The 72,089-nt window shown below is 44.4% G+C and overlaps 1 protein-coding gene across 2 annotated transcripts; it reads left to right on the top strand.

The window, feature by feature from the left end:
• The first annotated feature begins 22,742 nt into the window (after positions 1-22,742).
• DDX18 (DEAD-box helicase 18) lies at positions 22,743-71,039 on the top strand. 2 transcript variants are annotated; one of them, XM_029605345.1, is made up of 14 exons: positions 22,743-23,056; positions 27,362-27,556; positions 29,932-30,090; positions 39,366-39,501; positions 40,275-40,375; positions 40,859-41,058; positions 41,341-41,455; positions 44,739-44,878; positions 44,963-45,124; positions 46,314-46,466; positions 52,939-53,052; positions 53,201-53,257; positions 69,972-70,149; positions 70,821-71,039. In XM_029605345.1, exons 1-14 carry the CDS (start codon positions 22,924-22,926, stop codon positions 70,964-70,966), a joined length of 1,989 nt encoding a protein of 662 aa, XP_029461205.1. In that variant the 5' UTR covers positions 22,743-22,923; the 3' UTR covers positions 70,967-71,039. The 2 variants fall into 2 exon arrangements, with proteins under 2 accessions (XP_029461205.1, XP_029461206.1); XM_029605346.1 differs by having other exon boundaries at positions 22,747-23,023.
• The last annotated feature ends 1,050 nt before the right edge of the window (positions 71,040-72,089 follow it).

Genomic DNA, 72,089 nt, shown 5'->3' with positions numbered 1-72,089 from the left:
CCACCCCCACACACATACACACAAGGTCTGCTGAGGTATTCAAACATGACGCTGAAGAGAATCCTATGAGCTTACCTTACAAAGGGTGAGGCTGAAAAATGGGAGCTCAGAGAATAGCTTTAGAAAGGAAGCTGCCAGGAAGCAGAGAGAGAGAGAGAGATTAAGCTGTAGCACTACCTTCTTGCTTGTGTTTATTTGTGCAGACTATTCCTTTCTATAAAGCAGACAACTGTCCCTGCAGATAGGTTTTGCATAGGTTTCTGTGTTACCATGCCCAGCCTGGCAGCATCTCTCCTTCTCTTTTAACCACAGTATACAGGAAGCAGGAATCTGTATGAGTCACTTTAATTATTGTTGACTTTATATACAAGGAAATAAAGAACTGTTTAAGACAAAAGTCCTTTTAAACAAAAGATATAAGCCTTGCTTCTTTCTCTTCTTTGCGTTAGGGTCAGCCTGGCTTCATCAGCCACTGTCCTTGGTGAAAGTTTCTATCTTCTTAGGACTTGCATCCTTCAAGATACTTCACATCCAGGTTCTGCAACAGGGGACAAAAAAAGCCTGCAGTTTTATTAGTCCTTAGTTGCTATTCTCTGTGCTCCTGGTATATACTATCTACTTGTCCATTTGACATTAGATAGTAATTTTTTCTTTTTAGAAAGAACTAGAATGGATTTTTGAAAAGGGGTTTTAGTTTTCAACTCTTGTACCACTGGTGGGTGGGGGGAATATGTGCTATACCTGGGTTTAACTGTTCCAGATACCAAAAAATAATGGTCAGCAAGCTGTGCACGGCCGGTGGGAGATGGTGATGAGCAAAGACCAGAGACCATACTTCATCGCAGGGTGAAAAGACACCCAAATAACTGCACATGTGGAGCTTTTGTTACTCAGGCTTCACTGAGTGCAGTAAGCCTGACATTAAATACACAATGAAAGGTGGCCTATGTATTCTGACAGTGAGTGGCCCCCAAAAATCAGAATAGGCTAACCATGTGTACACCTACCTGAATGGAGATTGCATTGGATGAAAGAAGATACTGAGACCAAGTCACGGACACTCCTGGTGGATTGGAAGTATGCTTTGCTAAGGGGGTTGTTTTTTTTAATTGGCTAGATTTCTGGTGTACATGAGCTTACGTGGGGTTTAAGTAATAATTGATGAGGGTCATGTGACCAATTATACAGCGAGAGTAATGGACTAATAGACTTTGCATTTCCTCCTTAGTGAAGGTACTTTGTACATTACAGACATTGTTTAGTCTGCCTGTTTGTCATCAGAATAAATTTACAAGCCCTGATGCAATGAGAGATGTAAAAGACCATCTATGCTGCATATTCTTGTTTCATCTCTATTTTTTGGACTATCTTTATGAACATTCTATACAAAAGACTGAGTCTTCTTTGATTGCTTTAACTTTTTTTTATATTGCATTTTATATGCTTAGTATTAGATTGATTCACAAATATCACATGATTTGATAATTATGGTAACATGTATACACGTAATAAGTGTGAAATAGTAATTCCTCAGAATTTAACCCTTGGGACATTACTGGCTTTCCTTAATATTTCTTAATTATACCATCTCATAATAGATATATCATAGAATGTCCTATACCATTACCCCTAATGTCTAATAGTACACAGTAATTTTCCCTCATCAAGGGGATATAAGTTTTAAGTTATTTTCCCTTTTGACTGAACTGAAAATGTATGCTTATTTGCACATTTCCTTTTGTACTTCTTATTTCCAGACTTGTAGTGAGAAATGCATTATGTGTTTTGTAGTCCTGTATGATTCCAGTGATTATTTATTTTTCTAATACATTTTTAGGATTACATTCTCATTTTGCTAAAAGTAGCTTGCTGCCTCCACAGGCCACACTGCAAGGTCACACATACAGAGTGGAGACCTGACTTAAGAAAAACACTTATTTAGAATGAGTCAGGAGATACAGAGTTAATGGCTTTGTGTCTAATATAAACAGTTCTCTCCTAGTGCTGAGTGCTGGAATGAGTTAACAGCTGTCTAAGATTAGTATAAACTGAACATAAGTTTTATGGATACATTTTTAATTTTGGTTCGCACACATTTCTGAATCATGATGTATAGGAATTGAACAGTAGGGTTGAATCTTTCAAGGTTTAAATGTTCATAATTTTAGAATTATTTTTATACATTACAGTGGAGTCACAGAAACATAATTTAACTAAGAGAAATAACAGCTACTTTACAGGATCATAAATTGGCCCTGGCCTTGCTGTTAATAATACCATGAGACCTATGCCATACACCCAGATTACTTATGGTTGTCAGTGTTGTATAGAAATTACTGATTGTACCCATATCATTCTTAATTTAACCTATCATTTAAAAGACAATTATAAACTGTCCCCTGATTAGCTAGTTAACCAGAGTGATAAAAAATGTGTATCTTTATAGGAATAACAGTACTAATCTATTTCCTCATAGCATCTGCATGTTGCATTGTAGTAGCCTTTAGTACAAAGGATTATTGTTTGTTTCATGAGCATCACTTTAATCAAGAACTGAGAACTCATATGAAGGAGAGCACATATATACTACACTGTGTCACATGATATAATTTTAAGGAAAGTAGTAGAAATAAAATCATTTACATTGGCTTGCTAATATAAGATATCGCAAATCCACATTTTTCTTAACAATCTTTTGGGTGTCTGTTATGATCCATGAGACTGCGGGTGGAATGTAAGATTATTTTAGGGAGCTAGTTAAGATTTCCGAAGACATTGTAATGCGAAAGTGGGGTTAGCTATGGATCAAAACAACCCCCAATAAATTGATAAATGTGGATCAATATGTACATTGCACATAGTTTAGCATAACTTAAGCATAAGAATTATTGAAGCCTGAAACACTGTCTTAGCCCACTGTCTCTGGCTGATACTGATGAGCTGATTAGGAAGCAAGAGACATTTGGTTCTTCTAACATTTGTTGTTCTAAGAGATAATATTGATGAGAGCCAGCTTTCAGGAGATTAATACAGGATATCCCCCTCACAGCCATAGCCGTACATCTTACCATAACCTTGAGTCTTAATTGCTATAGCTTGACAACTCCAGATGGCTAATGTCAGAGCTATGGGTACAAATTGAAACACCTAACTTGCAGACACTGGACTAAAGTCAAAGAGAATAAGATATATATAAAGCTGTGTGCAATGATGAGTCCTTGAATGAACCACAAACAAGAGAGCGACTAGCTTCTATATGTGGAGTTCCTGGGGTTGTACAGTCCTTTGTTTCGAGAATACACAATTAATAGCAAGGAGGACCTATGAGGAGAGTATTCTTTATATAATACCTTTTCTTTATTCTTATCTCTGTAATTGCAACTTGATTAATCTATGTAATGCCTACTGTGATGTTGTGTGCTTGTATTGATATTCATTATAATATTGTTTCTCTTTGCTGATTTCATACCATATATTTACAACATTTAGTAAACTAAGTTTTGCTTTTACCAGATTGTGTGTAGAGTGTTATATAATGTAATATCTAACTAATGATTTAAAATAAGTGCCAAACTAAATGAAGAAATACTACACTCTGTCACAACAAAGAATCTTCACAAAAAATAATCATACTCTTTTTGACTCTTTATGAGGCCATCATAATACACTACTGGTGAACCACACCTTCCTTGCCTTATTTTTAATCATCGGCAATAATATCAAAGGCATTTGAATATTTTTGTATGCATTTGAAAACTTAACTTGCAGTCATAGTGAACCAAGTCCAAGGATTCCCCAACACAGGTTCATGTTTCGAACTTCTTCTTCAGGGGGACTATATCCTAGTATGAGCATGTTGTCCTTTTTCCATTAGCTGTCAAATAATTGCTGCTTACACCATTTTTTGGCGCCAAAGCTAAACCACATGTGCAATCAGGAATTCAAAAGTTTTAAATTAAAAAAAAAAAAAAAGAGCACATACCACAGGAGAAAGGGAAGGGATGAGAGACCGCATGGGAGGAAGAAGAGGGGCAAGAGACAGTGAAAGTCATATTGGGGGGGGCGGGAACAGATGATAGGGTCAGGAGAGAAGTGGTGTAAGGGAAAAGAGAACATGATGGTGCAGGAGAGGAGGATAGGCCATGCCGGAAGGGGTGGGAGAGAAGGATGAAACACAATGGAGCAGGAAGAGAGAGGGGCACTAGTCTGTGATGCATAATGCTAAATGTGCAGATTAAACTGCCTTCCAGTTATAAATAATAGATTGTTACAGTGTTAAGAGGATGAAATGTCACAAGAACCGCCAGAAGAGAATGTTTCTAGACTGTTTCAGTGCAAATGATCTCATCCAATGACCACAGGCAAGTGGAACAGGATGGGCTACCGGGGCCATGGCCCTAACCCATTCAGCATCAGCAACTAGGAAATTTATGGAGGCAGGGGGTGGAGGTCGGTTGGTTTGTCTGCCCCGCCCAATCATAAAAGTGTTCTACCGTTACTGCAAATGAACTATTTGTGATTTGTGGATCAAAATTTTGGTGACCCGTACCTCATGGGTCACTTTCGGAAGGCGATTAAATTAAAATCATGCCTGCACATATTCAGAATGTCACCTAATGTTCCTTAAAAGATACAAATAATAAATCAACACAAATAGCAGATTTCTGCTGCAGAACAGAGAGTAATTCTTTCTTTTGGGGTTATGAAATTTAGAAGAGCAATCTTTCAGCGCAGAAACCTTTTTACTGCTGAGAAAATGATGATGTTAAGGTTTATGAACCTGTCTTCCTGTAAGATATGAGCTGGCTGCTGCGCATTCAGATCTGATTAATCTACTCATTTTCCAGTTGACCTTATGAGTTAAACTGATTCACCCTGGGAAGAGTCTGCAGTTGATTTGTTTTAAATATAACTATTAGCATTCAGATCCTTAAATGCAATGAGAGACAGCAGTATTGTAAATTTATTTTCTAAGGCTAGATATGTGTTCCTTTCAGCTTATTCAAACCTGCAAAAATTTAAACTGGAACTTGATCATACAATCAAAACCATCAAAAAATCACAAATATTCCATGACTTTCTTCCTAAAATAATAACACGTAGCTGGTCAGCACCATGTAGGTCAGCTAGAAATGCAAGGGTATGCATGCAGAATGTGGGTGGCAAATCTCAGAGGCAGTGAAGATGGACCCTGGATGGAAGACACAGGGTCCCGTTCAGCTTGGTGCCCCCTTCTGACTGAAGAGTTTCATTGAAGGATTCAACAAAGCTTCCAGCAGCCAGCAGCCTGAAATTCTGTTTTCTCTATCAAGACCATGAAGAAGAAAACAGAGAAACGGGATTTTGTTAATGTCATATATGAATACCATTTTGTTTAGAAGGGTGCTATGCTTACTGCTACCATTGTTTCAGACTGCAATTGTCATAGTGTCTTTGTGACATCATCAACCACTATAAAAATGGCTGACTCTGTGCCATCATTTGCATCTAACTGACCAGTAATGAGCATTTGACTCATTACACTGCAGTTCCTGAGAAAGGTAAATGTTTTTTCCCCACAGTTACTCAAATAAAGGGGGGGGGGGGGGGGGCATTGGTTAGAATCTTTATAGCCCTCTTTTCAGTCTTTTATATAAACCTCCACTCCAGGCAGTATGCTCAGGCAATTCAAGAACACTTGCTAGCCAATGGGACTGGAGAGAAGGCTTCTTCAAGATTTACTTTGACTGATAGCGGTCATTGTAATGGAAACCATCTTCTTTCCCTCCCTGAGATAAAGTGTGTTGCCTTTGTGGTATTCCTAATGCTAAGTGACTTCATTGGACAAGAGGCTCAAATAATTGAGGTGTTTAAAAAGGTGTAACGTCTCTAATGCATGCATGGAAGCCTCAAATGTTAGTGCTGTGGCTTGACTGAAACATCTCCATTGTTATCTGATTCAGAAACAAAGAGATAAATGAGTAGATCATGAAGCCTAATCTTGACACAGAAATTTTCATATGGTTATGATAGCATTCATAATGTAAATTTGTGCATAGTAGGACACCATTACAAATAGCTTTTCTCTATAGTAAATGAGCAAGAAATGGAATCAGCTCATGGCCTTAGGCACTAACCCATGGCAAAGTAGCTTTAAAAATGCCTGATGCCATTACAATGGGATGTCACCTTCCTGAGATTTCAACTAAACTGACTTTAGGAAATAAAAAGAAAACAGGGATTTGAAATGACAAGGCCGCTGGAAAATAGCAGAGTCCCTCACCAAATGAGATTCAGTACCTTATGCGACCAATGGTGGACTGTTTATTAAAACTCATCATCAAAGAGAAGATGCTTTTCTTCTGACTTTTCATATAATATACAACCCTTGACTCTGTTTTTTATAAACACTAGCAAATTAAGCACATTAATGGTTTTAGATCTTTGTGCCTTAAAGTGCTGTGGGGCAGACTTGATGGGGTTTGAACCTGCAGCCCTGGCAGCATCAGGCTGTGAACCTGAAACAGAGGTACAGAAGCTGCTGGTACTCTATGGAGTCCAAGCATTTTTACCCTCTATACTATAAAGAGCCAGACAAGCATCTGCAGCAGTCCAATTGGACCGGCACTGGGTATGCCCCAAATTAACAAAATGTCAAGGCATTCCCAGAAGGCACACAATGGAGAAATTACTTACCTGATAATTTCATTTTCCTTAGTGTAGACAAATGGACTCAGGACCAATGGGTATAGTGTACTCCTGATAGCAGTTGGAGACAGAGAAGGATTTCAATCTGATGTCAGCACAACATATACCCGTGCAGGAAGCTCAGCTCTTCAGTATTCTCCTCGAAAAGCAATTGTGGATATATTTGTGTTTGAATAACTTGATTAACTCGATCAACTTGAGTAACTTGATTAACTTGAACTGGTTGATGTGATTTCTAGCTGGAGATCGCCAGTGCACTCAGCCGAGAAACTCCGACACCCTGCAATTATGGGTGTCTTAAGTAGGGGTAAAGTCTGGCTTACCCGTGCTTGTCTTGCTCTCGGGGATTGTCACCCGAGGTTTCCGGATTTTGGGGCAGCCATGGGCAGGATACTGAGTCCTTCTGTCTACACTAAGGAAAACGAAATTATCAGGTAAGTAATTTCTCCATTTCCTAGCATGTAGCAGATGGACTCAGGACCAATGGGATGTACAAAAGCTACTCCCGAACCAGGTGGGAGGCTGCCCATGGCCCACTTAGTACTGCCCTTGCGAATGTTGTGTCCTCCCTGGCCTGAACATCCAGACAGTAGAACCTCGAGAAGTTGTGAATGGAGGACCACGTCGCCGCCAGCCAGATCTCGGCGGGTGACAGCATCTTGGTTTCTGCCCAGGACACTGCCTGGGCCCTTATGGAATGGGCCTTGACTTGTAGAGGTGGAGGCTTGCCTGCCTCTACATAGGCCGTCTTGATTACTTCATTGATCCAGCAGGCTACGGTTGTCCGCGAGGCTGCTTCCCCTTGTTTCTTCCCGCTGTGAAGGACGAACAGGTGGTCCGTCTTTCGTACGGATTCCGATCTTTTCAGGTATCGGACTAGGAGTCTGCTGACGTTAAGCTGGCGTAGAATGTGTGAGTCTTACGAGTCCTTATGCTCGTCTGGAGATGGCAGCAAGATGGTTTGGTTTAGTGGAAATTAGAAACCACCTTTGGAAGGAAGGAGGGGACAGTGCGTAGCTGTATGGATCCCGGTGTGAATCTGAGGAACGGTTCCTGACAGGATAGCGCTTGAAGCTCGGAGATGCAACGGGCTGAACATTTTGCCACTAGGAATGCAGTCTTCAAGGTCAGGAGCCGTAGGGACAGACCACGTATAGGTTTGAAGGAAGCTCCCACTAGGCAGTCAAGTACTAGATTGAGATTCCATAGTGGTACCGGCCATTTTAGTGGTGGTTGGATTTGATTGACCCCTCTCAGGAAGCGGGAGATGTCTGGATGGACTCTTGCCGTCCACTTTGGCTCTGAAGCAGGCCCGCGTGGCCAGTTGAACCTTGATGGAGTTGAGAGACAACCCCCTTCCCTCAAACCGTCCTGCAGAAATTCCAGGATCATGGGAAATTTGACTGTCCGCGGAAGGATGTCATGTTCTTCACACCAGGCTTCGAATATTCCCCATGTTCATATGTAAGTTAAAGATATGGAAAACTTGCATGCTCAGAGCAAGGTGTCAGTCACTGCCCTCGACTATCTGCTCTTCTTCAGGTGAGTTCTCTCAATGGCCAGACCATAAGAGAGACTCGAGTTGGGTCTTCGTGGAGGATCGGTCCTTGCTGGAGCAGGTCCCTCTGAGGAGGTAGACACAGAGGTTCCCCGCCAGAAGTCTTCGCATGTCTGCGTACCACGGCCTTCTTGGCCAGTCCGGGGCCACTAGAAGTACTAGCCCCCTGTGGTGGTCTATCTTGCGGATGATCTCGCCCAGTAGTGGCCATGGAGGAAAGGCGTACAGCCGGTCTTCCTGTGGCCAGGTCTGGACGAGGGCGACGATCCCTTGGGATTGTGGTTCTTCTCTGCGGCTAAAGAACTTGGGAACTTGGGCGTTGGACCGGGTTGCCAGAAGATCCATGGCTAGTGTTCCCCAGCGGTTTACTATCAACTGGAAGGCTGTGGTCGACAGCATCCATTCCCCTGGGTCTAGACTCTCTCTGCTGAGGTAATCCGCAGTGACGTTATCTTTTCCCGCAATGTGGGCAGCTGAGATCCCTTGTAGGTTTGCTTCCACCCATGCCATTGGGGGGTCTATTTGCAGGGACACCTGTTGGCTTCTGGTTCCTCCCTGGCGGTTGATGTAGGCAACTGTTGTGGCATTGTCTGACATGATTGACAGATTCGCCCCAGAGTCTGTGACTGAATCGTAGGCAGGCTAGTTTTATTGCCCATGCTTCTAGACGGTTGATGTTCCATCCCGACTCTTCCTTGTCCCCTTGCCCCTGGGCCGTCAGTTCCTGGCAGTGGGCTCCCCACCCTCATAGGCTCGCATACATGGTAAGCAAGACCCAGGTCGGTGGGGATAGCCTTACTCCCTTGCTCAGAAGGTCTTCTTGTAGCCACCATTGGAGCTGGGTCCGCGCCTCTACCGGTAGCTGGAGGCGAACGGCATAGTCCTGGGACATCGGGTTCCATTGTGACAGCAGGGAACATTGTAGCAGTCACATGTGGACTCTTGCCCATGGGACGATGTCCAGGGTTGATGTCATGAGGACGAGGACTTGGAGGTAATCCCACCCCTTGGGGCAAGAACATCTCATCAGTTTTCGCAACTGGTCCATCAGTTTAGTTCTCCTTGTAGGGGGAAGAACGACCTTGTCTTGTTTGATGTCAAACCGGATCCCCAGAATTCTAGTGATTGGGAGGGCTGCCGGCAGCTCTTTGTTGTGTTGATGACCCACCCGAGATTCTGCAGTAGATTCTTGACTCAGGTGGTCGCCTGATGACTTTCCTCTGGAGATTTTGCCCTGATCAGCCAATCGTCCAGATACTGATGTACCAGGATTCCTTCTTTCCTCCGTGTCACCACCAGTACCACCATGATTTTGGTGAACATCCGAGGGGCTGTAGCTAGCCCGAAGGATAGCGCCCGGAACTGGTAGTGATGGTCCAGGATCGTGCAGCGTAGGAAGCGCTGAAGATCATGATGGACCGGGATGTGGAGATAGACTTCGGACAGATCCAGAGAGGTCAGAAATTCTCCCGGCTCTACCATCCTTATGACTGAGCGTAGGGGTTCCATGCGGAAGCTTGGTACCCTCAGGTAGCGATTGACAGACGTGAGGTCCAAGATGGTCCCGGAATGTGCCCTCTTTCTTGGGGATGATAAAATAGATGGAATAGTGTCCAGTATTTTGTTGGTGCATGGGCACCGGTGTTATTGCCTTTAGGGCAAGTAATTTTGTCAGTGTGGTTCCCACCACTGTCCTCTTGGAGAGTGAGTGGCATTGGTGATTTCATAAATTTGTCTGGAGGGATGCTGTGGGAGTCCAGATGGTATCCCTCTCGAATGATGGTTAGGACCCAGTTGTCCGACTTTATCTCGACCCATCTTTGGTAGAATAGGGAAAGCCTGCCCCCTATGGCTTCTTCCTGTGGATGGGTCTGTTGATTCTCATTGTGGGGTGCGGCTTGGGCCGGGGCCTGGGCCTGGGCCTGAGCCAGCTCCCTTCTTGTTGTGTTCCAAAAGGACTGGCCCCTGACTGCAGGGCAAGGTGCTTGTTATGTATTTTTTTGTACGGTCTAAAACGCTGTGATCCTCTGCCCTTAGATGTTTGGGGAGAGGGGCGTTGCTTCTTTTGTTCTTGTCCTCCAGTAACTGAGGTACTGGGGATTCACCCCATTTGTCGGCTAAATTCTCCAATTCACTTCCAAACAGGAGGGCTCCTTTAAAGGGCATTCTCATGAGTTTTGTCTTGGAAGTCGCATTGGCTGACCAGCTTCGGAGCCAGAGTTGCCTTCTGGCTGCCACAATGGATGAGACTGTCTTGGCTGAGATGTGCGCCAGGTCGGAGGTCGCATCCGTAAGGAAGAATATTGCTAGTTCTAGTGTTTCGAGGGGCGTGGAGGCGTTCCTGGCAAGTGACAAACAGGTGCATGTCACCACGGCACAGAAGGCAGCAATCTGCAGTGACATAGCTGAAACGTCGAATGACTGTTTAATGGATTCCAGACATCTGTCTTGGGCATCCTTGAGTGCCGCTCCTCCTTCGACTGGAATGGTAGTGCGCTTTGTGACAGCGCAGACCATGGCGCCCAATTTGGGGAACCCCAGGAGTTCTTTGGCTGAGGGTTCCAGGGGGTATAGGACTTCTAGGGCCCGCCCTCCTTTGAAGCTGGCCTCTGGAGCATTCCATTCCAGGTCAATCAGTTGTTGTATTGCCTGCAGCACTGGGAAATGGTGTGAGGCCTGACGGAGCCTGGGGTGGCCAGAGTCTTCAGGCTCAGAGACACGAGGTCTGAGAGCTTGTCTTTGGAGAAGAAACAAATCATGGTTCGGTATGGTTCCATTCCGGAAGGGATTTCCCCTTCCTCCAGGGAATCTGGCTCTTCCTCCTAGGAGTCCATGTGTCCTAAGGGGGAGGCTTTTATCTGGAGGAGGCATGTCTCGGGGAGGCCGAGAGGGGCCTGGAATTTGGTCCTCTGGTGGAGCATGTGGCTGTAGAATTCCACCCAGGAAAGGTTCCTAGGTCTATATTGAACCCAGCGGTGTTCCCTGAAGGGCCCGACTGAGGAGGGGCCGAGCTGGGGATAGAGAGGTCCGGGGTACTATCGTTGGTGTAGCCGGGTTCCTCTACTGGCAGAGGAGGGCCTTGTCCCGGTTCCCCCAGAGCCGCCTCGCACTGTAGGCACAGGGAAGTAGCCGTATTGCACAGCTCTCAGGTGGCAGGCTGGGCAGAGGGCTTGTCCCTTGGCTTTCTTGGTTGGCGGTGTCATGATTTGTGCACGTGGAGTCGTTCAAAACTCGTCTGTGCGCATATATGCACATGCCGGGAGGCTTAGTTGTGCGCTCCGGGTGCGCCGACGCTGTGCGTGCGGGATTCAAAAGATGTGCGTGCAGGTTGGTAGATGTGCGCACCACTATGCGCATGGGGCCTATTTGTGTTCCTGGCACCGTTGAGCATGCCGCTATGTGCCCGGCACCATTGTGCGCGTCACTGTGTGCACGGCACAAATATGCACGTGCCGCTTTGCATACAAGTAGTTTGTGTGCCTGGCTCGCCGCTGTGCGCACGGCTCAGTTGTGCGGACAATACGACAATCAAGGGGGGCGAAATGGCGCCGGTGACCACGGGGGCAAGATGGAAGCCCCCTTCGGGGGGGGGGGGTTCTCCATGTGGGAAGACCCTCACGCTGGATTGGGGTCTAGCCTGGACGGGGCTGCTCAACCCGATTGAACAGAAACCGGAAGGATGATCTGTGCGGCTATCCAAGCCTCAGAGACTGGAAACTTTAAGAAATGTTTTCTACCTTACCTCGTCTCGGTGCTTCCTGGTCTCATGCCGGGTGGTCTCCGGCTACGGGGGGAGAGGGAGATTACCTTAATCGCAGTGCTCGGTATTGCACCCGCTGCCTCTCAGCCATTTCCATTCCTGGAGTCTAAGTCCACGCCAGGAGCCGGCTACCGGACTGAGGCTTACCTCTGAGGGATCTCGGAAATCACCTCAGGAATTCTCGACTGGGGGAGGGACCCTTAGGTATCACCGCAGGAGAGCGGGACTCTTCTGTAGAGGTAAGATTATTTCTTCTGTATTTTGGAATTTTCTTCTTTGGTTTGGATTTTCTAATGCTGTGCAATCGTGTGTATAGTCCTGAACTGCTAAGGAGATGGAGAAATACTGAAGAGCAGAGCTTCCTGCACAGGTATATGTAGGCTGACATCAGACTGAAATCTGACTCCGTCTCCAACTGCTATCAGGAGCACACTATACCCATTGGTCCTGAGTCCATCTGCTACACGCTAGGAAATTGCTGGTCCAACAACCTTCTGGGTAAATGCTGTCTGTCTGGTCTCTGATTCTGATCCTGTTTCCAGTATCCCTGCCTATTAACCTTACATAGCAACATGGTAAATAACGGCAGATAAAGACCAAAAGGCCCATCCAGTCTACTCAGCAGCAATTTTATGTGCATTTACCCAGTGTAGCTCAAATTCTTGTTTCCACTGTTCCTGCAGCGAGTTCCTGTGCTACTGGCTCCTGTCCATTCCCTGGACTCCACCATCATGCTTCAGCCTTATCTCTTCAGGTATGCACCTCCCCTCCGGGGTGGTCTCTGATTGCTGAGCACTGATAGCCCTGACATTGTATATTAGTAGGATCTACAGTGCTCTGTTCGAGTGACTTCAGATTCAGATCTAGATAAAGATCCTGTTCCCGTGACCTTGGAATCCTGCTCATATGCTGCTGGACAAACCTGCACCCATAGGGGGCATCCTTTGGCGTGTCTTCAACTAATATCTCTGTTTTATTACAGTGATTTCTAATCTGGACCCTGTTAAAAGATACTGACTTATTTTATTGATTGCTTCTTCCAAAGGCAATTTGCAACATAACAAATACAGTAAATACAATAAATATAATACAAGACAGGCACATCACAAACAAAATACAAAGCTTATTCCAAAAAGCCATGTATTACATTTTTCTCCTAAAAATTGAGGAGTCCTCAATATTTTTGAGCAATAAAGGTAATGAATTCCAGTGCAGAAGAGCTACAGAGAAAAACACCTTCTTAGTTTCAATCAACTTAAATGCTGAAGTCTTAAGCAAATGTTGAGATGACCGCAAAGATCTAAGTGGCTGATATAATTTAGTGCATAAATATTGAGGAGTCAAGTTAAGTCAAATCTGAAACATGAAGCATAACAACTTTAAATCCTTTCAAAGGGTAACAGGGAGCCAGTTAAGCGCCTTCAATACTGGCTGAATATGCTCCCAAGACTTCGTGCCAGTGAACAAATGGGCTGCTGTATTTTGGACTACTTGAAATCTATGCATTTATTTGGAAGCCCTATAAGCAAGGAACTACAGTAATTGATCCAAACAGGATATTGGGCTTGATGGACCCTTGGTCTGACCCAGTATGGCATTTCTTATGTTCATATATGTGACTTCCTCTGCAGGGCACTGGCTGAGACCAAATGCAAGATCAGAACTATAAGAACATAAGAAATTGCCATGCTGGGTCAGACCAAGGGTCCATAAAGCCCAGCATCCTGTTTCCAACAGAGGCCAAACCAGGCCACAAGAACCTGGCAATTACCCAAACACTAAGAAGATCCCAAGCTAGTGATGCAATTAATAGCAGTGGCTATTCCCTAAGTAAATTTGATTAATAGCCGTTAATGGACTTCTCCTCCAAGAACTTATCCAAACCTTTTTTGAACCCAGCTACACTAACTGCACTAACCACATCCTCTGGCAACAAATTCCAGAGCTTTATTGTGCGTTGAGTGAAAAAGAATTTACTCTGATTAGTCTTAAATGTGCTACTTGCTAACTTCATGGAATGCCCCCTAGTCCTTCTATTATTTGAAAGTGTAAATAACCAAATCACATCTACTCATTCAAGACCTCTCATGATCTTAAAGACTTCTATCATATCCCCCCTCAGCCGTCTCTTCTCCAATCTGAACAGCCCTAACCTCTTCAGCCTTTCCTCATAGGGGAGCTGTTCCATCCCCTTTATCATTTTGGTTCCGTTCTCTGTACCTTCTCCATCCAACTATATCTTTTTTTAGATGTGGCGACCAGAATTGTACTATGTATTCAAGGTGCGGTCTCACCATGGAGCAATATAGAGGCATTATGACATTTTCTGTTTTATTAACCATTCCCTTCCTAATAATTCCTAACATTCTGTTTGCTTTTTTGACTGCTGCAGCACACTGAGCCGACGATTTTAAAGTATTATCCACTATGATGCCTAGATCTTTTTCCTGGGTGGTAGCTCCTAATATGGAACCTAACATCGTGTAACTACAGCAAGGGTTATTTTTCCCTAGATGCAACACCTTGCACTTGTCCACATTAAATTTCATCTGCCATTTGGATGCCCAATCTTCCAGTCTTGCAAGATCCTCTTGTAATGTATCACAGTCTGCTTGTGATTTAACTACTCTGAATAATTTTGTATCATCTACAAATTTGATTATCTCACTCATCGTATTCCTTTCCAGATCATTTATATATATCTTGAAAAGCACCGGTCCAAGTACAGATCCCTGAGGCACTCCACTGTTTACGCTTTTCCACTGAGAAAATTGACCATTTAATCCTAGTCTCTGTTTACTGTCTTTTAACCAGCTTGTAATCCACGAAAGGACATCGCCACCTATCCCATGACTTTTTAGTTTTCTTAGAAGCCTCTCATGAGGGACTTTGTCAAACGCCTTCTGAAAATCCAAATACATTACATCTATCGGTTCACCTTTATCCACATGTTTATTAACCCGTTCAAAAAAATGAAGCAGATTTGTTAGGCAAGAGTTCCCTTGGGTAAATCCATGTTGACTGTGTTCCATTAAATCATGTCTTTCTATATGCTCTACGATTTTGATCTTGAGAATAGTTTCCACTATTTTTCCCGGCACCTCTTTTTGGCCTTTTAGCCGAGACTCAGAACCTGTACAATATGGGGAAAGTAATGCCCTATCACCCAATCCCACTGGGAACACGAATACTTTGGGACCATTGCCAAAGCAGGAGAAAAAGAATACTTCTAAATTATTGCTGGAACTAGACAGGCAAGACTTATTTATTTCTGTGACTTATATTCTGATTTTTGGCACTTCAAAATGGATTACATTCAGCTACTGTAGGTATTTTCTATCGGCTTACAATCTTAGGCAGGTATTTTTCAAAAGGATTTACATGTGTAAAACCCAGCATATATGTAGCAATTTTCAAAAGCCCATTTATGTGGATAGAGTGCATTTACCTGTGTAAAATCCAGCTTTAAGTGTGTAAATCCTTTTGAAAATGACCTCTGTTTGTACCTGAGACAATGGAGCGTGAAGTGTCTTTCTCAAGGTCACAAGGCACAGGAGTGGGATTTGAATCCTGGCTTTCATGGTTTGCAGCCTGCTGCTCTAATTACTAGGCTACTCCTCCACTCCATTTACTTCTTGTTTTTCAAATAATAAGTGGGTAATCAAAAGTAAGGTAAATAAACATACAAAAATATCAGGGGGAAGGTACAGGATACATTTTCACATATCCTTGGAAGATATTTGGTTAAAGGCATCTAAGCTAGTTATATACACACTAACAAAAGAAAATACATTTACATTTCTGTACCGATGGTACTTATTCACAAATAAATTAAACCATATGCACAAACAGGTGTTGATAGAGTTGGTGGCAGTCATGTTCAAAAACAGAGCAGTCCTGGAACAAGTTGATTCACATATTCAGATGCTCAAGGTTTTTTTAACAGAAAATGGGTCAGCTCTAGTTTCAATGTGAAGAATTAATTGCCACAAATGTAGCCTTGATTAAAGATAGTAACGAAATATGCCATAAATTGGAAAGTATAGAAAATTATTTTAGGAGATGTTATTTGTGTTTTTTGAATTTTCATAAGTCATCCATGATATCACCATTGGATATGCTAAAGAGATTTTACTGAGCGGTATTACATATACCGGTGGAATCTATTCCTCTATTTTTCTAAGGTTTTTTTTTTTTAACCTACTCCTAGTGGACTTGTTTTCAGTACTCATGTAGGTTCCGAGGATCAGGCAGATACTATTGAATCTACATCTTATGGCTTTTTTGCAGGATTCACAAATCAAAATTACATTTACAGCCACTTTGATAGTTGTATTTGCAGTAGAACCAGATTTTAAAAAGATGTTGCAAATGTTTTTCCAAGTTAAATAAAAAATCTTTTTAGGATGTAATGTTGCGATATGTCCTGATTTGGCTCGAGTTACTCAGTTACAGCACTGGAGGTTTTTGGAGAAAAAGCAAAAGGTGTTTGCAATTGGGGCTACATTTATTTTGAGATATCTCTCTATATAAGCGTTAAAATTGGGAAAAACTAAATTTTTCTTCAAGCTGGAGTATTTTGAGGGTTTTTTGCAGGGAAAAAAATAAATCCACCCTTAGTTTGGTTCAGATAACATCTAACACATGTTAAAATGATATTTGTTATAGGCAAGTTTGTAGATAACTTGGTTGGCCTGGAATATGTGTTGCGTCCGTCGGTCTTCAACAGCTTCGCTCTGCTTGCCTCACCTTATTCTCGGCTCCTCCTGCTTACCTGGGCAAGATGGCTACCACAGTGTCTTCAAGCCAACCTCTCTGGCATCCCCAGAACGGCTATGGTGCAGCCTCCCACCATTGCTCCTCCCAGGAACCTACTAGGGTGCGCGCGCAACCCACAGCTTTGTACCACCCTTGGCGCGAACCTCGAGGGCATTCCCTCTTGCTGACGTCATGCCATCCGGGTATATTACCTTCACTCATTTGCTAGCTCCCCGAGTTAGCAAGGACTCTAATCTGTTCCTGTCTACGCTACTCTGTCGCTTCCGTGCTGCTGCAGGAAGCTCTCTCTCTGCCCTTCGGGGTATATGCTAACCTGGGTACCCGCTCCTCGGGGGCCCTCTGCTTTATTTCAGGTGCCTTTCAGGGAACAGGTACTCACTCCTCGAGGGCCTGCTCTCCCTGCCTCGGTGCCTGTACCTTCTGCAACAGACCTGGTGGAATCGCATACCAACAACTAACACCTAGTGCAGTGATGGCCAACCTTTTGCGCTCAGTGTGTCAAAATTCATAAAAAAACCGAGCATAACTCGGGTGGTGTGTCACTTCTAGAAAAATCCATAATTTTGTGATATTTGTAGCTCTAATATTAATAACAAAAAGTTATAATTTTAATATATGTTCTGTATTTATTAATAAAGCAAAAACAAATAATTCTTTACCTTACCTGCTTAGTGACTTTTTTGTTGCTGAATTTCATTGGCTAAATCTTCAATTAAAACACTCGCTCCCCCTCCACCCCCCCCCCCCCCCCACAAACTCTTACTCCCCTGGATTTTCTCATACACACATGCTCTCACACTCACTGGCTCCCTCACATATACACACACACACACACACACACACTGAGCCCCAGGCAGGCTCCCATTCATTTTCACACCACTCCCGCACCATCCTCCAGGCAGGCACCAATTCATTCTCACGCAGGCACCCATGCATTCACACACATACACCCCCATGCAGAGTCCCATTCATTCACATGCACACACCCCCATGCAGAGTCCCATTCATTCACATGCACACACTAAAGGCAGACCCCCCTCTCTTTTGCCAGCAATCTCGGAACCTCTCTCATTCCTCTGCTGCCACTGTCACTGCTGCCACATGGCTATTGGGGAGATGCCGATTGCTGCTACTGACACTGAAGCCCATTCTGCTGCTGCCTCCTCTGTGCAGGCCCTGTGGGCTTCCATTTTCTCCATGCTGATCTCGTACATTGTGAGATCCGCATAGAGAAAGTGCTATTCTTGCACATTCCCAAAGATTACATGTGCCAATCACTAAAAAGTAATTTGTTTTTTACCTTTGCTGTCTGATCTTCATTTTCTAATTGGTTGGTCACAGGCTTTTTTTTCCCCACCTTCCCTTTCTTATTTTTTCCCACCTTCCCTTTCTTATTTTTTTTGCCAATTCCTTTTATATTGTCTTTTTTTCTGTTTCTTTTCTCTCCATCTTCTTCCCTCAAACACACAGTCAGGTTCTCATTCTCACATGCATTTCTCTCTCACACACACACACAGGCTCTCACTGTCACATGCTGTCTCTCATACAATCATTCAAACACACAGTCTCTCACTGGCACATGCTGTCTGACTCTCACACACACAGGCTCTCTCTCACTCCCACATGCTGTCTTGCTCAAGCACATGCCGTCTCTGCAAACATTCAGGTCCTCACTCTCACACACAATCTCTCAACTCATCTCATACACGCACACACACCCTCTACAGACCCTCAGTCTCTCTCTCACCTCTGGGCCTCCTCTTCGCGAGTCGCAGGATGGGCTCTGCGGCAGCCCTGCTACCAGGCCTCTTCCTCTTCTCGGGCCGCTGTGACCTGGGATTCGCGGTTGCCCGTAAACGCAAGCGCTGCTCCTCTTCTGCACACGCCGATGCTTCACCTCCTTCCAGCCCACGTGGCTCCGGCAACGTTTACTTCCGGGGCCGCACAGGCAGGAAGGAGGAGGAGCAACAGCGCGTTTAAATGTGATCTTTTTTCTTCGGGCCGCGGCCCTGCCTGTCGCTGCGCCCAGGGGCATTGGGGGGAGGGGGTGGAAGGGTCCGGAGGGTGGGGGGATACTAAAAAACTAGTTTTAAAGGGTGATGTCAGACAACGCCACCATGGTGGCATACATCAACCGACAGGGCGGAACCAGAAGCCAACAAGTGTCCCTAGAAATAACTCCCCTGATGATTTGGGCAGAAGCCAATCTTCAGGACATCTCAGCCGTACACATCGCCGGGAAGGACAACACTGCGGCAGACTTCCTCAGCAGAGAAAGCCTAAACCCGGGAAAATGGCAGCTGTCACCCACAGCCTTTCAGATAATTGTGGATCACTGGGGGACGCCAGCCATGGACCTATTAGCAGACAGGTCCAATGCTCAAGTTCCCAGATATTTCAGCCGCCGGCGGGATACTCGTGCGCAGGGGATCGATGCCCTGGTACAGCCGTGGCCTCAGGGGATCCTGCTATACGCATTTCCTCCATGGCCCCTGTTGGGCGCCATTGTGCACAGGATTCAGCGACAGAGGTCTAGTTCTTCTAGTGGCCCCGGACTGGCCAAGAAGGCCCTGGTACGCAGACATGAGAAGATTACTGGCAGGGAACCCTCTACCTCTGCCTCCATACCGGGACCTGCTACGGCAAGGCCCCATTCTCCACAAGGATCCAGCTCAATTCTCTCTTACGGTCTGGCTATTGAGAGGGCTAGACTGAAGAAAAGAGGATACTCAGAGCCGGTGATAGATACACTCCTCCGAGCACGCAAGTTCTCCACATCATTAACATATATCAGGATCTGGAGGATTTTTGAAGCCTGGTGCGATTCTCACAGCACCAATTCGCATACCGCAACGATTCCTATCATTTTGGACTTCCTGCAGGATGGACTTCAGAAGGGTTTGTCCCTCAGCTCCATCAAGGTTCAAGTAGCAGCACTGTCTTACTACGGTCCCAGGAGTGATGGCACTACCATTGCCAAGCACCCAGACGTTTCACGTTTCCTGAAAGGAGTCAAGCACATTCGCCCGCCATTGAAGTGGCCAGTGCCCTTGTGGAACCTCAACCTAGTGTTGGAATTTCTAGCGGGATCAGCCTTCAGGCCCCTTCGAGGCCTGTCTCTCCGTCTATTGACCTTGAAGATGGTGTTCTTGCTGGCTGTGTTCAGCACGCCGCATCTCAGAGCTACAAGCACTATCCTGTCGTGATCCATTCCTCAGAATTACTCCAGAGGCCATCCATCTTCGTACAGTTCCTTCCTTTTTACCCAAAGTGGTCTCACACTTTCACCTCAACCAAACCATATCCTTGCCTACCACGGAATGTTTGAAGAAATCGGAAGAAGGTCGAATACTACGTCATCTCAACATCGGCAGACTACTGTCCAGATACCTGGAAATGTCAGAAGTAGTACGAAAGACGGACCACCTGTTCGTCCTGCACAGCGGGAAGAAGCAAGGGGAAGCGGCCTCACGGCCGACCATCGCCCGCTGGATTAAAGAAGTTATCAAGGCAGCCTACGTAGAGGCAGGAAAACCACTGCCTCTACAGGTCAAGGCTCATTCTACTAGAGCGCAAGCGGCCTCTTGGGCAGAAGCTAAGCTGCTGTCGCCTGCAGAGATATGTAAAGCGGCGACGTGGTCCTCCCTCCATACCTTCTCCAGATTCTACCATCTGGACGTTCAGGCCAGGGAGGACACAGCATTTGCGAGGGCGATCCTACACGGTCCTCGGGCATCCTCCCGCCCAGTCCGGGAGTAGCTTTTGTACATCCCATTTGTTTTGAGTCCATCTGCTACACGCTAGGAAATGTTAAGATTACTTACCTGGTAATCTCCTTTTCCTTAGTGTATGCAGATGGACTCAGCATCCCGCCCGGCTGCCGGTATACATGGGGATTCGCCGACTCACGGTAAGCCATGTTTTGCTTATAATAGGGCTTCCACCCTGCCGGGTGTCGACGCCTTCTGGTTGAGAACACTGGCGGTCTCCAGCTACCATCAATTGGTCAGGGTAATCCTGTTGATTAATTGATCGGTCAGTACACATATGGCTATAATATATAATATATATATATAATATTATATAATCATGAATGTTCACTGTAAGCTCCACTAAGTTCCTCTTTGCGCCTTCATGTTGTTGTTAATTGTTAATTGTTTCAATGTAAACCACCAACGAGGCGACAGTTTCTTCCTTGTAAACCGGTGTGATATGTATACTTTACAGGAACATCGGTATATAAAAATAAAAAAATAAATACAACAGCTTTGCAAGGAAGATTACTGAATTGCTGCACTTCCTGCGGGGGTATATGTACCCGTGCTGACGTCAGATCCGTCTCCAACTGCTAGCACGAGCACACTATACCCACTTGTTCTGAGTCCATCTGCATACACTAAGGAAAAGGAGATTACCAGGTAAGTAATCTTAACATTAAGGGGTCTAGCAACTTTTTCAATCTCATTCTGGTTTTCCTGGGCTGGGAATTCATGTTACATAGCTGCATTGCCCTCTTTTGTTCTGCTGCAGTTCACTTAAATGGTAGCTTGCTCTTTACCTTCCCTCTCCTTTGGGGGTGCTGGGGGTAGTTCATAATTATTTTAGTTTTCCTATTAGTGTATAATTTTCCTTTTTTTGGGGTCCCCCCAGATTGGGGTCGATTTTAAAAGGAGCGTGCGCACACTCAGGGACGCGCACACACAGGGACGCGCCTGTTATAAAATACGATGGCCATGCGCGTGTGTGTAGCCCACGACTCGTGCGCGGGGGGGGGGGGGTAATTTTACAATGCAATGTGCAGCGACGCACTCCCCCAGTTCCCACCCAGTCCACTCCAATTAAGAAGCGGACTGGGAGGGAACTTTGCTACACCTAACTCTATCCTTCCTCTCTCTTCCCCGCCCCTTAAACCTACCCTAACTATCCCTAAATTTTTTATTTAATACTTACTTCTCCTCTGGAACAGAAGTAATCTGCACACGCCGGATAGCTGGTGGCGCATGTTTCCCTGGGACAGCAGCTAATGGCGCTGTCCCGACCTGCCCCCCGCCCAGACCATGCCCCCTGGGCCACCCCTTTTCCCTGGGCCGGCAATTTTGCACATATTGGGGTTTATGCACGTGGCCGGGACCAATGTAAAATGCACACGGAAGGCCCAGCCACACGAGTATCCCTTTGAAAATGTACTTGATTAGGTTTACTGGTATGAATGACATATTCTTTTGTAATAACCTATTGGTTTCCATTGTATGGGTATGGTTCCGGTGGCCCAAGGCAGGAGGTGAGGCCAGGGCCTCCTTCACCGGTGTATTCCTGTATTTTTTAAACAATACATTAAAAATGTAAAAGACTTTGGTTTGTGTAATTGATATATCTCCAGTCCTTCAATATTTATCCTTGAACATTTAAAATAAAATACAAATTAAATAATTTAAGATTTGTACAGAAATGTTAAGTAGTAGTAGGAGTGATGGTAACCGATCCAGTATATATGACGTAAACGAGCGTAGTTATACACATCCCCCATTCGTCACGACCAGCTTTCTTCTTTCTGAAGTTTTGAGTTCTTCTGCAAGTTAGGGTAGAACAAACGCAATTTCTGATTGGGTCAGCCAGTAGTTCAGTTTTCTATGATCTTTTTTTTTCCCTGTTTCTGAAGTTGTATTTGAATAAAGCACTTGCGGGAGAAATACAAATCCAAACATAAAATTGAGAACAAAAAGGCTGAACAATAAAAATAAGAAAAATAAAGACAAAGCCCCATGCTAACACTATCGATCAAAAACATATTTCCACTGTCACCCTCCTAAAACCTTAGTCGCCTGTTCATTGATCGGCCGAACGTCATTTCTACCGACCCACCCTACCTCCGCTATGCGCACGTTTGTGTGGTTATAATCGCATATTGATGACGTAGTACAAGGCGGCCTCTAGGCGTTTGGTTTGGCAGTTCCGGGAGCGTGACACTGGAGCGGCGGCGCGTTCTGCCTTTGTCACTTGCAGCACTGACTGGCAGGGAATGCCAGACAGGCAGTACGCAAGTCGCCTAAGAGTTGACAGACTGTAGTCCGGGGAAACGTGGGGGCTTCAGAAAGATTTCCGGTGCGTCGCACGCGCGCACGCGCGCACGCGAGGGAAGATGGCGGATCTGCAGATGAAGCTGCTGCGGAAAAAAATCCAGAAAAAGAACGAGAAGATCAAGCGGCGGAACCTGGCGCTGCAGGGGGAGCGGCGGCGAGGTGAGGAGGGGACGCCGTTTCTCCGGCGGGATGGTGAGACCCGGCGGCTCAGTAGCTGAAAAGTTCTGCTTCAATTGCTGCGACGTGGAGTTTCTGTATAGTTCCGGTTTTATTGCTTTGAAAAGTTTGGTACGGCGCTCCTGAGAGCATTGCTGCTGCTGCTCCTCTTCCTCTTCGGACAGCTGAGGCTTCTTTGAGTGGGGTTTGCCTGTTGTGATATATTTTGTTGACCCTAAGTAAGAATTTGTTAAATAGCATAATGTGCGTGAGCCTTTAGATCTTTTTCTTTTTTTCAGATGCCCTGCGGTACGTGGGAGCTTTCACTATAGGGAGTTTAATTGTTGTAACCATGCCTACTATTTTACCTTTAGTCACTGATGAAAAGATTCCCAATAGTGGTTTACATTTATTCTATGGGAAAGTATCAGAATGCTCTAAGAAATCATTGGAGCAGGAGTATGATCTCCTGTTGTGGAGATTAGAGTCCCTGAAATTGCTATTTTAATTTAATTTGAATTTTTTTTTATTTGTTTTGTCTTTTGTAACTAGTCAGTTACTTAAAGCAGGTCACATTCAGCTACTGTAGGTATTTCCCTATTCCCAGTGGGTGTACAATTTAAGGGCCCTATTTGCTAACAGGCCGATGCAATAGCATGTGCTGAGCCTAGCACACAGGTTAACAAGCGCTTGGGCATACATTTTGGACATGCTAGGCTAACACCTAGCAGTAAGGGGATTAGTATGTCCAAATGCATGTAGATGAGGCTATAGCTATTAACACACACACACCCCCCCCCCCCCCCCCCCATGTAAAAAAATCACCATGTGCCCAACGTGCATGTTTTAACACGGAAAACAATGCCAGGACTGGTGTTAGAATATAAGAATATGCCATATTGGGTCAGACCAAGGGTCCATCAAGCCCAGCATCCTGTTACCAACAGTGGCCAATCCAGGTCATAAGAACCTGGCAAGTATCCCAAAACTAAGTCTATTCCATGTTACCATTGCTAATGGCAGTGGCTATTCTCTAGGTGAACTTAATAGCAGGTAATAGACTTCTCCTCCAAGAACTTATCCAATCCTTTTTTAAACACAGCTATACTAACTGTACTAACCACATCCTCTGCCAACAAATTCCAGAGTTTAATTGTGCGTTGAGTAAAAAAGAACTTTCTCCGATTTAGTTTTAAATGTGCCACATGCTAACTTCATGGAGTGCCCCCTAGTCTTTCTATTATCCGAAAGAGTAAATAACCTATTCACATCTACCCGTTCTAGACCTCTCATGATTTTAAACACCTCTATTATGTCCCCCCTCAGCCGTCTCTTCTCCAAGCTGAAAAGTCCCAACCTCTTTAGTCTTTCCTCATAGGGGAGCTGTTCCATTCCCCTTATCATTTTGGTAGACCTTCTCTGTACCTTCTCCATCGCAATTATATCTTTTTTGAGATGCGGCGACCAGAATTGTACACAGTATTCAAGTTGCGGTCTCACCATGGAGCGATCCAGAGGCATTATGACATTTTCCGTTTTGTTCACCATTCCCTTTCTAATAATTCCCAACATTCTGTTTGCTTTTTTGACTGCCGCAGCACACTGTACCGACAATTTCAATGTGTTATCCACTATGACACCTAGATCTCTTTCTTGGGTGGTAGCACCTAATATGGAACCTAACATTGTGTAATTATAGCATGGGTTATTTTTCCCTATATGCATCACCTTGCACTTATCCACATTAAATTTCATCTGCCATTTGGATGCCCAATTTTCCAGTCTCACAAGGTCTTTCTGCAATTTATCACAATCTGCTTGTGATTTAACTACTCTGAACAATTTTGTGTCATCTGCAAATTTGATTATCTCACTCGTATTTCTTTCCAGATCATTTATAAATATATTAAAAAGTAAGGGTCCCAATACAGATCCCTGAGGCACTCCACTGACCACTCCCTTCCACTGAGAAAATTGCCCATTTAATCCTACTATCTGTTTCCTGTCTTTTATCCAGTTTGCAATCCACGAAAGGACATCGCCACCTATCCCAAGACTTTTTACTTTTCCTAGAAGCCTCTCATGAGGAACTTTGTCAAACGCCTTCTGAAAATCCAAATATACTACATCTACCGGTTCACCTTTATCCACATGTTTATTAACTCCTTCAAAAAAAGTGAAGCAGATTTGTGAGGCAAGACTTGCCTTGGGTAAAGCCATGCTGACTTTGTTCCATTAAATGTTAAATCTTTACATGCTCCAAGTTGTCTAAAAGCCCCCTAAAGCCACAAAAAGCCCAAATGCTGCTTCCTGTGGTTCCTCCTATTTATTATTGGGATGATACTAAGTAGGAGGAATAAAAAAAACATTCTTGCTGGTGGTAAGATTAGGAAAATAGGCACCCATTTATAATTTATTCTTTATTAATTTTTCAATGATTACATCATGTAAATAATAACAAATATGTATCACAGTACAATTACCACAATACACATTACATAATACGGGGGAGAATATCCAACATTTTTCAAGGAAATTATGTCTAATTAGAGTCCCCTATAATCAAATGAGACTCTCTTTAGTCAATACTACCATAAATGGAGACAGGAGGCACCCATTTAATTGAGCTTCTGCTTTCCTAACAGGCGCACAGCCACATCTCCTCGCGCCTGATGCTGTGGATGCACTAGGGACGCACAATTTATCCCTAGTACATCCTTTTTAGCGTGGCAGCTCATTTGCCTACTGCATCGAGCATCCAGGAGAGGTGGTTGTGCATGAGCTCAAAAAATGTGCATCCAGTTTGGACACAAGTTTTTGCGTACAACTTATTGCATTGGCCTGTAAGCATTTTACCCATAGAAACAAAATGAGAGATCCTTTAGTAAATAGCCCCATTAGGCCTAGATTCATCATTCTGCTATATTTATTTTTGCCCACAACAGTTGTAGCCGGGCCACACAGTTCACACCCATAGCACCATGGGAAAAGATGTAATTATTTCCCATGGTGTTGCCAGCGATAATGTAGAAAACGTCTCTCAAAGATGAAATTTTTTACTGTTACCTCACCCTAGCTTGATGGTACTCTGTTATAGAGTCAATCAAACTAGGGTGAAAGAACATAGTAGAAAATTCATCTTTAGCGTGAGATGTACTGTGCTATTTGTACATCTCACGCTACATGCGAAACTGGCCCCTAAACCACCACCACCACCTCACCTTGACCTATTAGATGGCCCTCCTATGGAGATATAAATACTTCACTATTATGAGGACCTTGTAGATAGGTGCTCTCTCTCAGCGCAAGATGTGAAGTTTGCTGCACAACATGATACTACTGATGCGAAGTGGTAAGTTACTGAGTGGTGCGGTCATTCTAAAATTTCCCTAAACGCACCCCTTTTTAATAATGCATTTTGATAAATCTAGGGGTTAATTTGCAGCCTTCTCTTTAACCACTAGACTACTCCTCCACTCCCTTCTCAGAGCTGGAGAAAGAAAATCAAGAGACACAGATTCTGGTTCCAGTTCTCATCCGACACTCATTCTAAAGAATATGATTAGGAACTCTTATCAATCAATTTTACATATTTGAGGTGGTGAAATGTGTTTTTTTTATTAGACAGTATCAGGTTTGTTTCAAGGTGTATACCATTGCTTTTTATAGGGTTTCAAAGATCTAATGTAATATACAGTAACATAATAGATGATGTAAGAAGACCAGCAGGCCCTCACTATTGTAGAGTGTGACCCCTTGTAAGATACCTCTCCTTATCTGGGACATTTTTTGTCAATTTCCTCATTTGCATATTACCATTTTGGGCAGATGAGCGTACAAGATCTCCTACTTAATTCATACCCATCATTCCTCCCTTCCTATGTCTAACAGATCCAGCAATGTGAGCACTTGTTTCTGATAATAGTTATTGTACTTGCAGCCTGCCAGAGAAACCTAACTGCTAGTTAATTCTGTCATCACAACCTAATTAAACAGCTACCTGTACTAGCATGGTTGTTACGTAAACATCTAGCCTCCTTTATATACTGACATTCGATCTGAGATATCACATTGGTTTTACATTCAGGTCCTGTAGGTATTTCCCTATCCCCAGAGGGCTTACAATCTAAGTTTGTACCTGAGGCAATGGAGGGTAAAGTGACTTGCCCAAGGTCGCAAGGAGCGACAGCAGGACTGGAACCTGGTCCGTAGCCCACTGCTTTAACCACTAGGCTATTCCTTCTCCCTAAATAAATCCAGCCAAGTGCAGATGTTTCTAAAGTGATTGCCTTAGTTACATGCATTGTTTTGGTAATTTGCCCTTGTTTTGGCTGGTTCTAGCAAAGGCAACTGAAGGCACCACAGAAGAAGAGAATGAGTCCATCGCAGAAGAAACAGTAAAGCCATTAGAAAGCACAAAGAAATCCGTGAAACTCGCAGGGATTGAAAATCAAGAAAAAACAGATGTAAAGGCTTGTGTTGCAAAGAAGAAGAAAAAGACTAAGAGGAAAATCACAGCAAATACTGAAGAAACCGGTACGTATTGCTGTGGATGGATACATTAAAATAGACTAGAGGCACCCTGCAATAGAGTTTCAGCTTCATAAACTGCGAAATGTGACTGTCATTTAAAATGGGGAAATACCAGAAAACAGTTTGGTAAAGGTTTATAGACCATACCATCCGGATACTTGGTGTCTCTTAAATAACATTTTCTTCTTAAGCAGCCGTGCAAGTTCAGGGATGGAGTTCCAGCTCCGGAAGTTGGAACCATCTCAGTACCAAGACCCTATGTTTGTTTTGTTTTCAACCAAATTTCCTGGAAAAGCACGTCTAGGGCTTGAACAAGTTTCAACAGAGCGTGGTCATTATCTGAAAGCTTGTGAACAGGAACACTTTAACGCGGGGCCCAGCAGGACATTTCATGTTCTTCTAAAATTCTTTTTCAAGAGCATGGGCTCCAAGATGGCCTTTTACAAAATTGCCCGCCTTATAGGTGTAAGTTTACCCAGACTGAGCGGAGGCTTTTCCCTGGGGACCAGAGTGGGGGAGGGGTTTGGGATTTTGGAAGGTTTGTGTGAAAATTTTCCACACGCATAATAGCGGGTGGAATCGTGCGCAGGCAAACTTGGTGGAATAACTTTCAAAGCGGAATACTTTGAAAGTTGATCTAATATCCAAGTGTTTTTGCCATGTAATAATCTATGCTGTTTGAAAGTTACCCCCCTATAAATTTAACCAGGGAAGAAGAGCTTTTAAAAACAAAAAAAAACCTGTAAGTGATTTCTTGGAAAGGCTCTTGGTACTAGAAAGAAAAAGAAGAATGTTAAATTTGCCACTGAAGTGGTTTTTTTTTGTTTTTTTATATATGTATAATTTATCTTTTATTGAACCATCAAGGATAATAAAAAATACAAAACGATTACGCACTCCAAAATATAGGCTCAAAGTACAACAAGCAAGAACGTGGATTTTATATTTTTATTACCCCAGCACTCACTTGTTTAAAATATTTTTGTTAGGTGGTGTTGCATTTTTTTATATTAGAATATTTTTCTGGGTAATTGAGCAGGTGCATGTTTGAAAGCACCAGTAAACTGCACTACGATGCCTGCCCTTAGTCTCCAGCTGTGTTTCTGGAGGGATCCACTTCTAAGGGTGGTAAAATGATTCAGTCTCCGTGCCCGTTTAGGAATTAGTGCCTCTGCTGAGATTGCCAGCAAGGGGAGCTAGTCGCAGCTGGTTTCTCTAAAGATGAGGGCACCTGGACCATCCGCTCGTTTCCCGCAAGCCTCCAAAGAGCTTTCAAATAGTAATGATTTTCCAGCCACCGGGGCCAAATTCAAATCTATGCCTTAAACGTAAAAGGCCTGTGTCTTATGAGCCCTCCAGTCCCATCATCCCAGGTGTTAGTGCATTGTTTTATTGTTAGGTTTGCTCTTTTTTTTTTTTTTTACCCCATTAACATAGATTCCAGCTAAAATTTTTAGAAGCCAGAGGAAGAGAAATTCTGTAGCTTTTTTTTTTTTTTTTTTTTAAATGCTTGCAGGTAGATTTTAAAAGCGATGTTCGCGCAAAAACGGCCCCATACACCAGCAACGTGAATTTTAAGAAGACGGAAAGTACTCGTGTACGTAGCTGTGCACGCGTCAAGAGGGTGTTCCGGGGTGGGGCCAAGACGTACGCATGCAACCCCTGAATTTTGCAAGGCTGACCATGGCAACGTGCGCCGGGTGGCGCAGGTAACTTTACTACTGGTCCTGATGAGGCACGAGTCTCGCAATCTTGGTTCAGAGGGATCCTGAACACTTGGGGGAGCCTCTTTTAACTGGCCAATCTCACATTTTATATCACACTGTAAGAGGGGCACATTCAACTTAGGGTGGCTTTTGGGGGTGAGGCAGGGTTATATTACTTTGCCTAGAGTGTAAGGGTCTGTAGACCCTTATAACAATGCCCCCACCCTGACTTGAAAGTGCCCCTCTTACAGTAGGAGATATATATAGTATCAGATTTTGTCTTTAAAAGAGGCTCTCTCGCTCTCTCTTTTCTCTCTCCCTCTCCTGAATACACGCATAAGGCTCTAAAACATATGCACAGTAGGGCTATTTTAAATGATGCCTACGTACTTACATGCACAATATAAAATTGAGCGTGTTTTTGTGTGCGTGCCAAATATGCACGTTTGCGTGCGCACTTTTTAAAATGCTTGTTGGGTTTTAGTATCAAATTTATCTGGTTTATTTTTATTTTGATATTCTTTACGCTCCCCTCAGTTCTTCCTCTCCAGTTCCTTACCTCCCCAGCTTTATGTGGCCCGGCGGCAGGCACTAATTTTATATGCCCGGGTTTCTTGCAGCCTTGTGCTTACAGATCACTTATAGGATGCTTTTATATGCACGGTCCTACAGAAACAAAGCGAGCAAAGGTCATAAATGAGGAGTCCACGGCAGCAGAGGAGAAAGATGATGAAGAGGCGGAAAGTGAGGATAAAGAGAAGCACGATGGAGAGACGGAAGAACACGGAGATGAGGAAAGCAACGGACCCACGCTGCCATTAGGACTAACAGGTGAGCTTGCACGTAATGCCTTCTGCTCCGATTTTTTTGTGTAGAAGTTTCAGAAACGCACAAGCTAATCCATTTGGTGGGCTCTGGAGCCCACTCTGCTTCTGTAGCCGGTCAGTGATATTCATAGGACCCAGGGAGAGAGTGTCAACCCCTGAACAGTGGAGACACGTGAAGGCCAAACTCAGGGGGCACCCAGACAGGATTTCAGAGGAAATTACTGACTGAAGACTGCTGCAGCAATGACTGAGTTAGATGGAAGAGAAGTTTAATAATAAAAAAAAAAAAAAAGGGAACCTCACATAATTCTGAATGAAGGCGCTTAGTGCCATAGCTGATCAAAGGCTGGTTTTGATTGGGCTGGAAGCCCAGTGCACTAGGATGCAGCTGCTGTGCAAAACAAAGTATACTATTTGTATGTTTTTATTACCAAATTTTTTTCATACATTCTGTTGAAAATTCTTTTCAAAGCCTGTGTGTAATGGTAGAATTCTTACTATATTAAAGCTGTCTTCAGATTTTTAGTTGCAGGAAACAAGACTCCTGTAGTGGTGGTAATTACAGATTCTGGGAAGAATGAGATAATATTAATGGCCTCTGTTTTCTAATTAAGCAACACTATTGCCATATTTTCTCTTATTGCCTAGAATGGGACTTGTTGGTCTTCCTTAATCTTGAATAAATAGAATTATTAATAGTCTAAGTACAAATCGGAAAAAAAACATTTGCCTTTTAGCTTTATTCCATTAACATAGGATTGATTCATTTCAGACTTTTATACTCATTAAATGTTAATTTGGATAAATATATCAAATACAAACGACTCCGAAGTATACTCCAAACACACGGTTACAAAATCATATACACTCCCCGCCACCTATCCAAGCAAATCATTTTTTGAGATTTGAATTATCTTTAAATATTACTTAACAGAAGTCTTTCATCTAGCCCTGTGTTTTAAGCAATGGCAAGGAAAAGGGGAAACCTCAGACAGCGCACCCATTGAATGTTAAAGTGACAATTTCTGGCGGTGCAAGAAGCCACTTAGAGCTGCCGTCACTGGAAAAAAAAAACCCTTACATACTTGTAAACTTCATCATAACCATTGCTCTGACCAAACTTGGCAACGTCTTTATTTACATTTTAGATCCAAAAAGGCTTCCTCCTCCTTCTCGTTGCAATGCAAACTCTATATATTGTCCTTTTAAACAAAGTGCAGTTCAGTCTTGTTTGGCCAAAATCATTCAAACCCCAGTACTTATCTTTTTATGCCTTTATAAAGGTAAAGAAGTTGCCAAGTTTAGTCAAAGCAATGGTTATGTTGAAGTTTACAAAGTTTGAACTTCTTATAGCAAATCAGGCAAGTTCAGTTGAAATCTCCGGGAGGTCAGGGTGCATGATGATGTCATTGAGCATTGTTAAAGCTGTCCTGCCATTGACCAGTGCCCATGGTCACAGCTGACTCCATTTTTTGCCCGGTGTCCTGTAGGGAAAAGCAGTCCCTAATGTTTAATGATTTACTCGTTACCCCCAAATTCACGTACTGAACATTCTCAGACCCATGTGCAAATTGCCGAACCAAAGTACACATCTCCTTGTTAAATTTGAAATTATATTAAGGTTTACTGTTTAAAAATTGTTCCAAACAAAATCTTCATATGTACTCAGTCCATTAGTATCTCAAAGAAAAAATAGTTAGTTTGCTGAATATGTGAAAAATCAAAAGAAAACCATCTACACATAAGAACATGCCATGCTGGGTCAGTCCAAGGGTCCATCAAGCCCAGCATCCTGTTGCCAACAGTGGCCAATCCAGGCCATAAGAACCTGGCAAGCACCCAAAAACAGTGGGTCATGTATTGACCTTGTGAGAGATTACGTTGCTCTTTGTTGAGTTGGGCAAATATCTGTGCCAGTATTGGGAGTAGACTGAGTTTTCCCTCAAGAATATGCCTTCATGATTAAACTCTGAGCCTACCTGGTTGAACTTGCCTGTCTCTACTAGAACTCTAAATCCATATTGAAATTATGGCTCTTTTGGACACTTCTACCTTGCAACTCTGAGAAAACCCATTCATTTGCTCAGTAACTGCCAGCCTTAGATTTTGGATAGTCTGGCCGTTTCTACTCGGCCTTATTTTCCGTCCTTGTACATGTCCATAGATTAAAGAGAGACATTTTCTCTGCGTTTCTGATAAAATACTGACGTATAAAGGCATGTGTCCGAGGGCCTTAATTACTGAAGCTTTTCTCCCATTCTGAGTGAGGAGTCATGAAAAAGGACAAGGAACAGATGGCAGCAGAGTGTGCAGCCAGCATGAATAATATCACTGTCTGAGCAGGATGCCGCCGAAAAGCTGCTGGCGAAAGCATGAGGTGCCGACACCGCTGCACAGTCCTCCTCCCCCCCCCCCCCCCCCACACACACACACACCCCGTTTTTCTCATTTTTGCTTTGTTTGGGTAATTCCTCTGCTCCTGCTTCTTTCCCCTCTTCCTTCTCACCTTCTTTCTTCTGGCCTCTTGTTGATCCTCCTCTTGCCTTTCATTCCCTACCTCACCCTTGGGAAATCTCTTCACTGCGGTATCAACTGTGGCTCCTTTTTTTTTTTGTTTTTTTCAGTGGCCAGGTGATTTCCTCCCTCGCTCTTCTCCAGGGCTGCAGGATAGGATAAAGTTCTGTAGATTGCATTTTCTAATGTTGATTTCAGCAGATGGAGAAAAACAAAAATCCTGCAGTGGCTGTGGGCCATAAAAACTTTGGGAATGTTTTTAAGAATTGGCTGTACCTTCTGGATAAAATAAAGAATGCTGTGGCCTAGCTTAAAAGTACACACATGCATATATTGTATCTATTGGATTGTAAATGAACCTAACTTTCAAACCTGTTCATGGTATTGTATTTGCATGCATAAGTGGACGGAAGAAGATTTATCTTAGTATTTTATAAACTGTGCGGCTGGAGCTGCACCGTTTCTAAAATATCATAGTTCTGTGAAAGTACACGCATGTTAAAAGTACACGCAAATATTGCATTGCAAAGTGCATTGAAAGTGCTTTCTTTCTCTACCTATTTTCTAAACATACATGTGTATATTTTACGCATGAAAAGATATATATAAACACAAAAACTCTGATTTATGTGTACAGGCAGGTATATTTTAAAATGTGCAAGTATATTGTTTTTGAAAATACTTATTTCCTAGCGTGTAGCCAGATGGACTCAGGACCAATGGGTTATGCTCCCCTGCCAGCAGATGGAGACAGTCATATTTCAAAGCTGACATCACCCTAGATACACCCCTGCAGTGACCTCAGCCCTTCAGTATTTCTCCATCTCCACAGATGATGGACGTACTTCTCCCTATGGGGATTGCTGCACTTTTTTGGAAGGAGAAATTCTACATTTTAAATTGTAGAAAAAAAAAATTGAGCCCTGCTCTCCTGCGGTGATACCTAAAGGGATCTCGGCAGTTTCTGAGATCCTTCAGAGTTGTGCCTTCGTGTGATAGTGTCTGATGATCTGAAGGTGACTAAGCAATGTGACAAGGTGATAGCTAAAGCCAGAAGAATGCTGGGCTGCATAGCGAGAGGAATAACCAGTAAGAAAAAAGAGGTGATAACACCCTTGTATAGATCCTTGGTGAGGCCTCACCTGGAGCACTGCGTTCAGTACTGGTCCCCGTATCTCCAAAAAGAATAAAGACAGGATAGAGGCGGTCCAAAGAAGAGCTACCAAAATGGTGAGGGGTCAGCACTGGAAGATTTATGAGGAGAGGCTGAAAGATCTGAATATGTATTCCCTGGAAGAGAAGAGGTGTAGGGTACATATGATACAGACCTTCAGATACCTGAAAGGTTTTAATGATGCACAATGGTCAAATCTTTTCCATTGAAAAGAAATCAGCTAGGGGTCAAGAAATAAAACTCCAGAGAGGACGACTCATAGCATTCAAGGGCCCTGACGTTTACAGTGTGGGAAACTGATAAGCATGGGGGTAATCTGCACAGTGCAGCAGATACTGGCATAAGCTTGCTGGGCAGACTGGGTGGATCATTTAGTCCTTTTCTGCCATCATTTCTATGTATCCGGAAGCTTTGGAGGCAAATACAAGCCCTGGGAGTGACGGACTGTCTGGGGTGGATGTACTTGCAAACGGGATCCATGGTGGCAACGCTGGAGGTAATTCTGTGGGCAAGAGCGAACATCCATCTGCTTCAGAGGACTTTGCTGGCCCAGTGGATTCCTCAGTTCCAGGAGTCTGGGATATGGCTATCCCTTCCACTGGAGGTGAAGCAGAAGTTGCTCTGGTGATTGTAGAGGGATTATCTCAGCAAATTGTAAGCCCTTTTAGGGGATAGGGAATTACCTACTGTACCTTATTGTAAACCGATGTGATATCTCTTATTGAAATGAACGTCGGTATATAAAAAAATCGTAAATAAATAAAATGGATGGACTAGAAGATTCCCAATTGGAAAGTGGTCATGAGAGATTGGAGTCTCCAGGGCTGAGGAACCTACTGCCAAGAATTAGTGGAGCAGGGGCTGTGGACTCCCAAGGAGATGGGTAGTCCATCAGTTAGCTGGAGACTCATGTGATTCGGTTGGCTTTCTTGGAGTTTGTAGCCTAGCTAAGCAGAAGAGCAGTGAGAGTGATGTCGGACAATGCCATGGCTTTGGCCTACATAAATCAATGGAGAAATTGGAGTCAACAGGTCTCTCTGGAAATGGGCATCCTGCTGCCATGGGCAGAGCATCTTCAGGCACTGTTGCCCTTGTATATTGCAGGGGTGGTCAAAGTTTGGGCAGATTATCTTGGCTGTCATGCTTTGGACCCAGGAGAATGGGAGCTAGCGCACAAGGCCTTTCAACTGTTCTTATCTCGTGGGAGTGGCCTTTCATGGAACTGATGGCAAGCCGCATGAATGTGAAGGTGCATCATTTTTACTTCACAAACAGGACTGTCAAGCACTTGGACGCCATATGCTCATTCAGACATGGCCGCAGGACAAATTGCTCTGTGTTCCTTCTTTGGCCCATGCTGAGCGTGCTGGTGGCCCTGGATTGGCCACAAAGGCCATGGTGTACGGATCTTCAGTGTGATGGTAGACAGGCCATTGCAGTTGCCAGTGCACGAGAAACTGCTGTGCCAGGACCTGATTCTTCATGACAATCCAAATCAGTTTTATCTTAGTTTGGCCATTGAGAGGGCTCAACTCTTGAAGCGTGGTAATTCCTTGGCAATGGCGAGCACCTTGTGAGCTCAAAAATATAATTTGTTGGCTTACATTCGAGTCTGGAGAGTTTTTGGGAATTGGTGCTTAGAACAGACTTATCTCTCCTCGAAAGCGCTGATTCCCTTGATCTTGGAATTTCTATAGGAAGGTCTGGTTAAGGGGTTGGTCCTCAATTCGTTGAAAATGCAAGTGGCGGCTTTGGCGTCTGGTAGGGGATGAGTTCAGGATAAACCTCTCTCCTTGCATCAGATGTTTCTAGATTTTTAAGAGGAATGAAGTATATTCAACTGCCATTATGAATACTGGTGCCTCTTTGGGACCTTAATTTTGTGCTGGCCTTTTTGGCAGGTTCCACCTTTCATCTTCTTTGGCAATTTTTTATGCTTGCTCACCATGAACACTGTTCGTTGTCGGAAAATGTTCAGTGAGGTGTAATTTGGAACTGCAGGCTTGCTCTTGTCGAGAGCCCTTCTTAGTTGTTACCCCGGACAGAGTGCAGATTAGGACTCTACCTTCTTTCTTACCAAAGATGGTTTTGAATTTTCACTTGAATCAGTCCATCTCATTACCGTTTTTGGATAGGGGTTTGGATGAACAAGAATTTCTGATCTTGTTTCCGTTGAATGTACGACGACATCTGTTGCACATCTTAAAGTTACCACCGCTTTTCGGAAAACTGATCCCCTTTTTGTCCTTCATGGCAGCATAAAGGAGGAGGAAGTGGTTTCACGTGCCATTGTGGCCCGTTGGATTAAGAATGTGGTAACAGTGGCCTATGTGGATGTGGGGAAACCTTTGCCCAAGCAAGTTAGGGCTCATTTTACCAGAGCGCAAGCAGTGTTTTGGCGGAATTGTGCTTGATCTCTCCTGCGGAGATCTGTAGAGCGGTGACATGGTGATCTTTTCATGCTTTTGCCAGGAATTATCATGTGGATATTGGGCGAGAGAAGACACATCCTTTGCAAGGGCGGTTCTGATGGGAGTGCAAGCAGCCTCCCACCCTTCCAGGGACTAGGGTGAACTGGCCTGCCTGAATGAAGATGAATTTACTTCTTACCTGATAATTTCCTTTCTTCTAGAACAGGCAGACTAGTCCACACTCCCACCCTGAACTGCCTTTAGCGCAGGGGTCGGGAACCCTTTTGGCTGAGAGAGCCATGAACGCCACATATTTTAAAATGTAATTCCGTGAGAGCCATACTAACTACAACCCCCCACCGTCCTGACCCCCCAAAGACCTGCCAAAAGTCCCTGGTGGTCCAGCGGGGGTCCAGGACTCGCAGACAAATCTTTAATAAAAAAGTAAAAATCTAACAAAACCCCCCACCCTCCTGATGCCCCCCAAGACCTCCAAAATTAATTTACTACAACCCCCCCCCCTCCTGCCCCCCCCCCCCAAGACCTGTCAGAAGTCCCTGGTGGTCCAGCGGGGGTCCAGGAGCGGTCCGGGAGCGATCTCCTGGACTTGGGCTGTCGGCTGCCAGTAGTCAAAATGGCGCCGACGGCCCTTTGCCCTCACAATGTCACTGGGGTCGACCAATGGCGGCGGTAGCGCCTGTGACATAGTAAGGGCAAAGGGCCGTCGATGCCATTTTGATTACTGGCAGCAGACAGTCCTTTGCCCTTACTATGTCACAGGGGCTACCGCCGCCATTGGTCAACCGCAGTGACATAGTGAGGGCAAAGGGCCGTCGGTGCCATTTTGACTACTGGCAGCAGACAGCCCAAGTCCAGGAGATCGCTCCCGGACCTCTCCTGGACCCCCGCTGGACCACCAGGGACTTTTGGCAGGTCTTGGGGGGGGGGGGGTCAGGAGGGTGGGGGGTTGTAGTAAATTAATTTTGGAGGTCTTGGGGGGCATCAGGAGGGTGGGGGTTTTTGTTAGATTTTTACTTTTTTATTAAAGATTTGTCTGCGAGCCAGATGCAGCCATCAAAAGAGCCATAGGTTCCCTACCCCTGCTTTAGCGGCTATCTAGCCTATCCTGTTTGTTTGGTCCTTTTCAGAGGCATTACCAGAAGCAGAAATTAGAGTCCAGTAAACATGCAGCAGCCAATTGGATTTTCCGGGTTTGTGAGGGACCTGGGAAGAGTATGCCTTCTGGGGGGGGGGGGCAGGTTTTCCTATTATTATTACTGCATTTTTGTTTCTGAGTCCAGTGCTGCTTGTTCTACTGGAAGTGGAAAAAAAATTGTTAAAGTTTGAGTTTGTTCATTTGGCTACAGTTTGCTTTTGAAGAAATACTGGCAGGCTGAAGTCTCTGCAGGACTCTGGGGTGACATCAGTGATCTCTGTCTCCATCTGTTGGTTGGAGTGCATAACCCACTTGTTTGATCTGGTCTGCCTGTCCTAGAGGAAAGTATTATAAATTATCAGCTAAGAAGTAATTTCACCTTTTTGTACATAAATTTACTCAAATATGTTTTGATGGACAGCTTGGCCAATAAGTGTCAGTCTTTATATTTTTAGAATCTAATATCCAGATGGAAACAATTTTTAAAATCCAATTTAAATTGGGTTATTCTGCTTGGTGATTTAAATCACCTTTTCATAAATCAGTCAGCAGTGCTGTAGTCTGTTCACTGCTGGTTAAGCTCATGCGACCCTCAGGCACTACATTTATCTGATGTAATTGTAGACATTGTGGTCAGAGCTGGAGCTTCATAAGACTCATTCAGTTTGCTGGGGGAAGATAATGTTAAATGAGAGAGAAATAGTGACTGGCCCAGAAGTCCTAGGCGCACACATGTGACCTGGAGGTCTTGTTTGAACAGAAAACTACATGTCCATACTGTGCAGGATTTCCAGAGTACACATAGTAAATGACTATCATCATGTTTCTGGGAAATACTTCAAGCATTATGTTCCTGCTTCTGTCAGCTATATCCCTGTGGCCCCTCAAGCCCCAGCCTTAGCAAGGCAGTCGCCAAAGATTAATATTGGATCAAATTGGTGATTATTGGCTGTGAGATCTCAAAAGACTGCAATAGCCAGCCTTGCAGCCCTCTGCGTGATGCAGTTTGTGGCACTCTTGTGAAGTTTGCTGCTTCTAGGCAGGCAGTGGGTCAGCTGGAATTTATAGTAAGGTCAGTAACATTTTGGATTGCTACTTGTCTTGTACATATGAAATCCCACACGTTATGCGGAGGGTGTGCTGATTTTATGTAACAAACAGCAGTAGTGATCCTTTTTAAGGATACACAGCCCTAAGAGAGCAAGGACTGGGATTTTCTTTTCTTTTTTTTTTAATGAGTGTTTTGAATATGATTTTATTTCAGTAAGACGTAATGGTTTTGCTGCATCGTTGAAATGTGATGGCTGTAAAGTCGCTGATAATGATGATAGTTGGTGATTACTGCTGTTTAAAAGCAAATACAAAATGGTCCTTAAATCTGTCATTGGGAGAAGAGTGGTTAGTGACTTGAGAAACTAAAGTAAGATTTATTTATTTATTTATTTATTTATGTATTTTCTATGCTGCCTATCATCAATCTAGGCGGTTTTCAATTTTACATACATAAAATACCAGTGCAAAATAGTATAAAACAAACAATGTGATTAAACAATGTGAATAAGCTTCCCCTCTAAACCCTCTTCCTGTTTAACTCTTCAGCCCTGTCGCTTTACCTTTAGATATCATTATAAGCCTCCTTAAAAAGCCAAGTTTTTTAGCATTTATTTATCTATTGATTTGAAAGTATTGGTGCTGGCACAAGATATTTTTTGATAATTAAACAAAAGTAGTAGATTCTGTTTTTTCCTTCAGATTTTTATTTCCTGAGGAGATAATTTGTGTTTGAAGGTTTTCAAAGCTACTTCCAGATAGCGGTTTCCTCCATTATGTATCTCAGTCAATCTGGGCATTACTACATTGATTCTCCTCAGAACAGAAATGGGGAACTCTGAATAAGACCACAGAGAAAGCAGCAGAGTGAGGAGAGAGGCATGGTGTGTTTTGGGTTTGGGTTGTTGTTTTTTTTGTGTTTTTTTAATTTAGCTTGTCGCACTACCTTAAACGGATGTATACTTTGGGTTTAGGTGCTTTTGAGGATACATCATTTGCTTCGCTTGCTGACCTGATTAGCGAGAACACGCTGAAAGGCATCGCTGAGATGGGATTTGCACACATGACAGAAATTCAGCACAAAAGCATCCGGCCACTTCTGGAGGGCAGGTGAGACTGCAGAAACTGTTTGCTACGTGCGCCCTCATCTCCAGCTAGCCCTGCAAGGAAGCCTGCATTTTGCACCCCTAAAAGAGCCGTTTCCCGGACCCTCTAGAATTATAGCCTGCAGCATGATGAACGCTAAGCATTGTAGCTTAAATACTACTTGTACAAATACTTTTTTTCTTTGCAAAACTTGTAATTTATCTTTCCAGACTTAATGCAATAAAGTAGTTAAGTGGCGATTACATTTTATGCGACTTCATTAGCGTATTTGTTTAGTGATGCAAGCTTTGCGGACTTCTGAGCTCCCTTCCTCAGACACTGGGAATAGCAACCCAATGAAACTGAAAAAGCTTGATATAACTGCAGACAAGCAACCTTAAAAACAGATCAGGTTTCAACATGTCTAAGAGGAATGAGGGGGTGTTTAAGTTATAAATGTTTGGGGGGGGTTTTCCCCCAACATCTTCTTATGCCAACATTTTAAAATTACTGCTCAGTACTTAATATTTTCTATAACAATATTTTCACTCTACATGATTTTGTTCTGGCTAACTGTAAAATCTTTATTCCGTTGCATTATGTGCTGGGGAGCTTAATTGTGCTTACCTAGTTTCATTTATATTCTTTCATTTGCTTGTGCTGTAATGCACAGATTAGTCATCAAGCTTTAAAATCACACACACTGACTCATTTTTAATCCAATCCTAGGCAACAGGTGCGTGCGTGCCGGTTCTGGATTTGTTGCTAAGCTCATTGTCTGGCTTTTCTATTTGCAGGGACATTCTGGCAGCTGCCCGGACAGGCAGCGGTAAAACGCTCGCCTTCCTAATACCTGCGATAGAACTGGTCTACAAATTAAAATTTATGCCTAGGAATGGTAAGCTTTGGTTTTGTACACTCCTCCATGTTATAGTAATTGAAGCTTCATGGCACTGATTGGATTATGGTTTAGTTTTATATATTTGTTGGATATGTGTATATTTGTCATATTATAAGATTCTTTTTATTCTGTGTTGAGCACTACGTACATTGCTTTGGTTGGACTGAATAATTAAAAGCGGATTACAAATGAATAAAATGCATTTTATAGAATACTGAAATTCCATTTACTAGTAGGGATGGGAAGGTACTTTGTGTTATTGTCGAGTTAAGAAACTAATGGTCTTACATCCTGGTATGTACAAGGATGACTAGCATTTTATGCCGCTGATCTGGGTGCCTTTTGTAAGAGAACCCTGTCGCCTCCCTCTTGGGTGATGCTGTGTGCCAGGAGCAGGGTTTGGTGTTAGACGAAGATGACCTAGTTCAGTTCTCCCATCTCTCTGTTCAGAAAGGTGTAACTTTTGCTTCCCTCCCCTAGGCACCGGTGTGCTCATTCTTTCACCTACGCGAGAACTGGCTATGCAGACCTACGGCGTTCTCAAGGAGCTGATAACGCACCACGTTCACACCTACGGCTTAATCATGGGAGGCAGCAACCGATCGGCAGAGGCCCAGAAACTTGCGAACGGGATCAACATAATCGTAGCAACACCGGGCAGGCTGCTGGACCACCTGCAGGTGAGTTTTAGTTCTCCCTGAAGAGGTGAATTATAAAGATGTTTACATGGATGTAAAATGCTTTTTAAATAAGGCAGAGAAGAAATCTGTGCTTGGAAAGACTGTGCAAAATTCTCTTTAGATAATTCTGATATATTATAACCTGCAGAGCTTCCTGTTTTTCTCCAGAACTGATCCAGCCACTAGCGCGCTGCTTTGCATGGAAAGACCATGTGCACGTACGGCGCTTGATATGTTTGTTGCTAATGGATTCTTTTGTCTGATTTACTGAAAATCCTGCAGAACACCCCGGGATTCATGTACAAAAACTTGCAGTGCCTCGTAATTGATGAGGCAGATCGTATATTAGAGGTTGGCTTTGAAGAGGAAATGAAACAGATCATAAAGCTTCTGCCAAGTAAGTAAAACTTATTCATGGTTCATAAAATATCACTTTCCGAGAGGAGGGGATGAGCTTTATGGCTCTGCGAGGGAGTGAGGAATGTGAACTGTAATAAATAGAAACGGGGAGAAAAAGCAAGTTAATGCGCCCGGCGATCATGCCTGGCTCGGGTAACGCTGCATATTTTGGGGCTTCCTTAACCTTTTACATTAACAAAGCATATTGGAAAGCTTCGTCAGCAGAAAGACCCCCATTTATAGGGTTTAGAGCAATTTATTGGGAGTCGTGCCTCTGCTTCTCCATAGAGCGATCACCACAAAGCTGTCACGTTCTTGAGTTACGATGAGACGTCCTCATGAGGACCAGTTTTTTTTCAGAGGGACTTGTCCGGCAGCTAAGCAGTTCCATAGGTAAACTGCCCTCCCTTCAGTGACTACAAGTATGTGCTGTTTAACAGCTTGCATAGTTATAGCCGCAGGTTTTGGGAGGGGAAGCAAAGCATGCGCGGGGATTTCATTTGAAATTCCCACATGTACTGTACTGTAGGTGCAAAAAAATGTACTGACAGTCCCTGTCAGCCTAAAATTTTAAAAGGGACCTTGCATGATGAGTTTTCCTTTTGAAAATTAGCTTGCAAGTCGACAGGTAGAAAGTACCCATGGCTACTGGTGGGGTTCAGAATGCCCCCCCCCCCCCCCCCCCCGGTATGGTCAGTCTGTACTGCTAGTGCATTTTAATACCTTTATGCTTTCTGATTAGATTCCAGTGTTCAGTTCTGGTCACTGCATCTCAAAAAAAGATATAGCAGAACTAGAAAAGATTATGGAGAATGGCGACTAAAATGATGATAAAGGGGATGGCACGGCTCCCCTGTGAGGAAAGGCTGAAAAGGTCTTTTACTGGAGAAGAAAAGGTTGAAGGGAGATATGACAGAGAGAGAAAAAAAAATAGTGAGGGGCATGGAACAGGTTAATGGAAATCAGTTGTTTATGCTTTCAAAAATAAAAAGTCTAGGGAACATTCCCATCAAATTACTAAGTAGCACATTTAAAACAAATTGGAGAAAATGTTTTCACTGTACATACAGTTAAGCTCTGGAATTCGTTCCCAGAGGATGTGGTAAAGGCAGTTGACATAGCTGGGTTTAAAGAAAAAGTTTTGGAAAAATCCATTAGCTGTTATTAACCAAGTAGACTTGGGGAAATCCACTGCTAATCCCTGGGTATTAGCAGCATGGGATCTATCTACTATTTGGGATCCTGCCAGGTACTTCTGACCTGGATTGGTCATGATTGAAAACTGGGTACTGGGCTTGATGGATCCTTGGTATGGTGGTTCTTATGTTCTTTCTATTGCTGATGGGCAATATTGGGAAGGTACGCTCACCAAAATTGTGCATTTCAGCATAACCAGTCTGAATAACTTCACGAGGAGGGGCTTATCTCACTCACTCCCTATTAGCTGTCCATGATGGGGTAGCTTCCTGGAGAGAGCCAGAAATGCTGCGGTGCATAACTACTAGGGTGAGCATATTACAGGGACTTTTTAGTTTTCCAGCTCTTGCCTGTGAGGTTGGATGATATGGGTTATGATCGGTGCTCCCAGTCTCCTGTGATTCCATAATAAGGACCCCACATTTCGGGCCCTACTGTGGAATTCCCCCAATCCCAGAGGAATCGCCACAGGAAACCAAGTCAGGCATGAGTCAGAAGTAGTTGTAGTGACTGGAGGCTTGTTCCTCCCTCCCCCCGTCGCATCCTCGCCGTGCTAATTCGGGCTTTGCGAGGAGTGAGGAAAGCAGCGGTGCAGTGCCTCAAGCCACGTCTTCCTCCTCTGTTGCTGGGGTCCTGAGTTTTGCACTTTGAACTGTACGGCACTGTACTGCCCCACTTCCTCCTGTGATTCAAAACACGATACTCCCAGTTCTGGGCATTGCAGGGGGAAGCAGCCTGAGGAGTCGCATCTCCATTGCCTGCCTCCTGTCACCAAGCCCTGATTGATTGATGGATGGGTGGGGAGATGTTTATCCTTTGGAGGTTGAAAGAGGTTCAAGGTGTGATTTTAGGGGATTGGCAGGGGTGAAATGATTATAGGGGTTGTGGCGTGAGGTGAGAAAATCAAAGTAGTATGTATGTGTGAGGGATCGATCGCGGGAGGAGAGCAAAAGTGGATCTGCCCACTCTCCTGATTCCAGATCACCCCCTGTATGCTAATCTTTCCTCAGAGACCCCTGGTCCTGTTCCTTTTCTCCGTTCCAAGCACTAATCACTAAATTCCCTTTATTTTTTTTTTATTTTTTTTTTAAATCTGGGTACTAAAAAAAAAAAAAAAGTCACAAAACAACTTTGACCTAGATTCATCAAAATGCTATAAATATAGCAGAAAACAGCGCCTGCAATTTAAAAAAAAAAAAAAAAAAGGGGGGGGGCATGGTTATGCTAATTTCCCTGCTCCTGCATCGCATAAGTAATTTCTGCAACACAAGATACATTTATCACACCTGTGCTATTTTTCGCATTCCACGCTGATTAATCCACCGCAAGCACGGCACCGGCTGAAAAGGTTTTTATCGCACACGCCGGTTGGGGTCAGAGAGAGAGGTATAGTTATTTCTGGTGTTAAAACCCGCGTTGCTGTGCATTACTCTAACACTAGTGTTAAGGCCCTAACGCGGAATGATAAATGACCCAGTTTATTTCTAGTAAATAATACAAGCTTTCATTTTACTTTAATATGCAAATGTACTGCAGAATTGTCTCAATTTTGGATACTTTGCTGCAGAGTTATTGAACTCTTGCCACAGAATCTACCCTTGAGCTGTTGCAGGAAACTGGAGGTAGTACCTAAGATCCACGTTAACTAGTCTGCTGACCCGAATGTTTACAGGATGAAGAGGAGGGAACCTCAAACCTTAGCCTGTTTAAAACTCTGGTAAAGGCGATTTTCAAAAGCCGTTTACCTGCGTAAAAGCACATAGGGCAGTTTTTCACAATCTGTATAGGAGTAAAAGATACACATGTTCTACAACACTTGTACTTTTTTGCCCGCATTTCCATGGAGGGGAGCAACGCGCAAGATTTTGACATTTTCAAAACAGACTACCGTTTTTTGGCCAAAAAAACCATACAAAAATGTGCCCTAGATCCTTTCCCTTAAGAGCTGGCGCAAAATTCACAGGTATAGGTTCCCTCTGGACTCTGTACCTGCTGGTCTAGTTTTGAAAACTTCCTACTGTGTTATATTATCATGCTTGTGAGTAAAGGTCGAGCGCAGATCCAAGATTTTACCAATTTTTCAGAACGCAGGCAGACTATGCTTTTTTCTGCTACACAAACTCGCAAAGTTGAAGACTTGGCCAAGATTTCTTTGAAAAAGGAGCCGTTGTATGTTGGCGTTGACGATGACAAAGATACGGCAACAGTAGAAGGCCTGGAACAGGTAACCTCAAGGGGAAGTGGCAGCTGGCGGGGTTCAAATGGATCGCGTCTGTGCACAGGCTCATCGCTGATGTGTTTCTTGTAGGGGTATGTGGTGTGTCCGTCTGAAAAGAGATTCCTGTTGCTCTTCACATTCCTCAAGAAGAACCGCAAAAAGAAGCTGATGGTGTTCTTCTCTTCTTGCATGTCTGTGAAATTCCATTATGAGCTACTCAATTACATTGATCTGCCAGTTATGGCCATCCATGTAAGTAACGTCCCTTCTTTTTTTTTTTACCCTTTAGCTCTGCTTGGAACCATCTCTTGAAATGTGAAATCATTAGCGTATCATTTTAGTTTGAGCACAGGTATAGCTGCTATTTTGGGCGGCAATAAGAAACAGCAGAACTCTTTTCCATGAGCTTGGCCTCCGCAGCCAAGGCATTATATATGACACGACACCATTACAAGTCAGAGTAACCAATAAACGGTATTAATTGGAGCTCGCGGAGAGGACCGATGGTTAGGCTGCCTGTGTACTGTCTTCGGCTTCTTTTCCTGGGTTGGTGCTCTAGTGTGGCTTGTGCCGTACGCTTGTTAGGGCTTCTGGCAGGGAAGCACAAGAGCGGTAAAGATGACATTTCTGGCTAACTGAAGAGCATTAGTTGTGGTAGCTTAGCTTAGATACAAGGGAAGACAGAGTTCATATATGAGAATAAGGTGAAATGTTGGATCTGAATGCTTATGACAGTCATATCCCCAGCTTTTTAATACTCTGTGCCCATTTAGAGTGTTTGGTCAGAATGCATTACAGATTTAGTCAGATTTCTCTCTGCATTTATGCAATTGGATAGATCTTGTCCCCTGGTGTAAGTTTCTTAAACAAACTGCCTATTCCCTCTTAATGGAGCCAAAATGAAAGAGCAGCTGTATAGCAGCCCCTGAACTTCCTCTTTGTAAATAGGTTGTGGATTTAGATGATTAAGAGGCCAATTTGCAGACTCAAAATTATTGCAACAGGCTATTTTAATAAAAAAAAGTTTTAAAAAGCAGTCGCAAAATAGTAGTGATGAAAGTAAGCCAAGCAGTAAGCTGAATACTGGGTTTGAACCAGTCAGAACTTAGAGCCTTTTTCCTAGCCGCCTGGCGGTTCTCTGTGAGGTTTGTAAGGCCAGATAGGACACTGTGTGTGTGTGTAATCTTGAGACCACATGTTTTAATCCAGGCTTTGTAGCCTTTAATTCTTTTGAGGCAGTTTAAAGTAATCAGCCTAGCATTGGATCATCATAATGTGCGTCCTAACGCACGCTGAGCTCTTGGACTGTGAGCCTTCATGGAAATTGATTAGAAGCAGAAATGCAGGTGCTGGTTACTTGAAATATTTTTACGTCCTCTATTTTAGCGCCAGGTTGTTACCACTCTTGTCTTGTTTCTTCCTGGTCTTTGTGCACACCTAGGGCAAGCAGAAGCAGACCAAACGCACCACCACATTTTTCCAGTTCTGCAACGCGGATTCTGGAATACTGCTGTGCACAGATGTTGCTGCCAGAGGGCTGGATATTCCAGAGATAGACTGGATTGTGCAGTATGACCCACCGGACGATCCCAAGGTAAAGGATGTGAATGAGAATGGGTGCCAGGCTCCGGTATTTCCAGAGGGTATTTAATGAATTTCACTTCCATTTTCTCATAGTAACATAAGCAGTGTGATTCTATGTTAGTTCACTTGAATGTGCAGAAATGAAGGTTAACAAATTATATTGGGTATTTTTGATCTTCAAAGAAGAGATTTATGTGTTAAATATTTTGGAACAAAAATAAGATGTTAAAAATAATTTGAGAACAGGGCTATATATAAGAAATAGTGTTTGAAGATGGTGTTGAGCACATGGTACCCAACATGCTGTGGTACTGCACACACACCTGAAGGAGTTGACAAAACGTAGGCGTGGTCGCTGAAGGTTTAACTTTTTCTTAACGTCACGGAAAGCTTTCGATGGCTTTCGTCTGTCGTAGAGAGGGGAATTTTAAGTAAGGGTCTCCCACAACCTTTGTTCATAGCTGTGATGATGATCTGGGTGCGATCTTCTGCCTGCCTGTCCTGCTGCGATGGCCACGAGTACTCTCTACCTGTGCTCTTTGCATTTGCAGCTATGGGTTTTTTTCATTGAAAATAATGCATGTAGCCTTGAAAATGCAGTCTCCACCCGTTGATTTCCTCCCTCGGCCTAAACACACGCCAGAGAACGGCACCTAACGCGACGGAAAGCTTGCACGTTTTGGAACCCCTGCAGGTACTTTCAGCCAGGTTAAGGCTGGGCAGTTTCCAGATCTTCCCTTCCCAAGTTTAATGGTGCCCAAGGTTGATAACTTCTTAAACCGGCTTTCACCCGATGAAAAGAATTTTATAAAAGCTGACTATGTTCTCAGTAGTAATAGCCATGTTTTACTTTTGATTTTCAACCCCAGACCAAAACAATGTGGAAAACTGGATTGCTACCTTCAGATCCTCTGACCTTGTGAATTGTCTTAGGGCTGCTGGGTATGGGAGCATCATAGTTCTCTAAATACTATGGTGCAAATGTTTTCATGGAAAGCAATTAGTTTTTAAAAACCTGTAGAATAATAAGGCTAGAAAGGATCTCGGGTCTTTTACTTCATCTCTTCCAGATGCACTGAACCTGTATCATCTCGGTCACATTTTTCTCTAACCTATCTTAAAAACCCCATGCTGGAGACTTCTATCCACCCATCTTGATGTAGTGTTTTCCAGTGTTTGACTGGCATTTCCCTTACGTTTGCTGTTCCCTAAATGCCAGCAATTAAAGGCTTATCTGACCCATCCCTAAGATATTTGATTTTCTAGAAATTTTGTTTTAGTTGAGTTTGAACGTAAGGGAGGAACAGGACAATACCTGCAAGGTAAAGGAGCAACTTCCAGCGGAACCAGAGTCCTGCCTGGTTTTGGAGAGTCCGCTCAATCTGTGTATTTTGTATATAAACTGAAGGAGTTTCAGTTGGGTTCTTCTGGCTCAGGTGATGGTTGTAAGGATCATTCAGATTAAGTATTTCCATTTCCTCCTGCTCCTTTGGCTGGAGATGTTTGATAAGTTGCATCATGTTTTGGGATACATTTCCATCTTGGTTTGGGTATAGGTCACTACTGACTGACTACAGGTGCCACCTGCAGTCCAAGTGACAATTCAGCAAAACTTCCTCTGCCTCCATCTGCTGGAAGGAAGGCAAAACTCAGGAATCTGGACTGATCTGTGGCACTACAGGAACGAAAATTAGCAGGTAAGAACCAATTTTCCTGTCTGCTCTGAGTGCACTTCAGGTGGGGTTGGCACATCAGCAGGGTTCACTCAACTTCCTCTTTGGTGGGCCAGGCCCCTTGACTCCTTTGGATAGTGTGCCAACGGCGGCCATCTTTGATTCGGCCACTCTGCTCCCTATGGGGGCCCGATGTTTCCCCACCTCATCTGTCCCCAGTGGGGGCTAGTACTGAGGAGATTCAGGGGCATTGTGGAGGGGAGGATTTCCCTCTGAACTTTGGATCCACAGAGGGAGATGTTTCCCCGGACTGTGACTCTTGAGGACTTCCAGCCCTTTTCTCTTCAGATTTTGTGCATCTGATGCATCAGGCTTTTTTTAGCCAAGATAGCATCAGGGGGGGCGCAGCAGGTCGTGGCCTCCTCCCATTGGGGGTCCTAGATTACACGTCAAGTCAGCTCTGCCCAAGCGCATGCACCGGGTCAGCCAAGTTTTAGGCCTGCCCTCGGGGTCAGGAGACATGCAGGGAGGTATGGATGATTCTGAGGATCTGCAGGGGTCTCCAGAAATCCCCACTGGAGTAGATCCACTGCAGGATTCACCAGATCCATGTGATGACCTGGAGAAGGTCCCTATTGCTGAGGGGGTTGATCCCAAGGTAGACCGTCTTTTGCAGAGAGGAGCTCTGGCCCCTGATTCTGCAGGTTCTTAAGGAACTTGGAATTAAGATGATTCAGGAGTAGTCTGATTTGGAGGAGCAGATCCCTTACTGGATGACCTACGGGGTCCGCCAAGGGCATTCCCTTTTCATAAGTCAGTTAAGAAGCTGGTAGTTCGGGAGTAGGATACTCCCGAATCTGGGCTAAGAATAGGCAGAGCTATGGCTAAACTCTATCTTGGAGTTGTTGACTCTTCCCAAGGTGGATGCTTCGGTTTCTGCAGTTACCAAGAAGACTACTCCGCCACCTTATGTGATGTGCAGGATCGTAAGTTGAAGCTTCATCTCAAAAGGATATTCAAGGTTTCGGCTCTAGCCATACGTGCAGCGGTATGCAGTAGTCTGGTACAGAGAGAGTGTCTGCGTTGGGTCCAACAGTTGCAAGATTCACAAGCTTCAGGGGGAGCTGCGGCACAGCAGGCTGACCATCTGGAGGCGGCAGCAGCTTATGGTGTTGATGCCTTCTATGATCTTGTTAGGACCTCTTCCTGGATCATGATGGCAACGCTATCGGCAGACATGTGCTCCAAGTCACAGCTGGGAGCGCTTCCTTTTAAGGGGAAGCTTTTGTTTGGTGACAACCTGGAGCAGATAATGAAGCATCTAGGTGAATCCAAGGTGCTCAAGTTACCGGAGGACAAGCCTAAGGGCAGAAAATTTGTGCCTGCGCAGGCTAGATTCTGGGACAATCGAAGGTTTTGCCAGTTCAAGTCTTCAAGAGGTCCGCAGCAGCAAGCCCCTGCCAAGACATCCTCCTGGAATCGGTCTTTTTGTGGTGCCAGGAGGCCTTCCCAGAACAATTCAGGGGCTAGTGCAGACCCTAAGTCCTCTCAATGAAGCGAGCTGACCCACTCTTCAGTTCCAGCAGCTGGAGGGCAGTTGGTGCTATTTTTTGAGGAGTGAGTCAAGATTACTTTGGTCCTCGAGGTGATAAAAGATGGCTATACCTTAGAATTTTCTCATCCCATCAGAGACGCCTTTGTTGTGTCTCCTTGCAGTCCTCTTACAAAGCGGACAGCGGTTCAAGGAGCAACTGGGAGCCATAGCGCCAGTGCCACTAGAAGAGCAGCAGACAAGGAGATATTCCATTGACTTCGTGGTGTCAAGAAAGACAGGTCCTTTCATTCCATTTTGGATCTAAACAGGGTGAATACGGGCCTCGAAGTTCCCCATTTTCGCATGGAGACCCTAAGGTCGGTCATTGCAGCGGTGTGCAAAGGGGAGTATTTAGCATGTCTGGACTTGTTAGAGGCTTATTTCCACATCACCATCCAGTAAGAGCTATCCTCCGCTTCATGGTTATTTCCACATCTCCATCCAGTTTCGAGCCCTTCCCTTCAGTCTGGCGACTGCGCCGCATACATTCACCAAGGTGATGGTAGTGGTGGCGGCGGCTTTAAGAACTGACAGGGTGCTGGTGCATCCGTACCTGGATGACTGGCTCATACTGGCTCAAAGTTGGAAATTCTTTGCCAACAGTCAGTGTAGAAGGTGTTGCAACACTTACAGACGTTAGGCTGGGTGGTGAATGCTGCGAAGAGTCATCTCGTTCTCTCCTTCCCTGGAGTATGTGGGGGCACAGTTCGACACAAAAGAGGGGAGAGTGTTTCTTATGGAGGAGAGCATTGTGACGTTACAGGATCAGGTTCATCACCTGTGAGAGCTTGCAGTGCCCAGGTTGTGGGACTATTTGCAAGTCCTAGGTTCCATGGCGTCAACGCTGGCGTTAGTTCTTTGGGCATTTGCGCATATGTGACCTCTTCAGCGGGATCTCCTCTCCCAATGTACAGTAAAAACATACATAGTAAATTATATAAGACACTCTGTTACAATAAAATCGCAACATAAAAATCACTACAACAACCTTCTAGTAGCAATCCGATCAAAATAGTCAAAGTAAATGTAAAATACGACAACCCTCTAAAGTGTTGACTCGGGCCTACCTAGACCTCGATAAATGCTTATTGGAATAAAAAGCTCTTGAATTTCTTCTAAATGATTTAATACAAACCTGCAACCTGATCTCTTCAGGAAGACTGTTCGTAATTCTGGCTGAGCAACTAAAAATATATTTCCGAGTTTTGCACAAACGGAACTGCTTGACCTAAGATCTCCCTGAGATCTCGAGCATTGTGAAGGAGAACAAGTCTTTGAGAGAGCTCTAAAACGCAGGCACAATTGAATGGAGCACCTTAAAAATCAATAATAGAATCTGAAAGGTGAATTTTCAAAAGTTGCGTGTAAAAAAAAAAAAAAAAAATAGCCATTTTAAAAACCTTCACATGCACGCATAAATCTGGGCCCGCTAGTAAATTTATTCATGTAAAAAAGGGGTGGGTCAGGTACATTCCGGGGAGGGGCAACATATCTGCAAGTAAGTTGCTAATTTATAAGCAATTTATGCATGTGAATGTGGCACCTTACTCTCATGTATCAAGAATAAGTGATTAAAAACATCTTAAAGGTGAAAAAGCACCAGCTTCTTATACAGTTCTCAACATGACTTTAGTTTGGGTTATTTATTTAAAAAAATGCATAACTCACCTGTCAGTCTTTCTAGGTTATGTGCAGTAAAAACATACATTCCTTGTCCATACCCAAATCGGTCCAGACTCTTGGGTTTTGTACCCCTGCAAGCAGATGGAGGCAAAGTTTTATTGAAACTGGTATATAACTAAGTGTGCCACCTGCAGTTCCTCAGTATTTTTCTGAGGGGGTCTGAGTGCTATGGGGGAATTTTAGGCTGAAGAGCCAGGAGATTTCACAAACTGCAGATGGACTGGGCATGCAGTTTGTAGTCGAGCTCCATATCAGCTAAAAAAAAAAAAAAAAAAGACAGATGGGATCATATAAATATTACAAAGTTTGGGGGGGGGGGGGGGCAGTGTTACATTGGTCTGCCTAGGGCGCAAGGGTCAGTAGACACTTGTAAACCGCCCCACCCTGAGTTGAGAGTGCCCCTCTTATAGTGGGAGATACAGAGAATGTCAGATTCTCTCTTAATGAGTCTTCCTCCCTCCAACATGGTCACTTGTGTGAGTCCTCATGTAAAGGCTGCGCACACATGCACAGTAGGGATATTTTAAATATGTCTGTACTTGCACGCACGATATAAAATTAAGCGTGCCTTTGCTTGCGTGCCCAATACAGCGTGTTTATGTACCTGTTAGTGAGGAAGGATTTAAACCAGCTAAGAAATTTCTCACACAAACCACAATCTTGTCGGCCTTCCTTAACAAAGATCTCATGAATCAGCTTTCTCAAACGCTGCTGAAATATCTTAAAAAAAAAAATATCTCTGACCACCATCACACTCCTTTGAAACGTATCAGTGCTGGCAAGCCAAGAGAGTTTCGGTACTGTCCACATCTAAAACCAGATTGCAAGGAATCAAGCAACTCTTTGGTGCACTTATAATCTCTTAACCAGAAAAGGTAAAGATGGGATGGGTCGATAGCTTGAAAGGTCAGAGGGGATCTGTCTCTAACTTTGGCTAGCTTTGAGGTATCTGGTAAGTGAACCTCAGATAGTGAAAGATTCACTTCAGCAGCAAGGATTGCGGAACAACTTCTTCATCCTCGTGATAACCTGCAGGATCTCGGACTGAGAAACCCTTGCAAAAACATCCCACCTAGAATTCCTCCTATGAACCGCAGGTTCCACCAGAGAGGAGCAATCCGTAAAACCTACAGCGATGAGCCTGATTTTTGTCATGGGGGGGGAAAAATAGCAGAATCGTCACAACTAAACTTACAACCGGGGGCTTACATATATCAGCATGTCAGCAATATGGAAAAGCTCCCTCCATCAGCTGCTCTAATTTAGAAGAAAAGTAGGCTTTCTTCGCTGAGATTACTGCGTCACGGTAAGCTGACTTACAAGACAAATAGATGCCTTGCTGTCAGTTTTGGATTTCTGCCAATGGCGTTCAGCCCTGCGTAGGAGGCACTTTTTGTCCATAAGTGATTCATTAAACCAAGAGGTAGTATGAAAGTGCACTATGTTTTTTTCCTTGATAGGAACTATCTTATCAAGTGCCTGAGACGGTGAGCCTTATTCTAACTTTTCATCTGTCTTCCTGCCTTTTAAAGGAGTACATCCATCGTGTTGGTAGGACAGCCCGAGGTATCAATGGCAGAGGACATGCTTTGCTTATTCTGCGACCCGAAGAACTAGGATTCCTTCGCTTTCTGAAGCAAGCCAGGGTGAGGAAGGCGCCTTATGTGTTACGTTTTATTTAAGACGTTAGTTCCTGTTTTCTCTTAGCAAACACCATTTCAGAAAATGTTTCTTCTCATATTATTTTTGCTCTTTGTATTCAGAAAATTAAAGGTTATTTTATTTTTCTTACAGGTGCCCTTGAGTGAATTTGAGTTTTCGTGGAGTAAAATTTCTGACATTCAGTCACAGGTATTGCTGTTTATGCCTAATTGCAAGATTGTTTTGTGTGTTTTTTTTACACAAATCTTAGTACAGAAATGCAGATTCTTGAGATGGTAATTTCTGTTCATGCCAAATTAAAAGCTCTGACTTCTAAGTTCTTGCTTTGGGCCTTTCTTATTCAGCAGAGGGATTAGTGAATTCTGCGCTTCCAGGGAAAGAGATTTGTTTAGGCATCCCACCTTTAAAGATGAGTAGGTCAATGACAGCCCAAAATTGGACAGTCTTATGTACCAGTCCAATCTGGTGGAATAAGCTGCCCCAAGTATTGCACTTGGTGGTGGTTTCAATACCATTCAGGCAAGCCTTAAAAACAGTTTATTTCCTAGTATGTAGCCAGATGGACTCAGGACCAGTCACCCTAGAACAGTGATGGCTAACCTATGACACGCCGAGCCGTTTTTGCTGACACACGTAGCGTTTTGGGACTATCGAATTTTTATTTTTTTTTTATCGGCTGCGCCGAGCCTTTTTTTTATCGGCTGCACCAACTCTTTAAAATTAGTTTTTCAGTATCTCCCCAATGCCCCCGGGCGCAGCGACAGGCAGATAGGCAGGGCTGTGGTGAGGCTCACGTCACCACAGCCCAAAGAAAAAGATCGCGTTTGAATGCGCTGATGCTCCTCCTCCTTCCTGCCTGTGCGGCCCCGGAAGTAAACGTTGCCGGAGCCGCGTGGGCAGGAAGGAGGATAAGCATCAGTGCGTGCAGAAGAGGAGCATCGCTTGCGCTTACGGGCCGCCGCGAATCCCAAGTCGCAGCGGCCCGAGAAGAGGAAGAGGCCCGGTAGCAGGGCCGCTGCAGAGCCCATCCTGCGGCGACCCGCGAAGAGGAGGCCCAGAGGTGAGAGAGAGGCTGAGGGTCTGTAGATGGTATGTGCGTGCGCACGTGTATGAGATGAGTTGAGAGATTGTGTGCGAGGACCTGAATGTTTGCAGAGACTGCATGTGCTTGAGCAAGACAGCATGTGGGAGTGAGAGAGAGCCTGTGTGTGTGAGTCAGACAGCATGTGCCAGTGAGAGCCTGTGTGTATGAATGATTGTATGAGAGAGAGCATGTGCCAGTGAGAGCCTGTGTGTGTGAGAGAGAGAGAGAGCATGTGCCAGTGAGAGCCTGTGTGCATGAATGATTGTATGAGAGAGCATGTGCCAGTGAGAGCCTGTGTGCATGAATGATTGTATGAGAGAGAGCATGTGCCAGTGAGAGCCTGTGTGCATGAATGATTGTATGAGAGAGAGCATGTGCCAGTGAGAGCCTGTGTGTATGAATGATTGTATGAGAGAGCATGTGCCAGTGAGAGCCTGTGTGCATGAATGATTGTATGAGAGCATGTGCCAGTGAGAGCCTGTGTGCATGAATGATTGTATGAGAGAGCATGTAACAGTGAGAGCCTGTGTGCATGAATGATTGTATGAGAGAGAGCATGTAACAGTGAGAGCCTGTGTGTATGAATGATTGTATGAGAGAGCATGTGCCAGTGAGAGCCTGTGTGCATGAATGATTGTATGAGAGAGAGCATGTAACAGTGAGAGCCTGTGTGTATGAATGATTGTATGAGAGAGAGCATGTGCCAGTGAGAGCCTGTGTGCATGAATGATTGTATGAGAGAGAGCATGTGCCAGTGAGAGCCTGTGTGTATGAATGATTGTATGAGAGAGAGCATGTGCCAGTGAGAGCCTGTGTGCATGAATGATTGTATGAGAGAGCATGTGCCAGTGAAAACCTGTGTGCATGAATGATTGTATGAGAGAGCATGTGCCAGTGAGAGCCTGTGTGTATGAATGATTGTATGAGAGAGAGCATGTGCCAGTGAGAGCCTGTGTGTATGAATGATTGTATGAGAGAGAGCATGTGACAGTGAGAGCCTGTGTGTGTGTGAGAGAGAGAAATGCATGTGAGAATGAGAACCTGACTGTGTTTGAGGGAAGAAAATGGAGAGAAAAGAAACAGAAAAAAAGACAATATAAAAGGAATTGGCAAAAAAAAAAAAAAAGGGAAGGTGGAAAAAAAAAGTCTGTGACCAACCAATTAGAAAACTAAGATCAGACAGCAAAGTAAAAAAAGAAATTATTTTTAGTGATTGGCACATGTAATCTTTGGGAACGTGCAAGAATAGCAACATCCCCAATAGTCATGTGGCAGCAGTGACAGTGGCAGCAGAGGAATGAGAGAGGCTCCGAGGTTGCTGGCAAAAGAGAGGGGGATCTGCCTTTAGTGTGTGCATGTGTATGAATGGGACTCTGCCTGGGGGTGTATGTGTGTGAATGCATGGGTGTCTGCCTGGGGTCTGTGTGTGTGAGAATGAATTGGTGCCTGCCTGGAGGATGGAGCGGGAGTGGTGTGAAAATGAATGGGAGCCTGCCTGGGTGTGTGTGTTTGTGTGTATGTGAGGGAGCCAGTGAGTGTGAGAGCATGAGTATGTATGAGAAAATCCAGGGGAGTAAGAGTTTTTGTGGGAGGGGGGTGGGTGGAGGGGGAGAGAGAGTGTTTTAATTGAAGATTTAGCCGATGAAATTCAGCAACAAAAAAGTCACTAAGCAGGTAAGGTAAAGAATTATTTGTTTTTGCTTTATTAGTAAATACAGTACATATATTAAAATTATAACTTTGTTATTAATTAGAGCTACAAATACCACAATTATGGATTTTTCTAGAAGTGACACACCACCCGAGTTATGCTCGGTTTTTTAATGAATTTTGACACACTGAGCTCAAAAGGTTGGCCATCACTGCCCTAGAACCACCCTTGCTGTGACCTCAGCCCTTCAGTATTTCTCCGTCTCCAGCAGATGGTGTATCCCTATGGGGATTGCTGTACTTTTTTGGAAGGAGAAATTCTACATTTAAATTGGAGAAAAATTTGAGCCCCCATTCTCCTGTGGTGATACCTAAAGGTCCCTGCCCCAGTTGAGAATTCCTGCAGCGATTTCCAAGATCCCTCAGAGGTATGCCTTGGTCCAGTGGCTGGTTCCCGGCATGAACTTTGCTGCTTAAGCAGGTGCAGGAAGCCGATCATGGTGGTAATGGCCAAAGCCCTCTTCCCCCCACAGCCGAAGACTGTTTCTGTACTTGGCCGGTAAGCGCTGAGCCCAGGTAAGTAAAAAAATAAATTAAAAAAAGGTTTACCCTCTGAGACATTTGGAGGGGTTTCGGTAAGACTTCCTCTGGTCTCCTTGCTCGGCGTGACATACTGACAACATTCCCAATCCCGTTGGTGTAAGGAGTGGGTTGAGCGTCCCCCCGGTGGAATAGACTCTGCTTTAGGCTTGGCACACCGCGCAGTAGGCTGCTGCGGTGCCATCTTGCGCGTGTCTTTGTGTGTGCCGTATTGCCCTCCATAGAACGTCGGTACGTGCAGTGCGTCGGCTCTGCGCACGCACTGTGCGCATAACTTCGCGCGCTTACATATGTGCATAACCTACTAAGCGCAGAATACAGGTAAAGCCGGGCGCACTGGCTGTGCATACGCCTCGCTGCGTCCCTCCTAGGCGCCCGAAATCTGTGCACATAAAATTTTAAACGAGAACAGTTATTGCTGCCAGTGGTTCCAGCAGCCAAGAAACATAAGCCCCTTTGGTTCCAGCAGCCAAGAAACATAAGCCCCTTTCTCTCTATGCTGCTTGTCATATTAGGGCTTCACAGTCTGACCTGGATTCCAACTTATGTCAGCACTATGAGGAAGCCCAGGGAGAACTGGCCTCCTCAGACTTTGCTAAGCCCAACTCCTCCCATTCAGAGGATGGGCTAGCCACAGACTTAACTGGAAGTACTCCGGATCTGAGTATCCCTGGGACTGAGTCATCCATGGGAGAGGGAAATTCATTGGCACCTACCCCAGTACCTCCTGGGCTAGGCAAGGACCCGGCTGCCTTCTTTTGGGTGGAATTTTTCCAGAACCTTCAAGCCTTCATACAGGCACAGTCTGCTCTCTCACTTGCCCCTGTCCGGACGGAACCTCAGCCAATAAGCTCTTCCTCTCCCAGTCCTATCGGCAGACCTCAGGCATGCCTCGCCTCACCAAGTGTATCCCTAGCAAGGACCTGGACTACATTAATGAAGAGGAGGATACAGATTCCTTGGAAGATGGGGAAATTCCCCCTGGTTTAGAACCGTATCGGACCATGTTACGGTTCATAGAGATGAATTGCCAGCCCTGGTTTCCCAGACCCTGAAGATGCTGGGAGTTCCTGGGGAAGACTGACGGAACCAAAGAAGAACACCATTCTTATTTCCTTACAGAAGGCCTCTTGCTACTTTCCTGTACTGAAGCCATCCAGGATTTGATTGACCTGGAATGGGATGCCCCAGAAGCAAGTTTTAAAGGGGGACAAGTGTTAGAAGTTCTATATCCACTGGATCAGGCATTTGCTTTTCCCTAAAGTGGATGCACTGGTCTGTGCCATCTCTAAGTGAACATCTATCCCAGTGGAAGAAGGAGAGTCCTTAAAGGATACACACGATAGATGGATGGAGTCAACAGCTCAAGAGAAGGGCAGGCTCGTATTCAGGTTCGTCCCAAACCCAGCCCCCCCCCCAATGAAAATTTGCCAACCCACCCTCGGAATGAGGAGATAGGGGGTCGACTGTCCCTCTTCTACCAGAGGTGGGTCGATATCACTTCGGACAAATGGTCATTCAAGAAGGATATGTGCTGGAATTTCACAGCACTTCTTGGGACATATTCATGATGTCTCCTTGCCACTCCCAGCACAAGAAGCAGGCAGTGGAGACTACTCTTTTAAGGCTCCTCAGGATGAGGGCTGTAATCCCAGTACCTGTGCCCCAAGACGTTACGAGGCGTTATTCCATCTATTTTATCGTACTCAAGAAGGAAGTTTACTTTCACCCCATCCTGGAACTCAAGAGCGTCAACCAACATCTACGAGTGATTCATTCCCGCATGGAAACCCTGCACTCCGTGATGATGGCCGTGTAATTGGGAGAGTTCTTAACCTCTCTAGACCTATCCGAAGCCTACCTTTATATTCCAATCCCTCAAGAACACCAACATTTCCTATGCTTTGTGGTACTGGGTTGCCATTTTCAGTTCTAGGCACTGCTCTTTGGCCTAGCCACTGTCTCCAGAACATTTTCCAAGATTATGGTAATTGTAGCAGCAGCAGCATTGAGAAAAGAGGAAATCCTACTGCACCTGTACTTGGTCCAGGCCAAGTTGTGGAAGAGTGTCTCTGGGTGACCTCCTTGCTTCAAGAACTTGGTTGGGTCGTAAACCTGGACAAAAGCAGTCTTCCTCCCCCCCCCCCCCCCCCCCAGTCCTTGGAATTTCTGAAAGTCCAGTTCAACACCAAGGTCTTCCTTCCAATCTCGTGGATAAGGAAGTTATTTATTTATTTATTTATTTACATTTCTTATATACTGGCATTCGCGATGGGAGTCGCAGCATGCCGGTTTACAAATAACAAGGTGTGACAACAGAATAAATACTTAATAACTTAAAAACATTAACATGTGATAGAAGAATAAGGTAGCAGTTACAATAAAACAGGGATAAAATGCAACTTGGAATGAAGAGAAGGCAAAAGAGAGATGATGTCCCAAGTGCATCAGTTGATGAGCATGATATGCCCGATGGTGTGGAGCTGTCTCCAAGTTCTCTGATGGCAGCAACCCTGGAGCTAGTGCCATGGGCAAGGGCACACATGCGACCACATCAACACTCACTACTGTCACATTGGAACCCGCAGTTTCAAGACTATTGGATTCACCTCCACTTACTAATGGGAGTATGCTCTCAGCTCCAGTGGTTGCTACAGGAAGCTCATCTCAGCAGGGTGTACCCCTGTCCTCTCCGAACTGGCTGAACCTCACAACAGACACGTGCCTCTAAGGCTGGGGAGCTCACTGTCAGGAACTGAAGGCCCAGGTACATTGAACTGAGGAAGAGGCCCTCTGGAATAGTGGTTCTTAACAGGTATGTCGGGACGTCCTGGGTGGTGTGTTACAGGGCCAGCAGATGGCTGCCTCCTTACCAGCCCGGGTGGGAGTTGGTTGACTTCTCTTACATTGGTCCTGACGGGAGGCTACTCTCATTTCCGTCTCTTCTTTCTGGCCCAGTGGGAGGCTGTTTCTTCCTTCAACCAGATCAAAGCGAGACATTGCCAGCTCCTGCTGTTCTTGGACTGATGGGTCGCAAACTTTATCTTCCCCTGCAGAGTCTGGAAGTGATTCTGCCGCTGATCTCTTCACCCTGTGCAGGTTGGGGGAAAGGAAGTCGGGGTTGCTGGGAAGATGGTGGAACGCAGAGGGAGTGTGGGGGCTGCTGAGCAGGAAGGGGTGGGAAGCTGGGCAGGCAGGGAGATGGGATGAAGGGGGTAGGGAGAGTCAAGCAGGGGAGAGGGCGCACAGGGAAGATGATGTGAGGGAGGGTCGGAATGCTGGGCTGGGATACGAGTGAGCGGATGATTGAAAGGGAGTAATTGGGAAAAGTGAAGGATGATGGGGCGTGCAAGAGCCATAATATCTCAGTTTTGGGAAGGTGGATTTCTTCTGTCTTGTACTTTGCTTAGTGTAGGAGGATATGGATTTCTGTTTCTAGCTCTCCAGTTTTGCACTGCTTTCTGAGGTTTCCATTCAGTTTTTGTCTCCAGATTTGTAATCTCTGGTCTTTTAATTCTGTATTTGGTGAAGGTCAGATCTAAATGTGTGACTGAGGTGAGGTATTTTACTAGTAAGTAGGGATTTGTATCAATCGTCTTTGTTGCTTTTTCTCATTCTCAGTAGGACATGCATTGGTGCTGTACTGCTGCCTTTCCATAGGAAGGGCTATTGCCGTTTGAGTTCTTGAAATTAGTGTTGCAATGGTATGGGAAGGTTTGCTACACAGGTGCTAAGTGTTTTTATTTTTCGTGTTTTGTATTTTACAATGCACCTGGTAGTGAGGGAGTTTGTGTTTCTGTTACTGAAATAGCACCAGATTCAGAATTTCTTTTTTATATAGTGAGTTGTATTTGAAATATCCTAGTTCTGCTCTGCATCCATTGTTTGGGGACTTGGGGGGGGGGGGGGAGCGGGTTCCTGAGGATACAGATTAAATGTTTACATTTAGCCTCGTGATGGTCAAGTGTTCAGTGTGTCACACCTGCAAGCATTATCTGCCACATGTGTCCCAATAGAAAAACGTTGAGAACCACTGCTCTGGAACATCAACCACCTGGAAGCCTGGGCATTCATAATGGTGTCTCTACAATTCAGCCACAGACTTCAGGGTCAAGCAACGGTAGCCTACATCAACCGCCAGGTGGAACCAAGAGCCAATAAGTGTCACAGGAGATAGATAGATCTCCTTATAGAATGAGCGGAAATACATCTCAGATGATCTCAGCCTCCCACATCGAAGGAAAAAACAATGTCAGAGCAGACTTTCTAAGCAGAGAGAGTCTGGATCCAGGAGAATGAGCGTTGTCGGCCAACACCCTTCAGCTTATAGTAGATGGCTTAGGTCTCCTGTCCATCGACCTGCTGGCAATATCTCACAATGCGAAGGTTCCCCGATTCTTCAGTCGCAGAAGAGATCAGTGGTCCCCAGGGATTAACGCTCTCGACCTGGCTGGAAGAAGAATTGCTATACACCTTCCCTCCGTGGCCCCTGCAGAGCAGGGTCATTCGCAGAATCAAGCACCACAGGGGTTTAATCCTATTAGTAGCTCCAGATTGGCCCAGGCGTCCATGATATGCGGACATGTGGAGACTCCTTCTGGAGAGCCTCCTGTGCTTCTCACCAGACATGGACCTGCTACAGCAGGGACCAGTCCATCAAGAGGATCCGACTCGATTCTGTCTTACAGTCTGGATTTTGAGATGACTCACCTGATGAAGCGAGGGTATTCTGCGGCAGTAATTGCCACCTTACTCCGGATGCGGAAGTTCTCTATGTCCCTAGCGTATATGCAGGTCTGGAGAATATTTGAGTCCTGGTGCGAGGAATACTGTATTCCCCCTCGGGCGGTCAGAATCCCACTAATTCTGGAATTTTTGCAGGATGGCTTGAATAAAGCTTTGACCTTTAACTCCTTGAAGGTCCAGGTAGCGGCACTCTCCTGTTTCAGGGGCAAGGTGAACGGAACCTGCCTTTCGGCTTATCTGGACGTGGCCCGTTTTCTGAAAGGGGTGAATCAACTCCGGCCACCCCTATGGTGGCCGGTTCCCTTGTGGGATCTTAATCTAGTATTATAATTTTTGGCAGGGCCCTCCTTTCGGCTGCTACGCAGTCTTTCCTTACGTTTATTAACCTTTGAAAGTGGTGTTCCTGGTGGCTATATGCTCGGCACGTCACATCTCTGAACTACAGGTATTGTCGTGTCAAGAACCGTTCCTCCGGATGACTCCAGGAGCGTTACAGCTTCGTACCGTTCCAGCCTTCTTGCCCAAGGAGTCTCATTTGAATCAGTCCATTTCGTTGCCATCCCTAGATAAGCAGAAGGCAGTGGAAGAATACTGCCGCCTCTGTCAGTTGAATGTCAGTAGACTTTTGGTGCGGTATCTGGAAGTTTCAGAACTAGTCCAAAAGACAGGATTGCCTGTTTGTCTTTCATGGTGGAAGGAAGCAGGGCGAACCAGCTTCACGGGCTACCATAGCTTGCTGGATTAAGGAGGTGGTCACGGGAGCCTAAGTGGAGGCAGGAAAGCCATTACCTGCTCCGTTTAAAGCTCATTCCGCCAGGGCTCCGGCAGTCTCATGGGCGGAATCTAGACTGCTGTCTCCCCCCGTCGACGTCTGCTGAGTGGCGACGTGGTTCTCCTTACACACCTTCTCCAGGTTCTATCGCCTGGACTTACAGGCCCAGGATGATGCAGCCTTTGCAAAGGGCAGTGTTAACCGGACTGCGGGCAGCCTCCCGTCTTGATTGGGAGTAGCTTTTGTACATCCCATTGGTCCTGAGTCCATCTGGCTATACACTAGGAAATGGAGAAATTACTTACTTGATAATTTCGTTTTCCTTAGTGTAGACAGATGGACTCAGCATCCCGCCCACTGCTGCCCAAGAACAGTGCCAAGGGATTCGCCCATGGAGTGGATATCGATTCCAAGAGATTACAGGTAAGCCGTCATCCAGTCCCTAGATCAGGACATCTATATTCTTACTGGGGTTCAGTGAATATGATTGGTTAAGTACAGTTTTTAATCCTATTTTAAATCAGGTTTTTTCAATAGTATGTCCGCAGTGGCTTTTGAAGAGAATACCAAAAGGCTGAGGTCACTGCAGGGGGTGTATCTAGGGTGGTGTCAGCTTTGAAATCTGACTCCGTCTGCATCTGCTGGCAGGGGAGCATAACCCACTGGTCCTGAGTCCATCTGTCTACACTAAGGAAAACAAAGTTATCAGGTAAGTAATTTCTCCATTTCCTGCAATTTAGAGAGGGCAGGCTATAGAGATTCTTTATGTTGCTTTTATTGCTTGATGCCGCTATGGATTTATGTTGTGTGAATTTTATGTATTAGAATGTGTATGTTCTTTTGTAATTCATCCTGAGCAACCTTGAAAGAATGAGCTAAATACAGAATTAAATCACTTTAATCTCTGTCACATAATAGTTACTAACTTGTTAGACTGATGTAGATGTTCGCGCCTCCTGTTTAGCCTTCCTTTGAGGGCTCCAGACACCTGGTGGTGTACCTTTTTATATTAAGTTAGTCCCACATAGGGGTCAGCCTGATGGTTCAGTGGCAATGCTGGGCATGGCTGTGCAGAAGATCTGGGTCTCACGCCTTTTGCTTCTTGGGCTGGAAAGGGATAGGGTCCCAGCCATTGTACAATGGTGACATCTAGTGGCCAGAATAAAGGTGCACGCCTAGCGGGTTTCGGAGAAAGCTTTAGTCTGTGGCCTCTAGTCAAGGATTTTTAACTATGAAAAAAACAATTACTTCCAAAATGTGGCAAACCTAAGAAGTGAAACAAATTTAGGGCCTGGTTTATTAAGACTTGTCTGTGGAAAAAGAACTTTGTGAATAGAACCTTTAGTTAGTGAATTATTATATTAGCAGAGATACAAGGTCATTTTTCAAATCGCGATGGGCCGTTATCGCACACGATAGATCGAGATGGGAGGACTTTTCTTTGAGTAGGGGGAGCCTGGCAGCACCTAGCACATGTCCCACTTGATGACATGCAGAAGTCTTCCAGTTGCTCCATCCTGAACTTCAGCACCACGAGCAGTTTCAGACCTCATGGGCCAGCTGGGCTAATGTCATGATGCAGAAGATTAGACCAGCTGGCCTGCGAGTTTTTGAAACTGCTTGTAGTGCCATTATTTGAGTGGGAGGGCACGGCTAGTTTTCATGTCAGTGGGACCCTGGAATCCCTGTACCATGCAGTTGTATTTTCTTAGGGCTGGGGTGGAGGAAGGAGGAAGTCACCTATGACATAACATGGTAACATCACTAGCAATTTGCTTTTCTTTTTTTGCCAACTTGTGTAATAGAGGGTAATGGATGGAGCACCAATTGAAACTCTTCTGATCTGCTGTCAAGGTTTATCTGCATCAGCCAAGCCCATAGATGTCAATAGCAGGTCTGTTAGGGATGGCACCTCATCCATTGTCATGTGGTATATGCCAGGGCATCCTGGTGACCCCACAGCAAGTCAGGTTTTTAGGATAATGAATATGCATGAGAGAGATTTGCATGCATTCTAAACCGTGTGTAAACAAATATGTTGCTCATGCAAATTCATTATTGATATCCTGAATATCTCCAGAATAGGTCTGGGAAGCCCTGGTATAGACTGTGCCTAAGGTTGATGCCTCAGACAGGAATCAGAGGAAGGCAGAAAGATAAATATTACAGATTTATGTTCTAGGCAAGAGGCATTTGACAATAATAGTTTGGATTCATTTAGAGACTAGTGGCCATAAAGATTTATTTACTGGCCATCTGTCATCAGTAATTGACCAAAACAGACATCAGTTGGGTCACTTGCCTTTAATCACAATCAGGCCGATACAGTAAAGTCCGCCACTCGCCGGTGCGCGCGATTCAGTATTTAAATTAGGCCCGGTGGTAAAGACAGGCAAAAGGAGGCGCTAGGGACACTAGCGCGTCCCTAGCGCCTCCTTTTTGACAGGAGCGGCGGCTGTTAGTGGGTTTGACAGCCGACGCTCAATTTTGCCGGCGTCGGTTCTCGAGCCTGCTGACAGCCACGGGTTCGGAAACAGGACGCCGGCAAAATTGAGCATCCAGTTTTTGGCCCGACAGCCGCGGGCCGAATTCAAATTTTTTTTTTTTTAACTTTTTTTGTTCTTTGGGCCCTCCGACTTAATATCGCCGTGATATTAAATCGGAGGGTGTACAGAAAAGCAGTTTTTACTGCTTTTCTGTGCACTTTCCCGGTGTCGGAAGAGGTCGGCGCTAATTTCTGAAAGTAAAATGTGCGGCTTGGCTGCACATTTTACTTTCTGTATCCCACGCGCATACCTAATAGGGCCATCAACATGCATTTCCATGTTGAGGGCGCTATTAGGTGCCGCGGGTTGGACGCGCGTTTTCCTCCCCTTACTGAATAAGGGGTAAGGGAAAACGCGCGTCCAAGAGCAGGCTAACAGTGCACGCCATCGGAGCCCACTGTACTATATAGGCTAGAATAATATCAGACGGTTAGAGATGGGAAAATCCCTCTCTGTTAGCAAGGGTATGTAAAATGGGGCTGGGTTCTCTTAATTTACTAAGAATTACTTCTGCACATGCTAGTATGTTCGAAATTGATCCATTATAGTTTTGTTTGTATCAACTTATATGTGTTAGTCACTTCAAGGCTGATATTCAGCCAGGCAAATGGCGGGATTTGAAAATCTCATCACACCACGGCTCTGAGACACCTGGGTAACTTTTTTTATCTGGCAAACTCGGGACGGAGGTATTCCGGTGTAGAATCAGCTATCTAGCTAAGTTAGTTGAATAAACAATTTTCAGCATTATCCAACTAACATATCTGATAACCTTCCAACAGCCAAAGAGCAGTCCTAAAGTTAGTGAGATAAACTTATCCAGTAACTTTGTTAGCCAGGGATGTTCAGGAGTGTGCTCACATAGGAGAATATTCCTGCAGAGTTAGCCAGATAAGTATATCAGGTAGCTCTGCTGGCCGGATAGTGACTGAAAATGGACCCCTGCTTTTTATATTAGCCACTCCAGTAGCTTGCAGAGGAGACAACTGGGATCCGAAGGTGGACACTGTATCTTCAGTTTGTTAGGCATTGCTCATGTTCTCCCAACTTAGACATTGCCCCTTCAGTGAAATTACAGAGCTGAGAGAGAGAAAGCAACAAAGTATTTTCCAGTTGTGTGACCATCTCCAGACACCAATAAGCGAAATATTCCCAGGTTCTATAAGATCCCCAACTGACTGAGGATCTTCGTCAAGTTGAAGAAGCCAATACTAATCTGATTATCTGGGACAAACTTGGTATGAAAAGCTCCCCCCCACCTCCGATTCACACAACTACTACTTGGAGCCTCATCCTTCTCTGGATGCACAAACTCCAGCCAATCACAAGCAGGAGTAACATCTGGGGTTCTCCACTCACTCGTCCCCAACAGCCTCCTCAGGAATTGTAGAAGGCCCTCTAATAGCAATCATTTGAGCCAGCAGCTGACGAGGCGGTAGACTAGCACCGGGACTCATTGTGGCATCAGAATAAGAAAAGGTCTCTGCATTTGGGTCACCAGGGGCTTCTCCTGAGTGACCCTGAATATGCTGATCCGTTGGACCTCATACTGAAGCTAAACCAGGAGATAGTCAATGGTTTCCCCTTACTCTTCTTCCCCCATAGGAGCCAGATGGAATCAAAGAGGAAAATATAAGGAAAGAAAAAGTACTTGAGCAGAGTGTCAGGCAGTGGCGGCCATCTTGATATCACTCACCTTTGTTTGAGGCCTCCAGCACAGCGGCCTTGCTGGGGGATCGCGTGCCAGCACTTGGCCAGCGCATGCAGCCTACGCCTGCCCAGAGGCAGGCGCAACTTATTTAACAAAGGTAGGGGGGGTTTAGATAGGGCTGTGGGGCGGGTTAGGTGGGGGAAGCGGAAGGAAAGCCATCGGGGGCTCCCCTAGGGCTCGGCGCACGGCCGATGTCGGGCAGGCGGCCCCGACCCCCAGGAAGATAGCTGTGAATTGGTGGACTTTGGACCACATTATTGAAAGAGATAAGTACAGAAATATTGTTTATCCAAAAGTAACGGGAGTCGGGTTGACTGCTAGGGAGAGCAATTATTGAGAAGAATTATATCACAATTAAGTCATTTGAATAAATAAAATTAAAAAATAAAAATATAAAAAACATATAAATATGGAAAAAAGGCAAAGCAAAAACTATATAAGAATTTTCGAAAGATCTTTTGGGGATCAAAGTCTGTATGCAAAATAAAAAGTTGTAACCATAAAGTGGTTATTACACATATAGTGCTACCACACATAAAAACTCATCGCAAAACTTCCCCTAAGCAGTCCAGGGTTTATTTATTTATTTAAACGTTTTTCTATGCAGTCTTTAGCAAATAAAATTTGAACAAAACGGTTTACAGTTGATTCTCAAAATAAAACTTAAATAAGCAAGATAACTAAAATTTAAATAAAACTAAAGAACGAGAGAAAAAATAAAGTTTGAAAAAAATACAATGGTGGTTATATCAATATAAACTAAAAAATTAAAATTTACTTTAAAATTAATTTAATAAAACAGAAAAGGAGTAGAAATGAAACATCTTTATAATACAAAAAACAGAAATAAGAAATTTTACCTGGCTTCTTAATTGGTAATCCTAAATGCTCCTCTGAAACGGTAGGTTTTTAATGTTTTCTTAAAGTCCTTACTATTGAAATTTGGCGTATTGAGTTTGGCAGGGCATTCCAATGTATGGGTCCTGTGACCGAGAAAGCTCTCTGGCGCGTTAGGTGTAATCTTGCTAGTTTTATGGATGGAATATCCAAAAGATTCATGTTTGAGGATCGTAATTCTCTTGATGGTTTGTTGGGTGGGGGAATTGAGGTCTTGTAGTTTGTAGTTGAAACCTGTGGTCAAGGCAGGAGTGTGCCTGGCAGGGAACATTGTGTTATGAAAATGCCTGCTTTTTTTTTTTTTTTTTTTTTTTTTTTTCAAATCTCCGTAGCTCATCTAGCAAAGTTTCCAGGGGCTTCCTGCCGACCTGCATCTTGGCTGTATGAGACCCTGTTCAGATTAATCAGCAAGGGGCCCCTGCAGCAGCTTTATGTGTTGGTGTTTGTGATGATCATATGACAGTACTCACTTTTTTTTTTTCCTCGTTCTTGCTAAATTGCCTGCATATGCAGACCGATTTGTTGTTGTTTACCTTTCCAAGGGAAACGAATATGTGGCTACGACAATAGCATCTCCATTTCTTGGCCTGCAATATTTGCGATAAAGGTACTATAACTAGCCCAAGATCCGTAGGTTCATTATGGATACCGAACACAGTTTTTTTCATTGCCACTGCAGTTTGGAAGAAACCAATAAACTTGATTGACTATAAAATTGTGTAGCAGTGCAGTTTGAATCTACTTTAACTTTTTTTTTTTTTTAACTCCATGCTTTGCAGTGAATCTGCTTTGAAAAAAAAAATATTTCAGCTAAAAGTTGTTTCTTTTCATATCCTTTTTTTTTTTTTTTCTTCAGTACGGTGGGTGACAGCTTAGGAAGGGCTCGGTGCTGCCATGATAGTTTGGCTTCAGCAGGCTTCACTTTCTGGCTTTTTTTTTTTTTTTCTAAAACTTCGGCTTGCCCAGCATAACAGAGAAGTGAAAGAAATGAAAAGCAAAACCTACCCAAAAGGCAACTTTTTGCCAAGTATTGATACAGGCTGTTCTTCAGCAGAAAAATCTGCTAGGAAGTAGGATTGGTTTTCACTTCTTGCCGTGTATCTGTTCTTTCTCAAGTGCCGCCTTCAGTACGAAGGTTGGCAGCCATGGTGCGCCGATTCTCTCTACGCTTGGCTTTCCTTCTCTTTTTCCAGCCCTTGACTGATTTGTTTGGGGGTTTTTTTATGTCGTTGACTTTGTTACAGTTCGTAAATCTAAGTGCTGTTAATATTGGAGTATTTTCCACCAAAGTTGGTGCGCTCAGATTGAGCAGGACACAAGAACAGCCAGAAAAGGATCTTACAAATCATTTTTTCTGCCACTGGCTTGGTTCCCTTTTCTGCATCTCCATTCTCTCGGTTTTTTTTCCTTCTCATCAATTCTCACGTGTTCCTTTTTCTCTTCCAGTGCCTGCGTCGTTTTGGTTGGCTCTTTCCCATCATGGCTCCATCACGCCTTTTTCTAGCCTGCTTCATTCATCCTCTTCTGTCCCCCTTTGTGTCCTGCCTCCTCTCTTCTAACTCTAGAAATTTCTTCCGTTCACGCCTTGTCCTCTTTACTCTTCTCCTTTCCAGGGCCAGGCTGAGCTGCTGGCATGAGTTAGGGGAAAAACCACACTGCCTCGATTTATGTTTTGGGGGCAGTGCCCTCTGTCGGCCAGCAGATGGCAATGGTGGAAGTGGGGAGAACTGCATAGCCGTTAATGCTATGCCAGCCCAGCATTACTTCACAAATATCCGTTTGCCACTTGTCTCCTGCAGTTAGCCATCAGTCAGTTTTATGCCTAAAACATTCTAGCATATGTACAGTTATAGCACAACCTGGTAAGTCTAGAACAGCCTTGAGAGGGAAGCATTTGTAGAAGCAGTGTTAAATGTGTGTGTTTCTGTGATAGAGGGTGATATTGTTGCCTTATTTACTTGGCTTCACTAAGTGTGCATCTTTTTTTTTTTTTCAATTTTGAAAATGAGTTAATAAAAAAAAATACTCAGGATTACTGGATGAGTAGGAAGAAAAGAGGCCTTGGTATGTAAGAGAGTTAATAAGAAAAAAAGAATTGAGAATCATACGGTCTGGGAGCCCTCGCTTTTCAGTGGCTGGCTTTCTTTATTTTCCAGCCAGCTAGTATTACTACCTATCCTAAAGGTGACCTTTTCCTATAAAGAAGGCCTGCAGAGTTTTTCAATACCTTTTAAATGTAATCCTTGTGAAGCTAGAAAAATACTGGTGTGTAAGGGCTTCAACAAAAGACTTTAGAAAACGTGTTCCCAATGAAATAAGCATAATTAGATTGTGTTACAAGTCGCAGCTTGTTAGTCTGCCGCGAGGGATTAATGTAAGTGGAAAGGTCATATTACGTGTGTTTGGATCCATATTTACAGCACAGGAGAGAAAAACAAGTCTTGTCACTGTGAACAGGAGAAAATTTCGTTAACAAAGAAATTCCATGGCCTTAGGAAACCTAGCTGCATGTTGGAGCTTATCTAATGATCGAATTTAAAAATTGCTCAGGGTCCTGTGTTTTATATACCATGGCTGCAAAACCAAGATCAGAAGGCTTTTGTGTGGGGGTGTGTGTGTGTGTGCGTGTGCATGGGATGAGTATCTGTTTCAAGCTAATGCAGAGGCAAACTGGACAGCATGTGTTCGTTTCCATAAATTATGTGCCGAGACAGTAGTACACAACACAAGTTTGTCACAGATGGTTTCAAGATAAAAAACCAGTTCGATTGTGCTGGAGTGAACTTTGAAACCAACACACACACTTAAATAGATAATTACAGCCTTGCTCTGACTTTATTTTTGACCCATTTCATTTCCTGTTTTCATATTAAATGTTTTCTGCTGTTTTGTCTTAGTTGGAGAAGCTGATCGAGAAGAACTATTACCTGCACAAGTCTGCCCAGGAAGCATATAAGGCGTACATCAGAGCCTACGACTCACATTCTCTGAAACAGATCTACAGCGTTAACACCTTGGACCTGCTCAAGGTTGCCCTGTCCTTCGGTTTTCGGGTGCCTCCGTTTGTTGATCTCAGTATCCTTTTGTTCAGCCAGCGGCTCCTGTCTCTCGCTGCTAGTCTCGGGGTCACCTTTCATTTTGTGACTATGAGGAATTTTAATAATGCAGAAATACAAGGGGGCCCTGATCCTGAAAGGTGTGAAAGTGCACAGGGATCCTTTAGCAGGTTTCTGATGCGGGTGGCACTGGTATTTTAAAGTAAGTTATATTATAGAGCTCACCTTTGCCTCTGGCAAGCCTCCTTTCTGCCTTTGATTGAGTGGCACTGAATACTGTTGGCTATTTCTCATCTTCAGAAGTTGGCATCTTGTGTCTTCAATACTGAAGTTGGAAACTAGAGCATTCACTCCATATCTGATTACATGACTGTGTCTGAAGCGACTATAAAATGCTTTCAATCCTATTTGGATAAATGATTCTATATCAAACAACAAAAAGTATGCTTTTTTTTTTTTTTTTATAGTCCCAGCATAATTGGTAGGAATATGTATATATTTTTAATGTGCATCTTAACCTGATGTCGCCAGAGTCTGATAAGTTTCATTTTGCAAGAGTGAAAAACTATTGCATTAAAAAGCAAACCTGGCAAGGGGAAGGAGGCTTTCAAGCCAGCAGCGTCTTCCCGGAGAAGCCGAGGAACCGTTGCATAATGAAAGTGTTGGGCGTCCTTAACTGCTCCTTCTCAGACGTAAACAGCAGCAAAGGCCAGAGACTGCAGAAAAGAGGCGGGGGCGGAGGATTTGGTTACCAGAAATCCAGAAATGTGCAGAAATCCAAGATCTTCAAACACATCAGCAAAAGCAAGGGGGACAGGAGGCAGTTCACGCGCTGACTTGACACTTTGTTTTAAATCATCTGTTTATAATGTTTACAGCATGAGTTAATAAAAAAAACCCCACCATGCACATCCGTTTCAGAGCCTTCTCCAGGAATGGACATCTTAGCACATTTTCTCCCTGATTATTCATAAACAAATCATCAAAGAGAATAAAGACCATGAAAGGGAAAACAAGTGAATCATTTTTTATGGAAGCATTAAAGCTTTTCTCACAGGACAAGCAGGATGTTAGTCCTCACATATGGGTGACATCACAGGATGGAGCCCCGTATGGAAAACTTTTGTCAAAGTTTCTACAAAGCTTTGACTGACACTGGCACACTGAGTGCACTGAGCTTGCTCAGCCTGCAATTAACCCTGTGAACCACAGGTGTCTCCCTCAGTCTTCTTTTTTCCGCTCTGCAGTAAGCATAGCGATTAGGAGCTCTGTGAGAAATTCTAACACTTTTTCCTTACAGAAACACTTAAACACTTTTCTCTGCACGGGTCTCCCTTCGCGTACATTTATTTGACGCTCGGTGAGTACTATGCCCTGTTTTTTCGGTCGGTTCCTGTCACCTTCCTGGCCTGCCAACCGACTGCAGCCTTCCCTCTCCCTATGTTTTCAGTTAGTCACACATAGCCTGCGAGTGTCCCTCTGTGACACTCTGCCTGGTTATTAGCGCTAGTAGGACAGGGACTTCCACGGTCTCCGTTGCCGCCAGGGCCCCTGTCGATTCAGGTCCTTCGATTTCCTCGGTACCCTTGTGCAGTCGATGCCCCCATCGCTACCGTCGGTACCCCTTCAGACCGTCCTGGATTCTTAGATGCCATCGGTACCCCTCCCCCCCACGATACACTGATGCCATCGGTCCCTGCATCGTTTCTATAAGTGCCATGTTTTTCATCCATGGCACTGTTTTTTGCTTGGGTTTCATCGGTGCCATCATTGCCTGGATGGATGCCATCGACGTACACCTTGTCTTGTCGGTGCCATCCATGCCCGGTTCGATGCCACCGTCACCTGGGGCACTTCCATCGATGCCAGGGTCATTTCTATCGATGCCATCCTTTATTTTATAGATGTCATTGATGCCCAGGTCAATTCCATCGATGGCCATCCATGCCCAGGTCATCG

The sequence above is a fragment of the Rhinatrema bivittatum genome, chromosome 6 (assembly GCF_901001135.1).
Source record: "Rhinatrema bivittatum chromosome 6, aRhiBiv1.1, whole genome shotgun sequence".
Taxonomy (NCBI): Eukaryota; Metazoa; Chordata; class Amphibia; order Gymnophiona; family Rhinatrematidae; genus Rhinatrema; species Rhinatrema bivittatum.
The sequence above is the reverse complement of the archived record's forward strand: the minus strand, read 5'-3'. Positions and strand labels throughout refer to the sequence as shown.

Excerpts from the sequence above, each read along its gene's own strand:
- DDX18 (XM_029605345.1), top strand. The coding sequence starts at position 22,924 with ATGGCGGATCTGCAGATGAAGCTGCTGCGGAAAAAAATCCAGAAAAAG. Across the intron at positions 23,057-27,361 it reads GCCGTTTCTCCGGCGGGATG|CAAAGGCAACTGAAGGCACC; the intron begins GTGAGACCCGGC and ends GGCTGGTTCTAG. Across the intron at positions 39,502-40,274 it reads CGGCCACTTCTGGAGGGCAG|GGACATTCTGGCAGCTGCCC; the intron begins GTGAGACTGCAG and ends TTCTATTTGCAG.